The following is a 72,089-nucleotide window of genomic DNA, read 5'->3' on the forward strand; positions in this document are numbered from 1 at the left end:
CAATAATGTGGTCGTTGAATCCTCTACTCCATTTTAAAACACGTGCATAACGTTGAGGGGCCTGTGCATGCGTGACATATCAGATACGGATAAGGATAGTTTAATAACATTTACCGAATAATTAACAAAAACAAATTTACTTCAACTTAAAGCTGTACAAATTAAATAAATATACTTGCAATAATTCCTGTCGCCGCTGTGTGTCTGAGTGCATGTATCCTAATTGAGCATGAACGTCGAGTGTGTTCTAATTGAGCATGCGTGTCTGAGAGTGCATGTCTGCAGCCAGACTCTATTGGTTTTTTCTGCCATGTCTTCTATGATCCCTGTAATGTCTGTGTTGAAAATGGAAGAGTCTATACAGACACATCATTATTCAGGAAACACCAGTAAAACAGTATAATAACAAAATAATATTTTGATATGGATACGGAGGATAAGAAATATGGAAGATAACGTTGGTGTCATCCGTGCATACGTAAAGATGATGGCCACAGACATGAAGTCTGAACTGAATAACTTTCAAGACAGAATCAGAGACAATCTGAAAAGGGAATTAGTGGAAACACAATAGAAAATTTACAAGCTATTTAAGACTAGAACTACCAGCATTCTATAACTACTAGAATGGCCATAGATGTCATTCTGACCATTCATGTTGGACACCTACCGGCTGGCCTTCGTTACATAATCACTTCCAAAATTTACGACACGTTTTTGGTATAGTCCAACATGAATGGCCATAGATGTCATTCTGACCATTCATGTTGGACTATACCAAAAACGTGTCGTAAATTTTGGAAGTGATTATGTAACGAAGGCCAGCCGGTAGGTGCTGTGCAAGTAAACCTCACTCCCCTATCTCAAGAGACGCACTAGCGACTGACGGTAGAGGTTGCAGCTTTTAGCCTCCTTGTTATGGGGCGATCACACCCGACGCGACTTGCGCGAATGAATCGCGCCATTCGCGCGTAGTTGGACGCTTGAACATTTTGAGTTTACTCGCTTCATTCGCGCGTGAAATTTACTTCACAACAGACGCGAATTTCGCGTCATGGGAGGGGCGTCTGCCACTAGTCAGCGGGAAAGTAGTTGTAAAATAGGTGAATGAGCTCAATTTGCCAGCTTTAGCTTGCTTGTAGTCTCAATATTGATATATATAGGTCAAATTGAGTAAAGAGCGTTTTTTTAAACTTACCAGATTGTCCGACCTCTTCACTCACTTTCTTCCAAACAAGATCCTTTTTTCCCGTTTCTAAAAAAGTACAAACATGTATGGAACAGCTCCGAGTATCCACAGACAGCAACGGTGATTTTGTCCTCCATTGTTGTTTCAGATTTCTGCCTCCGTCACTACTAGAGCAAGCTCCTGATTGGTTAACGCGGCGCGAATTTTCGCCAAAGTTCAGATTTTTGAACTTGCGCGAATGGCGCGGCAAACACTTGAAACGCTCAACTCGTGCCGTGTAATTCGGGCGAATCGCGTCATTCACGCCGCCTCATTCGCGCGTTTCGCGCCGCAGGATGGCTATTCGCGTCTTTGCATTGACTTAACATGTAAATCACTCGCGCTTGCCGCTTCATTCGCGTCCGGTGTGAACGCACCATTAGTGTGTCCGCCTCCCCTGCCGGAGACCCGGGTTCGAAACCCGCTCGGAGCCAGTGCGAGTAGGGTGTGGGGGGCTACATTGGTGCCATGACCCGGATCAAAGATCAGCAGCTGCAGCTACAACCGGGACTCCAAGGCCACATCCAGTCATCCTAAATAAGGGGAAGGTGATGAAGTTGTAATCAACTCGACAGAGAACATTAGACACTGTGCAACACAACGCAAAAGTATAAAGGACAGATAAAGATACACTATAGACAGAAACTGTAACGAAAATATCAGTGAAATTTGACTTTCAAGAAAGTGATCAGACATCCCAGAGGTGTGTAAATGCTGGGAAAATGTGGATAGTTCTGGTGTTGTCTCAGGTGAAATGAGCACCCCCCCCCCCCCAAACACCAGCGGGGGATAGGACGGGGAGAGCAGTTAACTAGTATGATTGAACACAGGGCCAGGGTTTCTCCAATGTCCCCATTTGCAATACACAGACCAGGTGATAACACAAGTATACAAGACGAAGCTGCCTCCAGCCCTAGCCAAAGTCAGCCTGGGGATTTGAAACAAACTCTAGTAGATCTAGTCAAACAACTAGGTAGTGAAATAGGAGCACAACTAGCCTCAAGATTTGCGAATCCAGAGACTCAAGAGTCTAATGCTGCAATAACCCCCTGGTGCTGCACTCTTTAGTCTGCGTGAGAAGTACAGTCTGAAGAGAAGTATGTGTCTCTGTTGATGGAAAGTCAAACAACTTGCTAAAGCATATTAAATAGAAGTTACAAAGAAATCAGAACAAAATACCTTGGCAATACTGTTGTTCACCCTGTTGTGTGTAAAACTAAAGATTGTACGTGTTTAGCACATTGTAAAAACTGCATCGCTTTAAATGTGCAATTGTTTGTATTTCTATGAATGGTACAAAGTTTCAATTTATGTTCAAGGGGCTTGTTAATGTTAATTTGAGTTTTATTTCATTTTGTTGTGATTAACTTACAGAAAAACCACATGAATTTCATGTGTTCTATGTGTGATCACGTCTCCACATGGGAATTCACACAGAATGCACATGAAAGTGTTCCAAAAGCACGTTTCCATGTGTCCACAAATTTTCCACATTATCACGTGTCCACAAATTTTCCACATGTGGATCACATGTGATCCACATGGGAATTCACACAGAATGCACATGAAAAAGCACACGTTTCCACATGTATCGCATGTGTTTTTTCTGTATATGCCGCTGTACAGAGTAAAATTCTTATTTGCAATCCGCAGTGCACTTTGGGTAATGAAATTAATAACCACATGGGGCCAGAGTAGTTTAAAAAAAAACTTTAAACCGTGGAAAACAAACTTATTTATAAACCAGTATTTGTTTAATAATGAATAAAACTATCATGCTGTAAAATTATAAAGAAAATATTCTGTCAAATTATAAGGTAAATATCATGCTGTAAATTCATAACAAATGCATTCTCCTCAAGTGGGCTCCACTTGAACAAAGAATGTGGCATCATTTACTGACGCTAGTGCATCAATTACTTTGTCAACACAGGTAATTTGTACCTTCCACTTGCAGGTCCCACACACCACCTTGTGACATTTGTCACAAGTGTCCTTCATTTGTTTTTCTTGAAGGTTCTCCGCATTTAGCACTGTCTTCTTCTCTCCATCTGCTGCTGCACCTGCTTGGGTTCTGGCTCTCAAACTATCAGATGTGTGGCTTTTGCTCTTTTGTGTGAAGTTCATTTTGTGTGTTCCATTACAAAGACATTCTCTCATTTGTGCCTTCCTTGAACAGGTTAAGGATAGAAGCATACTGCAGCCAGGTAAAGGATATTGTAAAACAGCCACTGGCCATCTACCTGTGGGTGCATTAACTGAGTAATTCCTTGTGTGATATTAACATTATGTTGGATGCGTTTTAACCTGTCTCCCTGTCTGGATTTCCCTGTCTGAATTACTTTTTGTGGATTCTATTAAAGAACTTTTGTTTAAATCTCGTTTCCGTCCTGTCATACCCCTGGGGTATGACAGGATGGAGACGAGATTTAAACAAAAGTCAGGATTGGAATAGTTTCATGCTTCAGCCACGCTACAATGAGGGGAACCCCAAAGTGTCATTACAGATTTCTCCTTTCCTTTCTTAGGGAACAAGGGTTTCAGTTGTAAACAAAAATGTTTTGCATGTTTGCAGCACAATATTTAAATGAAATGGGTAAAAATGACAGCTATTCTCATCATTTACATTTTATTACACACCTTCCAGTTGCTCAGAATTGAGTATTTAGACAGACCATTGTTTAAATGTATGTAATAATAAACAAAAAATAAAATAGTTTTAGGCTCAGCCTTAAGGTTAAGTTTAAGGCGTAAGACGAACCTCCAAACTGCACTCCTCCATCCAAGGCTGTGAATAGAGCAAGCTCTGGTCACAGCACCCCTTACCCATGGTCACCAGGACACATCACAAGACCATCGGCAAGCCTAGGGTGCGCCACAGCCACCAGCTCCCGCTCTTCTGCCCTTTCAACGGAACGACAGCATGCCGATGACATCAGCGATCAACAGGCTGTCGTCTCGTCAAATCGCCGCATCAGCGTGAGCCCGCAGCCCGTGCCTCACCACACTCCTAACCCCCTCCGCTACCCATGACCTGCAGCGCCGCCATCCTATTCAAGCACAAGCATGCCTCTGCTAATGGTGCAAGCCCCAGCACCAGCTATTGCTCCTCTCCTTCCCTCTTTTTCCTCCACCCCAGAAATCACCCATAGCACCCATATTTTAATTCCTCTTATGTACAGCACTTTGAATTACCATTGTGTATGAAATGTGTTATATAAATAAACTTGCCTTACATTGCCTCTGTCAGTTCCTCTGAATGCCATAGCTCTAGACCCAATCCTTGTACCCAATGCCATCAGGACCCAGATTTTGTCAGGTGCAGATATAGACCTTTTTTCCTTGCTATCTCCTATTTCTCCTTCATCCTCAGATCACAAAATCAATTGTAAAGAATTTTCAGTATCCCGTTAAAAACTCAGCTCACAACCCATTAGGGCTGTCCCCGACTAAGAATTTTCATAGTCGAATCAGAATTTTCGAATCTTTCTATAGTCGACCGATAGTCGAATCATCTAGGCGTATGTGTGTGTGTGAATGGTTTGGGAGGGGCACGACACTATAGTCAGCAGGAGGGTAAAACGATTTTTATTTTATTTTACACACTGCACACAGCAACAACTTTTAATAAAGCGACCAAAACTGCCTGCCAACTGACTGACGAACTTATTTAGGTTTAAAAAAAAAAAAAACACAGAACGTGTCTTTTAGTTCTAAAAACGCAAGGCGCACAGCACTGCCTTTTTTGCTAAGCAACGACCAAAACAGCTGTCTTGTCAGTCAAATCAAAGGATTATAGCGCGAACGCTCTAAAATCTTAGTTTTTTGCTGTTAAGTAAACTGTCATATTAGCAGAAACCCTAAATAATACAGCTCCTGGTTACCCACGATATACACCAAAGGTTTCTCCTCCATTTCTTGCAGTCTCCGGACTTTTTAAGCGACGGTAAACTTTCGTCAACACAACAGAAGACCCGCCTGTCCATTCATTCGATTGGACAATGGAAAAGAACGCGAATGACGTTGGGCGTTTTTCCGCTCAGAGTTGATTTTTTTTTTCAACTTCAGGCGCTCAGAGCGCTCCTGCAAAAACGCGAGGCGCGGGGGGCGCATAAACAGAGCGCAGAACGCTCACTGCCAACAGAAAACCATTCAAAAGAGGCGCCTCCAACGGCAAAAACGCGTTCGGTGTGATCGCGGCCTAATCCCTGCCGTCAAGATGGTCCTCATCTCATCATGGACCAGGGCAAGTGAAAATTTAATCTGTCACAGGGGTGGTTGGATTTATTCACAAACACGTTAAAAATATTTATTGAACGCTTCTTTCTTTTCACTTTTGTTTTTACTCCATTATCATAATCTAAGGCTGTATATAACTTAATATAACCGTACAAAACCAGTAGTTCTGTGTGCAATTAGACATTGAGCACCCCCATATTGCCAAAATGGTATGATGCTCGTTTCACCCGCGAAGATTCGACTGTGAGATCGGTGGTCGAATCAGGCTCCGCATATCGATGCATCGAATCTTCGACTATTCGGGGACAGCCCTACAACCCATCCTGCATTCTGTCGTTTGCTTAATTCACCATCGCTTTTAACCGTTACAAAGGTAATTTGCGAATCATTCCCCCACAGGAGACGCGAGCTCAGTGACAACCTCTCGATAATTGCTGAGCTCACATTATCATACGGAGGCTTACATTTCTATACTTACCATAAGCTCTTCTCAGCCAAATGCACAATCAGAGTCACTCAGTGGAACCAAAGCCTCTATTGGGGGTGTTGGACACTGAACTTCACAGCAGGGTATTTTTAGTATCCCACTCCACCATCACCTGCCCCTTTATAAACCCATCCATGACCCCCTGCCCTGAACCTACCCAGCCTAAATCTACCAGCTACGTCCCATGCCTCATGGATACCCCTGTCACCCGGAGTCTGTATCTTCTGTGGTGGTGCCCATGCCCGCTTGACATGCCCAGTACAGAAAGCAGCAAATAAAAATGTTAAGCAATATCTATTGACTCCTGTAAGGCCTATGACACACTGGATGCGTGGCGTAAGCGTCTCAGCTGCGTGGCGTGTCCGTTTTTATTTCGGCTCCCATGTTAACAGGTTAGAGCTTGCACACTGCCTGCGTGAGACGCGCGGAAAACGCGTGCTTGCTAGAAATAGAACCGACGCCTATTTTTCACGCGACACGCAAGCGTGTTGGAAGCGTTTCCAGGCAAAATAGAATAGGAAAATATGTTTATATGTCATTTTGTACACAAATACATATTAATTAATGATATTTTGATGTTGGAAAGTTTATAGGTTGACATAAATTCAGATATATATGTAATTTAAAAATAAAAAAAATACAAATAATTATCGATTTTCAAATATTGCACCTGTCAAACAGTCTATTTTGCCGTCAATACTGTTGACGGTGTCCTTTATCAGTAGGCTTTATATTTATGTTATATTTATATTAACATGAAGTATAGCCTTCCACAACTCTCTCCCCATATGTGAACAAGGGTGATCCAAATCACGTGACTTGACACAGGCTACACTTCGAGTTTGCAACAATGGATGACAGCAGGTTAATTGAAGAGGTGGAGAAACACAGACAATTGTACGATCCACAGGATCCTTGCTATAAAGATCCACGAAAAAAGGAGAAGGCATGGGACTCAGTTGCTACAGCTATTGGTTATAATGGTAGGTTTAGTATTTATATGATATTTGTGTTTTTGTAATTGAATTTCTGCCATGAAGATAGCTCAGATTGCTGACATGGCATTAAATAAAAATGATAATGATATAATGGTAGGTTTACTATATATTGCCTACATAGGCAACTTACCGATAGCCTACATGTGGTCCAATCGAAGTTTGAGGGTGCAGGGTGTATAAAAAAAAATCTATAGCCTACTAAGGAGATTTTCCCTACTGTGGGTCCTTATGTCACTTCAGTCATTAACAGCAGTCTGTCCTCAGGTGTGGTTCCTATGAATTTTAAACATGCAGTGGTGCAGCCACTGATTAAAAAAACAGGGCTAGATTCTGCTGTTCTTGCTAACTACAGGCCCATCTCTAAACTCCCTTTTGTTTCAAAAATCCTTGAGAAAGTAGTCTACGGTCAACTAATGGCCTTTTTGGAACACCAAAATATGTTAGAGTTTTTCCAATCCGGTTTTAAATCCCTGCACAGCACTGAATCAGCACTTCTAAGAGTTTTTAATGATATCTTTTTAGCTACAGACTCTGGTGAATCGGTGATTCTTGTGCTTTTAGATTTAACTGCTGCCTTCGACACAGTGGACCACGAGATCCTAATTTCTCGCCTGGACCAGTGGGTGGGCATTAGAGGTGTGGCATTGGATTGGTTCAGGTCGTACTTGGCTGATAGAACGTTTTGTGTTAGACTTGGCGACTCTGTGTCATCCTCAGCTCCCCTCTCATGTGGGGTCCCACAGGGCTCAGTGCTTGGTCCCCTCCTTTTTTCTCTTTATTTACTCCCGCTGGGTTCCATAATTAGGAAGCATGGTATTCTTTTCCACTGTTATGCGGATGACAGCCAAATTTATATACCTCTGAAGAAAAATGACACTAGCTCTGTCACTGCACTGCTGAAATGTCTGGATGACATCAAGGCTTGGATGTCTCTTAACTTTTTAAATTTTAATCATGACAGAACAGAGGTGATGGTTTTTAGTGGAACCACTGGAACCCCCCTGCCAGATCTTGGCCCCCTAACCCAGTACATGAAACCCACCATTACAAACCTGGGAGTGAAGATGGACCCTGATCTTAAACTTGAGAGTCAGATCAGGTCTGTCGTGAAATCAAGTTTCTTTCACCTGAGGCGGCTGGCCAAAATAAAACTGATTCTTTCCAGGCAGCACTTTGAGACAGTAGTCCACGCTTTTATAACCACTCGGCTGGATTACTGCAACGCACTGTATGTGGGGGTCAGTGTGTCGGCCATCTCTCGGCTCCAGATGGTACAGAACGCTGCAGCTCGTCTTTTAACCGGCACAAGAAAACATGAGCACATTACCCCCATTTTAGCCTCACTCCACTGGCTGCCCATACATTTTAGAGTTCATTTTAAAATTCTTTTATTTGCTTTTAAATCCCTCAATGGTCTTGCCCCGCCATACCTCTCTGAACTTTTACACTTTTACACTCCTTCCCGGTCCCTCAGGTCAGCTGATCAGCTGCTCCTGAGAGAGCCTAAAACAAAGCGGAAGCTCAGAGGGGATCGTGCCTTCGCTGTGGCAGCTCCAAAACTTTGGAAAAATCTGCCTCTGCACATCAGACAGGCTTCCTCTCTGTCTGTTTTTAAAACACAACTAATGACCCACCTCTTCTCTTTGGCTTTTGAAACCTAGTAGGAAGTTGATTTTATTTGATTCTACTGTGTTTTATCTGTTATCTCGTTTGTTGTCTTATTGTGTCCATTGTCCTATTGTGCTTCTGTGGTGTTATTTATTGTTATTGTATCTTGTGCAGCACTTTGGAAACCTTGTGTTTGTTTAAATTGTGCTATATAAATAAAATTGGATTGGATTGGATTGGACTAATCTTTTTCAGGTCGGTTATCATCCCTCCCTCCATTATTATTTGTCAACCAGCACACACTTTACTGCTGTCTCCTGCTTGCACTTGCACTTGCCTTTTATAAATGAAAAATAAAAAAATATGACACGCTACAATAACGTAGTGTGTATTCTGAGTGACGGTCCAACATCAGGTAGGCTAAATAAGCTCTTTAAAACTACACAAATTTGTAAATGTTATTGAAATAAACAGACAGCCCACTTACCCATTTTTCAGATTTTGGAAGGTGTAGGTGTGTGAAAAAAGTTGAAAATGTTGTCGTGAAGACAAGAGCCTGGTCTGTCAGAGGCCTCCCTATGTCACCTATAGCAGCAGCAGCGCGCCAGCGCCGCGTCAGGCACGGTTCTGGTGTGTAAAGACACAGAAAACGCGACGCAGCCGCCACGCAGCTGACACGCATCAGAAACGCCACGCTCACGCCACGCTCACGCCACGCATCCAGTGTGTCACCGGCCTAATTGTTTCTCTTTAGCTACAGAACTGCTTCATCATTCTAAACTAACTTTACAGATTGCATTCTTTCAGGTCTCATTGCTTACACCCTGACATTGTAAGCCTCCCACCCCAAAGCCTTGTCTGCTCCGATCTTTAATCCACCCTCACCGAACCTGAATGTCACACCCCTGGACTATTTAGTTGGTTTTTCCCATCATTCTCCCACGCTGCTTTATGTACATTGGTTTCTCCCTCATTGCCTGCACCTGCATGTGTTTATCAGTCTGTCTATTTAATGTGTGTGTTTCCAATCGATCCTTGTCTTTCGGTCTTTGATGTTGCCATCCTGTGTTTCCCGTTTTCCCCTTTGGATTTATTAAAAACATTTCGTTTTTCTATGTCATTGTTCATGTGTTTCTTTTGAATCCTGACAGAAAGACCGACCAAATACAGTTTTTTCTCTGCGTTTGCCCTCATTTTGTTTATCATTCTTTTGTCTCAGTCCTTTTGTTTCCGTGGTGTCATCACTATGAACCCCCTACTCCGTCCTGAATTCATCCTCCTCTGGCAGAAGCAGGGGGATCTACCGCTTGAGGGATTTACTGCCATGTTCCAGCTTGTAGCAAACACCACCAGCTACCTGGACGATGCGCTCTGTGTGTTCTATGACGCTAGCCTCAATGCGTCATGCAGAGTGCCGTCGTCTTAGGACGGCCCTCAAGCGGCTTTTGCCACTTTTGTGGAGTGGACACTGGCGAGAAACAAACCCTCGTTCCCTGCCTGCTCCATGGAAAATCTTGCCAGTTTCACTCCAGACCCAGAACCCAGCCAGCCACCCTGACTTGCTGGCCTGATTACGAGCCCGAGCCCACCGCAGACAAACCCAAGCTACCAACACGACCAAGGAGCCATTGCCCATCGGAGCGACAGAGCGAGAGATCGCCACGGAGCTGGAGGAATTTGTGTCTGACCAGGTGTGAGAGCTGGCCACAATTCCCGCGACGGTGGTAGTGTCAGCGGAGCTTGAGAGTGCTGAGAACAGCATAACCCACTGCACCGCCGCTGAGGGTGAGCAAAATCTGGAACTGGGAAAAAATTATAATGGACATAAACTCTGAAATGTCAACATGCATGGATTTCCCACCCACCCTCCCTCAGTTACCCCTGTTTAATGGCCATAACATTTCAACCATGCTGCCACTGCTGCCTGTCAGTCCCTCTGCTCACCCTCAGCCCACCATCTGTGCAGTGGGTTCGCCGCTGGTCTGCCAGTCATCATTGGCGTCATGGCTGGAGGATCCCTCATCTCCGCCTTCAGCCTCTGAGTCCTGGACTCTGCCTCAGCCCTCCAACCCCGCAGCTCCACCCCGTCTCTCAGCTCCCTCGTCTCCACCATCGCCCGTCGGTCCACCAGCTCCACCGGGCTCCATCGTCCCTTCGGCTCCACCCTGGTCAGTCGTCACCCCACCTTCGCCTCTGGACTCTTCTCCAGCTGTGCCTCGTCACTCCGTCCCTGTGGACCTCCTCCCTCCCACGGGCACAGCCTCTGCCGCTCCGGCTCCGCTGCGGACCTCCGGATCCTCTGTGTCGCCCAGGATTCATTGGCTCTTCGTCTCCGCCTCGGGCTCTACCACCACCTGCTCCGCCCCTGTCGGTCGGCCCTGGGGAGTTGTCAGCCTTTCCTTCACCATGGCTCCTCCCTCCATCGGCTCCACCGTGGGGTTCCATCATGGCTGTGGTCTGGGTCCCACCTTTTTCCCATCATTCTCCCCCACTGCTTTATGTACATTGGTTTCTCCCTCATTGCCTGCACCTGCATGTGTTTATCTGTCTGTCTATTTAATGTGTGTGTTTCCCCTCGATCCTTGTCAGTCTTTGATGTTGCCATCCTGTGTTTCCCGTGTTCCCCTTTGGATTTATTAAATACATTTTTTTTAGCATATACCTTATCTGATTAATCTTTTAGATGATTTCTTAATCATCTTGCCCCCTACTCATTCCCAGCTGCACATCTCTCGACAATCCAAAATCTTTTTGCAGAGCTCGGAATACCCAAAAATTATTCCGATGCATTGTTACCAAAGAAAAAAATGATTGGATGATTCTGGTAGCCTATACTCTCTCAACTACCCCTAGCTGTTCCAAACGCAAGCTGTTATCCATTTTAGGCCATCTGAATTTCGCTATGCGCATCATCCTGCAAGGCCACCCCTCTATCTCCCAGCTCCTCTCACTTGCATCCTCCTCACCTTCACCCAATATAACCAATTCCCAGATGTCCCTACTAATCAAAGGCATCCAAAAAAACACATCCCACTCGCCCGGACACCCGCCAAACTATAACCCCCCAAAAAATCTAAACAATTGCATCTCCAACCTCCGCTCCACTACCAGTCCATCCACACCTCTTGTACCCTAGATGCCATGTTTATCCTGGCTTACTTCGGTTTTGTGATTTTTGGAAGGAGTTCACATGAATAATTACAGCCAATTCATCATCAGTAATCACACTCCCTATCCAGTCAGCATGACAAAGAATCCCTATGAATAATCAAAGCAGCCCTACCTTCTTCATTTCCCCCTTTTCAGCACCTTTCCACCGCCCCGTCTCATCACCTTCAGCCTGGGGGCTACAGAATTACTGCCAAGCTCGGAGCCCTCTCCAGGAGAGCACACCAGATACACCTAACCTTTCCCTCAGTTTATAATCTGTAAGAGTGAACTTGTGAAAGAAAGACTAAATTAAACACTATTGAAATTAAAATAGAACATTTGTTGATTTGTCTTTTGTTTAATCAATCTTATTAGTTTCTTTGAAATTTTTGCACTAAACTCACTCAAGATGAGTTTAAGTAAACTGCAAAAACTAAAGTAATAGATGCAGTGATAAGTAGAATCCTTCAAAATTCAAGATGAAATTGGATCTCATTAAAATCCTGTAGAAATGATCATACAGCACATTTATACCTTGTCCTATAAGACAATTCCTAATAGGGATGCAACGATATCATTTTTTCAATGATCCGATACCAAAAATTCTGAGCATCGGCCGATATCAGTTGGGGTATTTTAGCTTCAGAACTAAAGAATGTGTACAATTCACTTCGTCATTAAGATTTATTTGTTTTAGATAAAGAAAGAAATACCAAATCTGCTTGCACATTGTTGGATGAAAAAGGGGGGAAAAAGAGTGACATGCATGAGTGCAGTCAAATTCATGAATTCATATTAAGATTAATGTTTTAAAAATAACACTTAGAAAACAGAAATATTACAGATATAAATAACTGAACAGATCTGCCAGCAGGTGGCGGCAAGACACTGAATTAATTACTGTATCATTTCATTAATTTGATTCATTTGAACAGCTGGTTCATTCAGGAATAAAGCAAATGACTCTCTATTTGAATGGGAAATTGAATCATTTCACTAGATTTGTTTAAAAACGCACTTTCATTCATAAAAGAAACACCGCTGTGTTTGAATGGAGATGAACAGCGGCTCAGTTGTGACTTGGCGAAAAAGAGCAAAATCAGGCAATAGTGTTATAGTCAGACAATGCAAGTCATTTAATAATAACTTCTTATTTAACTGCTGTATTAAACAATATCTCATCTATAAACTTAGAAAGTATTAAAAGCTGTCACTCGGTTCGCAATATCACAAATCTCTATTACAATCAACAAAGCTCTCTATACTGCACCGTCAGTCTATATACACCCTCTCTACACTTTGTTTATGAAAGGATTGGTGAGATATGTCTGTGATACTTTATTCAACTTTGCAAAAAAATCATAGAAACCTTTGAAGCTCCCCTGAGCGCAAACACAGATATGCTAATCGGGTCAGTCGCACATGGTACTCCTAAATATTTTTTTCATAGTCGCATGCAGTAATTTTCAGTCGCAAATGCGAGTGAAATGGTTGGACAGTAGGGCCCTTTTTTACAGCTTAGGCAAGGTCAGTTGCTTTGACTCATCCTTTTTCCATTTGATTTGTACGAAGTCCTTGTGTTCTTTTGCGTGATGCTTTTGAAGATGCTTGATTAAATTTGTGCTGTTGTAATTTGAAACACTACTTCCACCTCTTGAAACTTTGGCTTTGTAAATATTAAAATTTGCAGTGCAACTAGCTGCTGTATCAAGAGTAAAATATTTCCAAATCAGGGACATGTTTACCGTGCTGAGGTAGACTTTGCATGTAGACGTTCCCTCTGCACTCGTCTGTCACACTTACGTCACATAGTGGTTGTGTAAGCAGCGCAACATATTTTAAATGCATTTTATTTTTAAGGGAATGTTTTAAAATAATTGTGTTCTTGTAAGAAAATTATAATAGTTTTACAGTAGACTATTATTTCTTGCTATTTATTTATTCAAACTATGGTAATGGTATCGAATTTGGATCGGTCACGCATCACCGATATCCGATCCGTTCAAAAAGCTTGGATCGGCGTCGATACTGATCCAGAGTATCATATCGATGCAACCCTAATTCCTAATACAATCCTTTAGGAATGGTTCCAAAAAATTGGTATTACAGCCTTCCACAAAGCTGCCAAAGTTGGTGGTAGAAGTGAGCAAGTAACTGATGTGTGTAAATTAATTCCATGCACACTGATGTTAAAATGTTAACAGTGTCCTTTATTGTGCTTCAATCAAAAAAACATTTGTGCACTTCCTGTGAGTTCTCACTTCAATTCATGACAAACAAATGTGAAGTTCTCACATTGTAGACAGAGCAAACACATTTTCCATAGTCCATATTATTCTTTGCACGTTTATGCATTAAGCTCAGTCTGACACAATATAGCTAGTTGACAAGGTAAAGTGTAACATGGACAAAACACATTGCTTAGAATTTCTATCACTTGAGGAGGCCTGTATAGGACTCTAATTGGAATCCTTTAGGATTGTTTTGGCAAGGGAACATTTTGCAGATTCTTAAAGGGGGATGTAAACTTTTGACCTCAACTGTAACTTTGGACCGGAACTGTCCGTTCTATAAATTTTGTTTGAAACTCTCTCCATGCTAAGGGGATCTGTTAGGCTTCTCTTTATTGTGAATCTTCATGTGCCTGTCAAGGCTTCCTTTTTGACTGAAACAGTTTCCACACTGTTGGCATGTGTAAGGTTTCTCTCCAGTGTGAACTCTCATGTGAATGTTAAGGTATCTTTTATGAGTGAAACTCTTTCCACACTGTTGGCAGGTAAAAAGACTCACTTTAATGTGAATTTTCTGGTGAACTTTTCCACTTTCATTGAAACTCTTTCCAGACTGATGGGATCTGTAAGGCGTTTCTCTATTGTACATTTTCATGTGACTGTCAAGTTGTCCTCGTTGACTGAAACTCTTTCCACACTGTTTGCATGTGTAAGGTTTCTCTCCAGTGTGAACTCTCATGTGAATGTTAAGGCATTCTTTACGAGTGAAACCCTTTCCACACTGGTTGCATGTGTAAGGCTTCTCTCCAGTGTGAAATCTCATGTGTCTGTTAAGGTTTTCTTTTTCAGTGAAACTCTTTCCACATTGTTTGCATGCGTAAGGCTTCTCTCCAGTGTGAAATCTCATGTGTCTGTTAAGGTTTCCTTTATCAGTGAAACTCTTTCCGCACTCGTTGCATGAATAAGGCTTCTCTCCAGTGTGAAATCTCATGTGTCTGTTAAGGTTTCCTTTTTCAGTGAAACTCTTTCCACACTCTTTGCATGTGTAAGGCTTCTCTCCAGTGTGAATTCTCATGTGACTTTTAAGGTGTGCTTGTTCTTTTAAACTCTTTCCACACTGACAGCAAGTGAAATTACTCATAGTTCCTGTCTCTTGAGCACTTTTTTGTTTAGAAGTCTTTTCAGACTCTAAGGAACAAAAAGATTTTTCTCCAGATACAAAATCATGAAGATTTTCAAACTGATCTTTCTCTTCAGTTTCATTCAGTTCTTCTCTCTCCTCTTTCAGCAATGTAAGGTCTAAGGTGGAAAAACAAAGTGATAAAAGTTAAACCCAGTTTAATGGCACAAAGCAATTAACATCAAAACATGTAGATATGTAATGCATGTATGCTAGATCCTATACCAGGGTCTCCAAACCTGATCCTGGTCGGCCTGTACCCAACAGAGATAAAGTTGGCGGTTATACAATTAATTAAATCTAGAAAATCTATATAGACTGATCTCAATTATTATATACCATTTTTATGTCTCCTAGAGGATAAAATTCAACAAATTTAGAGAGCGACTAGGGAAAAAAAAGGGTGAAAAATTCATCACAAACACACACCCGGAGCAGTGGGCAGCCATTGCTGCGGCGTCCGGCGAGCAGTTGGGGGTTCGGCGCCTTGCTCAAGGGACTCACCTCAGTCGTGGTATTGAGGGAGGAGAGAGTGCTGTACATTCACTCCCCCCACTTACAATCCCTGCCGGACCTGAGACTCGAACCCGCAACCTTTGGGTTATAAGTCCGACTCTCTAACCTTTAGGCCATGGCTGCCCCTTTAAAAGTAAACAGGCTATATTTTTGCACCAATTGAAAGTGAAAAAGTCAAAAGTAAAGTGACCAAGTATGGCGAATTGTGCTCTGTATTTAATCCATCAAAGTGCACACACACAACAGGAACATGCAGCCGGAGCACTGGCAAACTCTGGCAACTAATGCTGTTAAACTAACCTGGTCCGAGGAAGCCTAACCCTCAGGCTAAATTCAGTCCTGTAGCATGGACTAATAGGAATGCACTGATCTTACTTACCACTGACTCTCTCAATACAATTATTTGACTTTAGTATCAGTCCAAACATAAAAGTTTATTGATTTTATTTTCTCAAATAATAAATAAAATAAATATAAACTTAGGCTGCAAACAAATGTATTTAATGTTTTGTGCCCAAGACGTAATTACGTTGTTTTAAAATATGAAAACTATTTACCATGGTTGCTACTTGCACATTCAGTTGATCAGAAGTGTCTAGCCATGCAGCTCTTCTCTCTAGTCTTTAAAACACTAAATTAAAAATGAAATATTAGAAAACAGCCTACATTTTAACTGGGAAGAGGAACAGACATTTACTCATTTGAGCTAGTAATTAGGACTGTATTAGTCAGCTTACAATTAATTTCCATTTACTGCTATGATAAAAATACACTTACACTATAGTTTATAATAATACATGTGTCACATTTAATGTCCAACAACAAATATTTTAACAAAATGTATGTTTTCCTCAGAATTATTAAACTACTATTATATTGTGCAAGCGCTTGTTTACATTTGTAAACCCCATCCACTCCTGACAACAAAATGGATGTTTGTATGACTTTCTAACATTCTTAAGAAGAATATAGACTGAGGAAAACACAACATCTCAAATATATTAAATGGTACAAATACTGTATATTTGCCATGGTGGATCAATTTGATCTATAAATTGACATTAACTGTGCGTTCACACCGCCGCCGACAAGAGCGTCAAAAAATTCGCTCTGGCCGCCCTGTCAGCGACGCTGTAGATTCATTGACGCTCTGACGATCAAACGCTAGGTCTTGTATTTAAAGCAGCAGCAAAGCAAACAAGCATGTCGATCTTGTGTAAGTTAACCTCATTAAAAATTTTAAACGTGAAAATAAGAAACTGAATTGAATTGTAGTTACATGTTTGCTAACAAAATAAAGCAATTAAAAGCCATTTGTGTGGTGTGGCTTTTGTGTTCATGGTTGTGCTAGTCTAATTTCAACATAATAGGAGACATTTACTAGCCTTGGTCTTTAATTAACATTAACATGAATTTGTGTGAAATGACTGTTTGTGAGACATTGACATACACCTCTTGTCTCAATCAGATGTCAACATTTTCACTGCAGCTCTCTACAACACCTATTTTTTGTTTAATCCAATATGCGTCGATATGTCACAAATATTTTACAGCAGAAACACTTTTTTTGCGTGCTCTGGCGCTAAAGTTAGCATGCAATTCCCGCTTATTTACAGAAAATATATAACTTTAATGCACATCAGCAAATTACCAGGAACACAGACAATCTCAGACACCTTGGTCCATGCATCAATTTTTTTATTTATGTCCCTGTAAGCAAACAGGGACACGTCGTAGATTATGGGGAAACCCGCCACAGCAATAATTAACTTCTCCATTTTCCTTGGGAACCAATGTGGCCGGAACCAAAGTTTACAGGACTGCTGTGCTTGTTCTTTGGACAACTAAATCAATCATCCGTTTGTCCAAGTAGAAAGTTTGGCTACATCCACACAATGTCAGAGCTTTCCCTATCCAATCTTTTTTTTTGCCTCGTCTCAAGAAATATCTGCGTCCACACAAAACCATGAAACTGACACAAAACGGCTCAGGTTCTGTATGTAACCATGGTTCCCTTAGATAGAGAACGAGCATCCTCTAGGGGGCGCTATGGGGAACAATGATATCTCCCTCTCGGCCAAAGGCCCGAGCTGTTACCCACTTACTTGCATGGGGACAGAAGACTGGACCCAGGGCAGAGCTCAAGGCTTGGAATCAAGGACACGTCTTCAGGGGGAAATGGCTAAGTACCCAGGATAACCTAGACCTGCAGGTCATGTAGGCGAGGGTTTCCGCGGGGCATTAAAAGTCATTAAATTGATTTTGTGAAAATTAAGGCCTTAAATGGCATTAAAAAGCATTAATTTGTTTTATACAGGCATTAAAACTTTAGATAGTGTTGAAGAAACAAATATTACCAATTTATCTTGAATGTAGCCTGTATAATTAATAACTTTGATTCACTGTCATGAAGTATGATAAACACGGAACCAGTTTGGTAATTGCTTCTGGCCGTGTGACACAGACTTTTTAAGAGCGGCCAGTTCGAAGGTTCTTAATTTTTTTCTATTCAGACTTGATGATATTTGAAATTTTGAAATCTGAAAATAAACGCTGACATTTTAAGCTGTCTCCTGATCCTTTTTTAATTATGTTCAGCAGAGTAATGTATGTTCATTGTTGCCTCATTGTAAGACCGCATGAAAAAAAATGCATTATAATATACACGCATTCATACACAGCCGTGTTAGTTCAGGGCTCGAAATTGCTACTGTAATTAATCTGCGCGACCTCAAATTATATTTGGGAGCATTTGTGCGAGTGCGAGAAATTGTTGTGTTGCAACTTGGTTTCATTTCTTTACAAAACTTTCGCTAGCCTAACTACTGCACAGACTGTTGTGAGCTGATACAGTGACAGGTTCGCTGTTCTCTCTTTTGATGTTGGACAATTAAAAGGTCTTGACAATCTGCTTTTGAAGAAATCTACTATATTTCGTGCTACAGCGTACATTTTAGCTAGCAAAGCGGTGTGGACAATGCTAGTGCTGCTTATATTGACCCTTTATAAGAATGGCAAAACAAACCAGCAGTGGCACATCTCCTCACCAAGCCAAAGTAAAAAAGAAATGAAATTCTTTTAAGATGGAATGGCTGTCAGAATATGTACAAACAGAAGAAAAAACGGTGAAACTGGGTGAGATTTTTTATTTTTCGAGCGAGAAAGGTCTGCTCTGCAAAACATGTTGCGAAGCCAAAATATCAAGTGAGTTTTTTGGGGGAAAAGTGTGGACAGAATGGAAGCTGGACTACCTCAAGCGTCACATTCAGCACAAAAGTCATTTGAAAGCAGTTGAAATTGTAAGAAGATGTAGGATGGGAATGGGGATCGGTACACTGCAGGGGGAAAGCCCAAAGACCGAGAGAACAGGAACGAGCTGTCACTTGTAAAGAAATCTGACCCGAGCAAGTTTAAGTTCTCATCGACAATATTCTACTAGCCATCAACATGAATGCTTCTATGTTGTCGGTTCAACAAATTCATTATCACATGGCAAAGTATGTGAGTATACCAGAAAGCTTGCGAAGCAAAAATTATGCCTATGTGCAGAATGAGACGATGTGTAAAGTTAAAAATGCTCCATGACACACCCTGATCGTAGATTAGAGCACAGACATAACAGTGCACAAAATGCTAGTCCTGCATATTAAATACAGCAGTGGTTCTCAAAGTGGGGGGCGCGCCCGCAAGGGGGGGCACACGAGTATTGCAGGGGGGGCGTGGGCCATAAGCAGAAAAATAAATATAAAAACGTAAACAGTTGTGAAAGAGTGTGAAAGAGAAGAGAAAACCATAGATGAATTCGCAGGCAGGTGCTGGTCATTCAAAAGCTCAATCAGTCCCTCCAGGATTTCGCGGGATTTTTTTGTGATTGTTGCGGCCTAAAATGCCAGATTTTGCGGCAGCTTTTTCAAAAAGTTGCGGGAAAAGTTGCGATTTTTTAAGACAGATTTCACAAACATGTTACGAATTTTTAAAGTGTTCTTTGCATGCGTACTCCCCCAAAGCACAGGAATTCAAAAATTCGGCTTTCTGCACGCTCTGATCACATGCAGATCGGACAGCAGACAATCGCTGCTTCTACAGAAGGCTGCAGCACAGGTTCAATTAAGACAAAATCATGTTGTCCCGGGGAAATATTTAGACTTTTAGCATTTTGTTGCCGCGGTGACACGGCTAAGTCTATGTAGGGTAAACACTGGAATAAATGATTGATGAAACTACTGTGTGAAAGCATGAAAAATAGTTTTGTTAACTGCCCCTTTCAAGTTCGATAGCACTACCACCTTTGACCACGCAAGGCCTGCCTGACATCTGACAAAAGGAAACCACCACAGACCTAGTTTTACAAACGTTATGAAGTTTTGTTGTTTCAAAAAGTTAGGAGCACCTAAAAAAAAAAAAAAAAAAAAATTACGAGCACCCAATTTCTTTTTAGTTATCTGCCGATCTAGATTCTTCATGCCCGATTCTGATTGTTTTACAAGCAACTGGGCTGATTCTGAAAACCTTTTTTATATATTTATTTCATGCCTAAAGCAAGGGACAAGAATGAAGGAAAATGAGTACATGAACAAGATGTTTATTTTCCCTATTATAGGTACAGCCATTTAAATTAGAGGCAACCACTGGATTTTTAAACAATTACAGTAGCCTATAAATAACAAAAAACAAACAACACATCTCTTACTTAATCGTGTACAATATACTCAGCCATCATCAAAGTAGGCTACTCTTTCAATATTCAAAGTGCAAATAGAGGGATATACTAAATATACTAATAACAGCTTAGATATTTTATATAACCTAATTTGAGCGCTTGGGGAGTCGCTCTGCAAACGCAGGGTATCAAAGTTGCTTTTGAATGTGTGTGCGCGTTTGCCTTTTTGGTTTCGTTTTAACGACCGCACGAAACTCTCGGCGGTGCTGAACGTGCTTTCTAGAGTGCGGATCGGCCGCATTTTTCTGTCTGAACCCGGCCCGCGTCCAACAGAGCAGTAACCGAACCCAACAGGCATTAAGATATTTATGTCCGAGCCCGATCCCAGCCCGACAATTTTTTTCTCATACTAATGACACATGCACTTTTTTGTGAAGAAAGCCCGCTTTTATGAAGCAACTGCAGGAAGGCGTTCGGAAATGTCAACAGATTAGAGCATCAGCGCAACACCTAATATTCGTTCAAACAAATTACTCCCAAATAAGAAATTAGCAGCACAGTGAGTAATTACCTACACCTAAAAGGTAGGCTATTTAAATAAAAGACGAACGAAAAAACTAGCGCGGTATTTATATTTTATATTACATATACATTATATATAACGTTTGTGTATATATATGTCTATATATAAAATGCATATATTATTTTGAAACCCAAAATAAATGAGTCTCAAACATTAACAAACATGTGTGTTTATTTGAACACTTCCGTCAGTGAACAATGCAGCCTACAAAACGCTAAAATAAATCAAATAAATAATAGCCTATGCTATTAATTATAGGCTATTAAACAAACATTCGTTGCAAAAATGTGTACAACCTCGCCTGGACCTTGTCCGACAGCTCATCAGAATTACTGTCCCGAGGCCGGCTGGACCTTTTTTCTCTTTCCTATTACACAGCTGCTGTTTTTAATAGCAAAGTGATTACATTTATTTTCGTTTATTTAGTTTATAAAGTAAATTTAGAAATATATTTGGAACACTTTTTACTTGTTGAATTCAAGTTTTTGTTTTTTAAAGTAACGACCAAGCGGCAGATTAATTTAGCCGTCTCAAGTAATCACGATTTCAATTAATTTTAGTATATCACAAGTATATCACAATATTAGTTTAATCGTTTAACCTAACTGTGTGCTATATTAGGCGCATATCCAGTCGTTTGTGCAGAGAGTGAATGCTGAAGCTGGCTTGCAGGACATGGAAGTGCCGGTGTGATGTGAAACTTCATTTCTGCTCATAAAGGTTAGAGTAATATATCATCCGGATCTGTAAATTAATAGTTTAAATAATTCAAATCAAAAACAAAAATCTTTCATTATGCCTAATTCATGAAGATGCATTTAGGCATTAAAGGGGGTAAAAAATGGTGGTAATTTCGAGCCCTGAATTGCTTTGCGCGGTCTTTCGCAGTGATATTTGCAGGTAATTTGCGGTAAAGTCGCGGTGATTGGATGAAATTGCAAGGCCGCAAATAAATCGCGGGGATTGGCTGAATTTGCGTGAATTGGCGCGATCGCAACATCGCGAATTTCTGGAGGGACTGCTCAATGCAGGGCTTCAAAGATAAAATTATTTGCAACTTTGTCGCGTCCAGCAGAGATGTCACTGACACTGCGCTCCGCTGAACTGTGGCATTCTGGCGCCTCAGTCTCGGTATACTGTACAAATCGGCATACATTCACAAATGATAACTCAGCGGCAGAGTTGAGCTCATGCAGGGGTGTAATTTCCACTTGGGGTTTTTCAAAATCCTGTTTGTGCCCTCCCACTTTCAAATGGTTTTGTAAAAGTAATGTCTTGTATTGTAGAATGCCCGCTCAGCGCCGCTGATTCACGCGATCATTAAAATGAAACCGAAAGTAAAACGTGCAAGTGCATTCAAAAGCAATTTTAATACCCCACGTTTACAGAGCGACTCCCCAATGCACGCAAATTAGGCTACATAAAATATCTAGGCTGTTATTAGTATGTGGGCTATAATAAGTTGTATAGTTGTCTATAGCTCTGTATCATGGGGGGAAAATTCGGTCTATTTGCACTTTGAATATTGAAAGAGTAGCCTACTTTGATTATGGCTGCATTTATTGTTTACACGACTAAGAAAGAACTGTGTCGTTTATGTTTTGCTATTTATACTGTAGATTCTTTAAAAATGCAGTGGCTGCCTCTAATTTAAATGGCTGTACTTATAATAGAGAAAATAAACATCTTGTACTCATATTTTCATTCATTCCTGTCCCTCGCTTAAGGCGTAAAATAAATATTAAAAAGGCTTTCAGAATCAGCCCATTCGCTTGTAAAACATCTGCAATCAGAATCAGCCATGAAGAATCAAGATTACTAAACACATACGACACATTACTAAAAATAAATTGGGTGCTCCTATATTTTTTGTGCTCTAACTTTTTTACGTGGTAGCACTGTAAAAAAGTTAATTTCAAGCATGAAACGTTTCTAGTTTTATAATTGGGGTCGGTGCTGTGGTTTGAATAAATCACAAAGATTGCATTTACGCTGCTTTGTTTAGTAGCTACAGACGCTACTGAGCCATGATTTATTTACTGTATATTGTCAATGTAGGTCAAAACTAACCTTTAACATCCTAAATTTATGGGTTAGCCAACTTTATCTTAAATTAGCTTATCTTTTTTAGTCGTTAAGGTCCTATACAAACTATTCAAGATGATTTTATCTACATGCATTAGGCAGTAAACAAAATAAGTACCTTAGAAATTGTACAATAAAATATCATATATTGAATATATTGCACTGGAAACACAAAGAAAATTAAATAACCTGCTCCGGGTCCGACATAATGGTTCCGTAAAGCATGCCTTGTCCTCATCCTGCTACATGTTGTGCGCGCCAATATTCATTTCCACTCCTAAATACTGTTCTGCGCGCTCGCGGTGTACAAATGCGCGCTCGCGGGTGCACAGATGTGTTCTCGCGTTGTTATTTTCCTCTCGTGGGTCTGTTTTGCGCGCTTGCTTCATTCGCGTGCTCGTGGTTTTTGTGCGCGCAACTTTTGAGTTTATTTAAACACCATACACACGTCAGTCATTATTTCAAAAGCTCAGGTGAGAGAACATGCCCTCAGACAAAAAGTCAGTGAAGATGAAGAAAAGGATGTTGTGTTCTATCGGTGCCCCTTTGTACTGAGAGTGCCGGTAGTGACGAGTTGTACCGGAAGTGACATCATAAGCTGTCGCCGACCATTGTCTTTTTGTATGTATTCTTCAGACACGAGTCACACTGATGGTATTCCTCATAGGGCCCCCAAGAGGACGCAGTTTGAAGTTCCCTCGAGAGGCAACTATGTAGTACAGGAGTTCTCAACTCTGGCCCTCGAGGTCCATTTTCCTGCAGAGTTTAGCTCCAACCCTAATCAAACACACCTGAACAAGGTAATCAAGCTCTTCATCATTACTAGAAAGTTACAGGCAGGTGAGTTTGATTAAGGTAGGAGGTAAACTCTGCAGGAAAGTGGACCTCGAGGGCCAGAGTTGAGAACCTCTGATGTAGTATATACTGTATACCAGATAAGTATGTAGCGCTGTAATTCTGCCACGGAGATACACTTAAAAACAGAAAAGACGATTTTGGCAATGCGCATAAACCTTGAACGCGGTATACTTATTAAAAAAGAACACATTTATTAGTCTGTGTTTACGTCACTTAATAAAAGACAATCATTCAGTGTTTGTTCTTGTTACGTGATGTAGCAGTGTCTGACAAGAGGCGAGGCGTTGACTGATGACACTGTTTCAGAAAATATATAAAAAAAAAATAACTCACATGGCATGTTTCTGTATCAAAGAGAGTTTCTTAAATCAATGTCTACGTACAGCCTGTGTCAACATTTGTTCTTCATGCTATTAAGTGCTACAAATCTACTTTAAAGACACAATTGGGGCAGCCGTGGCCTAATGGTTAGAGAGACGGACTTGTAACCCAAAGGTCAACATTTCTACACCTGTGTGACATTATTCATAAATATTCATTTCAGCTTTGAGAATGAAAACCAACCTGTTTGTTCCTCTGTATCTTCATGTTTGACTCTGAATGTTTCTTCAATCTTCATGTCTTCACTCTCCTCTTCAATAAACACCATCTTTATTTGTTCATCAGTATCTTCATGTTTGACCCTGAATGTTTCTTCCATCTCCTCTTTAATAAACGGCATCTTTGTTTGTGTCTCAGTATCTTCATGTTTGACTCTGAATGTTTCTTCAATCATGTCTTCATTCTCCTCTTCAATAAACACCATCTTTATTTGTTCATCAGTATCTTCTTGTTTGACTCTGAATGTTTCTTCAACCTTCATGTCTTCACTCTCCTCTTTAATAAACGGCAACTTTGTTTGTGTCTCAGTATCTTCATGTTTGACTCTGAATGTTTCTTCAATCTTCATGTCTTCACTCTTCTCTTTCATAAACGCCATCTTTATAACAGTGTGTCACATAGATTTCAGTTGCTCCACCAGTTTTTCTGTGTTTGAACACTTTGTCCTGTTTAGATGAGAACAATTAACAGATAGAAAATCAATGCAAACTAAATCTCTGTGTGCATCTCAATCAGAGCTATTTCACTGACAAGGGTGTGGGTGCGAGTGAGAGTTAATGGCCTGATTATTGCTCAACACTGAAATTTTACCAATAAATAATAACTAAACACAGAAAAGAAAAGAAATTACATATAGTTTTAATTTGGATTAAGCATTTAATGATTATATTGCGTTTAATATATTAAATTTAGAAACAGAAAACTGCTTTTGTTTGTAAACATTCATTAAACATGTTTGTTGTTCTCGTTGCATTTACAGTGTTTTGAGCAGCAGATGTCGTCAGTGTGCGGTGATTTAAAAGTGAATCATCAAAAGGTCCGTTTCTCCATCAGCGAATAAATCCGTGTTTATCATCTGAGTCACTAAATACGGACCAAAATGAGACGCACCTCTTCTGTTACTCGTGTAACAGAATGATCAACTACCTTTACAATGTTTGTAAAAACTATAAAGTAGATCGACCGCGTTGTATCAATTTAAACATTTAAATGAATAAAACCACAAACCTTTCCCCAGCTGAAACAGATGCAGGAGCGCGGCGCCGATCTATGACGTCACAGCACCAGCTAAAATAAAAGTCCTGTTCACACACTGCTAAAAAAAATGCAAATAATAAAACTAATAATAATAAAAACATATTCTTAGAGAAATACATACTGAAATACATGGTGTTTAATGGTGTGCTGAAAAACACCAACTAAAGTATACACACACATACATACTGTATATACACATTCTACACACACACACACACACACACACACACACACACACACACACACACACACACACACACACACACACACATGTTGTGTTTACGTGTTTTATGGGGACATTCCATAGGCGTAATGGTTTTCATACTGTACAAACCGTATTTTCTATGGCACTACACCTAAACCTAGCCCTCACAGGAGACTTTTACTTCCTCAAAAAAACTCATTGTGCATGATTTATAAGCCTGTTTCCTCATGGGGACCTAAGATCCTTGTGGGGACATTTGGTCTCCATTTCGTTATAAATACCAGGTACACACACACACACACACACACACACACACACACACACACACACACACACACACACACACACACACACTGTATACACACTGCGAAAGAAAGCAAGAAGGGCCTTTTATGCCATCAAAAAATCTATCCAAATTAAACTACCAGTTAGAATCTGGCTCAAAATATTCCAATCAGTCATAGAACCCATTGCATTATATGGCAGTGAAGTATGGGGTCCTCTCCTAAATCACAAATTTGAAAAATGGGACAAAAATCTGATTGAAGCTCTGCATACTGAGTTCTGTAAGAGTATTCTCAGAGTACAGAGGAACACACTGAACAACGCATGCAGGGCAGAAATAGGCCAATACCCTCTACTAATGCCCATTGAGAAACGAGCCATCAAATTTTGGAAACACCTAAAAATGAGTGACCCCAACTCTTACCATTTTAAAGCCGTTAAAAACCATGAAGTGAACCCTGAAAAAAAGTCCCTTGATTCAGATGCTCCTGAAGCTGCAAAAACAAACTAACATGACTAACAACATCCAGAATCAGGAAATTGAAATATACTGTACATTCACAAAATTCAGCCCAACCAAATTATAAAAGCACACAAAGAAAATTATCTATCCTATTGGAATGAAACGACAGAAAAACAAAGTAAACTTTAATGTTATTTGGCCCTACATGGAGATAACGCAACTGCAGATTATCTGAGTACAGTGAAAAACTGTAAATTAAGACAAATGACGAGGTACAGACTGAGCAATCATACTCTGACTATAGAGATAGGCAGATATTGATAGCACTGGCTGCCCAAAGAGAGCTGCATCTGTCCATACTGTAATCATGGGGAATTGGAGACAGAGCAACACTTCCTCACCAGCTGTCCTAACTATCAAGACATTAGAATAAAATTTTATCCAAAATTTGAAACACTTTCCCCTAACTTTAAAATGTTAAACAAGAAAACACAGCTTTAATATTTATTAGGTGAAAAACAAGATTGTATCTTACTAGCAGCAAGATACATTAATGCCTGTCACAAAAAGAGGGCGGAGTCAACAAATCAGTGATGCGTCCACACACACACATGCGCACACACACACACACACACACACACACACACACACACACACACACACACACACACACACACACACACACACACACACACACACACCACATTGGATTTTAAATTGTTCATAGAATTCTAAAATGTTAATTATTTGTCCTGCTTTTTCAATGTATATACATGCATGTTTCTGTTGCATACAAATCTGTTTTACATTCAATGTTAATACTCTGCTTTGGCAATTACACTGTATGTCACAAACGTGTGCAGGTGGTGATGTGGTGGATATCAAAGAGATGGCGGGAAAAACAGGAATATAAATGAAAACACTTTAATAATCAAAACAAACAGAAATCCAGGAATATACATGAAACACAAAGTAAGTCATCGATGGACCAAGGGGAGTGAGCAGACACAGACTTAAATACACTGAAACAGGAGTGTGGTTACAAACGAGCAAACGAGGGGGAAATACAAATAAGGGCTAGACTGAACCAAATGAACAAGAAGCAAAAGGGCGAAACAAGGACTAAACCATATGTACAGGAAACAGAGGGGGAAAAACACTAGGAAAACATGACAGACTAGACTGAATCCTGACATTACCCCAAAGGCGCTTCTCGAGCCTAATAATATCCATAGGGGAGGGAGGGACGGTGGGCGCCCCCAGGGCGGATCAGGGAGCTCAGGAGGCCATGGTGGAGGGGTAGACCATCTCGTGAGCAGACACTGACGTGGCAGCCATCTTGTGAGCTGACGCTGATGTGGCAGCCTGAGGGACTGGGCTGAGGACCATCGTGGAGCTATGGAGGACTTGGTGACACGTGGGTGCACTCCTCATCTTCCCTTTTAAACAGTGAACAGTTCAGTTAATAAATACAAGATACAATACATGGTTTACTAAAACACTCAATCACTGTAGTTTCATACAGATTTCAGGATTGTCATTAGAAGATAAAATATGCAAAGGATGTAAGCAGTTACAGGAATTTGCACAGATTTTCAGCGACTCTAATCCAGTCAGCAGAACTATAGACTCATTATCACCGAGATCAGGGAAAGTCTCACCTTCAGCCTCTGCATTCATATTTAACTCAGATATTAATAATCAGAAACAAAGACACGAAGAAACATCAGAAACATCAACAGCCAATAAACACAAAAGGTGACACACTCCTAAAGCTAAATAAAATTTGAAAATAACTGCTCAAACTGCTTTAAATACTGTGTTTAGGCTTGTGATCTGAGAGCTTTGTCTTCATCTGTAAGAACGGCCTCCTGAAATCTGTATAAAACTACAGTGAATCAGTGCTTTAGTAAGTCTGGATGAACGCCACACACTACCATCTCAATCAAGAGTCTGATGATCTTCATTTTCCTGCAGGTGTATTAAAGGTATTTTGTTCTCAAAACATTTAACTTAACTAAAATCATAAAACTAATACAACATACTATATTTTTATTTTTTTCTGATGGATGTACTTCTAGTTATAGTTTCTAATAAACTGTTTATTGTGTCTCGTATGTATTACCCAAACTTTTCACTGTTAATAAGGGAAGATATGGAGTAACAACTGAATATGTTGGCATATTTTTGACAACTAACGAAACTGAAAAGGTAATAATCAACGAACCATATTCCTTTACACTGCAAAAAATGTATTTAAATTTAATAAAAATTGCTTACATAAAAGAACATTACCACTGAAATGAAAAAAGATCAAATCCAGACCATATTATCATTTCCATCTAATCCTTACAGAAGATTTGTTCATTTTCAGTGTGGATCTGTTATTAATGACTTTTGTGTGTTAAATAAATTTCCAGCAACTGAAAACTGAGATCTTAATATGTAACTTGTTTACATTCTAATCATATTTTAGCACAGATTATGTACCATTTTTTTAATAATAATAATCTGGGGAAATGTAAGCCATATTTCATTGTAAATAAACTTCTGTAGTGGTAAATACAGTAGAAACTGACACGAATATATATTTTTTGTGGCCTCATTTGCCCCAGTAGCCAAAGAAAATTTAAATCAATGTTTCAGTAACTTTCCAAAAGAGGAATACATAAATACACAAACAAACAAAATAACAAGAGATTAATTACAATAGTCAAAAGAGTGATAGATCAAATTTGCCATCACACCCCCTTTGTAACAGTTACACAACAGCATTGACTAGTTCTATGTGAATTTAATGGCAAGGTATGCTTCCTGTTTATAAATGCACATTAAAAAAACAGAGAATAATATTAATAGATTTACAATGTTAATGACTTTAGAAAAGCATCATCATATGGGTACGAAATTCTATTCTATATACAACATTTCTATTATGTGTGTTTGTGGTTCTAGAGAGCAGTGCACCAATGGGACTTTTATTTTGCTCCGATGATGTGATGTCATAAAGCTGCGCCACGCTCCTCATCTGTTGTGATTCGCCTGAAGAAAGGTTTGTGGGTTTAAAGTTTTTAAACCAATGGACATTGTTGCATCAATTAAAGCGTTTTTACAAGATATGTTAAATAAACGTATCATTATTAAATATAACGTTGTAATGTTGTAGTGTTACTTAAGTCCTTAGCCTTTAGTTACAGAGAATGTGCGTCTCATTTCTCTCCTATATCATGAATCAATCGTGTGATGATAAGAAGTGATGAGAGAAAGTGAGAATCCGAATAATTTGAATTAAATAATTTGTGAAATGATTCAGTGATTCGTTTCAGCGGCACGCGGACTACAAACGACAACAACAAACACAAACGAGTGAATGACAACCGAGAATGATTTCATGAAAGTGTAATATATTAGATATGATAAATAATCGAATATCAAATATAAATCAAAATCGCCTTCTTAAATATGAACCTTCTTTGTAATTTGTATATATTTTATAAATTTTATATATAAGTCTGTTAACTCTGACTGTCTTACTAGTGCACTGACTACTGAACTAGGAGCTGATTGAGACGCACCCAGAGATTTATTTTGCATTGATTTTTCTTTCTATTAATTATTCTCTTATTAAACAGGACAAAGTGTACAAACACACAGAAGAACTCCTGGAGAATCAACAGAGACACACTATTATAAAGATGGCGTTTATTAAAGAGGAGAGTGAAGACATGAAGATTGAAGAAGCTTTCAGAGTCAAACATGAAGACATTGAGGAACAAACAAAGATGGCGTTTATTAAGGATGAGAGTGAATACATGAAGATTGAAGAAACATTGAAACATGAAGATACTGAGGAACAAACAAAGATGGCATTTATTAAAGAGGAGATTGAAGACATGAGTGAAGAAGCATTTAGAGCCAAACATGAAGATACTGAGGAACAAACAGGTTGGTTTTTATTCTCAAAGCTGAACTCATTATTGAAATGAATTACAGAAATGTTTTGACATTTGACAGAAGTGTTGAGATCACATACTTACGCTGCCTTCAAGTGCAGCTGAGAAGATCCTGCTTTCACACTGCTATTTTATTATGTTATGTCTATGTTATTATGACATCAGGCAGATAAGTTGCAGCAATAATATGGAATTAGTCTAAACCAAACATTGTAACATTAAACCTAGTATCTGCTTCTAATATTAAAACCATTGATTTATAGCACGTTGGCTAAGTGTGCAAAAGTACTAAGAAAATAATTTATTTTGCACAAAGCAAACCTTTAAATGTGAGTAATCATGTTTGGCTACTGCATGCTGTCTACATGTTCATTTAAAGTATTTGGTAAGCAAATAAAACAAGGAAAAACAGTGAGGCCACACCTAAATTAATCCAAATACAACTGAAAACAGCCTTTTTGTTTTAAAATTTTCTCCATCCACACTAGCATTTTCAAGCATTTTCCAAAAGTTTCTCATCCACACTGAAATGTCAGAAAACATTAAATTCACCTTACACCTCAGACTACACAAATGGAACAGATGATACTTTTTCATGAAATTTCCTCTAGTCAGATCATTTCATTTACCATTTTTTTTGAATAACAAGACAATGTAGAACATACAGAAAAACAGTACAAAATAGGAGAAAACAGTACTGTAAATATAAAGCCAGTCTGACAATAAAACAAAAAATAAGCCAAAACAAAAGCATTAACATTGAAGTTAAATTCTGATGTAATTATGTGAGGTGTAAGATACACCTTTATATCTTGTGTATATAAATTTAAAAAAGGGAATAAAGGAGGAAAATGAGGAAAAAGGGAAAGAAGAAGAAGGTGATGGAGGGGTTACGAAAAACAAAAGGCTGAGCTTTGGCATTAATTTAACTCTAGCCCAAGTTAAGGTTAAGGTGATAAATTGGGCTCAGGTTGTTGTGTGTGTCCCATGCATTGCTTTATTTGTGGCGACTCAAATATCATATATCATGACCATAATATCAAAACTGACCACAACAAATAGATTTTTCAAAAGGCTTTGAATTTGTTAAACATACATGAGCACTGTATGTTTCAAAATCAAGGTTTTTATATCACTGTATCTCTGAATAAAACCTTCAGAAGGTTCAGAACCTGAAAATTTTCTGCATGAAATGAGATGAAGCTACCAGTCTCAGATGGAACATGTGAGTTCTCGCGATCTGAGAGCCAAGGACTCTGCTCTGAGAGATCTGTGTGCAATCATATCAGGTTCTTAGGCCTTTTATGCCTCCCTGTTAGGCTGCTTCTGTCATTGAGCTTGGCAGTGCTATCCTCACTCTCGAGGGTCTCCTATGAGATCTGAGAATCTGTCTTAACAAATCTGTCTTAACATAAGCCATTAAATGGTTGTAATGTATGATTGCTGAAATATTAACTAAATAAACAAACAAATTATGGCACTTGTTAACGTATCAATCCATCGATTAGCATTCAGCTGCTCATAAGCCTAAGACATTTCTATTTTAAAAATGAGCATGAACATTCATAGCATTTAAAAAAAAAAAAAAACATTTGATTAGTTAATCCATGAATATTAGGCTTAAAACATTGCGCGCTAAAACATATTGTGAACACCCTGAATAACGGTACTTATATGAATATTCATTTTAATATAATAATAACCTATATAGTGTTTTTATTTAAAAATAAAAAATAGCATGTCCACACGGGAGCGCAATCTGTTCACAATATGTTTCCATCCAAAAATGCGAATTTATGCGCAAAACTGGAACATGGCAATTGTGCGCATAAAGCATTGTTTCTATACAACGAGACAGAGAGAACAAAATCATCATTCCCTTATAAACTAAATAGCACTTAGAAAACTAGGAAAAGCAACTGAAAACATTAATTTTCTTATAGATAATAAATTGGTTGCACCTCAGGGCGAGCAGTAGGGATGTGACTGTGAGGAAATTTTCCCACCGGTCACTGTGTGACAACACAGGTAATACCAGTAACACTGAGGGGAAATGTTGGGGATAGTTCGTTAGAGTTATCCCTCGTTCCCACCATTTTCTTTGCTTTTAAATGGCTTTAAATAGCCCGTGAGCATTTTACGTTTCGATTTAGCGTCAGTTCGGCGTCAATTCAATGAATGGACATTAATACAACAGTACAACAAAATTATTTAGTCTATATTAAACATAGAATCATTCCTTTATTAACAAAAATAAAATAACTGTTAGATAACTTCCACAAAATTGAATTATAAAAAAAATAGGCGTACTGAAAATCAGCAAACACGGTGGAACCAAATAAATAAACGAATGTTCTTCCAATGAGCTTCCAAAATCACCTTTTAGATAAACGAAAGCAGTCAAGTTATTTTTAAAACAGACAGTTTTGCGTTTCGTTTAAAAACAACATTTTTGCCAACATCTTGCCTTTCGCACCTCACTCGACTTATGCCACATTCCAGACCCCCGTAACCCGTGTTTTTCCAACCTTCTACCAGTGAAAGTGCACTGGTACGGCAGTCAAATCCGTGACTACTAGATCGATGTACTCCCAGTTAAGAGTTCTGGCGTAACATAGCCCTTGAAACAACAAATGTCAGCCCTAATGTGTGCGGTGTTTATGCAAGTGGCACACGGTAGAAAAATAGAGCTTAGGACAATATAACGTTGCAATCAAATTAATAATAATATAAAAATAATAATAATTCATAAATGTGCCCAGGCAGTATGGCGTGACTTGCCTGGAACGCTACAAAGTCGTGAGTCGTGGTTTGAAGTGGTGATTTACCAGTTAAAAAACCTGCTTGGAACGCAGCATTACACTCCTCATGTGATAAATGAAATAGATCAATGAATCGGACTCGTGCCGTGGATGCGACTGTCAGATCCACTACATTGAGCAGCCGCGTTCAGTTCTCAAATGTACTGTTTGTTCTCTAACTGAACTAAATGATTTTTATTACTAAAAATAAAATAATCAAAACGACAGCGGGGGCGGTGCCTTGGTGGGTAAGTGACAGCAGGAAGCATTTCAGAATGACTAAAACATTTCTGATGCTGTGCAACAAAATGGGTCCACTGGTTAGTAAAGTTATCCCGTTCCATCGTGCAAAGTCACATGACTTTTTTTAAAGCGCATTTATTCTGTTAAAGTTTTCTTATTGTAGTTTATGCGCACTTTTTTTCTTATCGGAAAAAAAGTTTATCCTACTTAATTGTGCACATACATTTTATGTTCCATTCAGGGTCTTTTATGCGATATTCCGGCCGCAGAGAATACCCTTTGCATTGCAGTGGTTCAACCATGATAAACAAGCTTCGCACGGCAGAGTTTACACTGCACTTCATTCTCAATAAGAGAGAATTACTGCGCTACATACTTATCGCAGATATTTCTTGAGACGAGGGGGGAAGAAAGATTGAATAGGGAAAGTTCTGACATTGTTTGAATCTAGCCAAACTTTTTACTTGGAAAAATGGATGATTGATTTAGTTGTCCAAAGGACAAGCACATATCAAGGCCAGTGGTTGCGTTAGACTTTAACATTGTCTGTCATTTTGACGGACAGGGTCGTAAAAATTCCGTCATAATGTATTTATACCCGTCATTTTAATTGTCATGTTTTAATTATAATAACACATTTAATTGCTTTTATTTTTGTTCACATTTTCATTTTTAATTACGAAAACTACAGAACGATAGGCTTATACATTTATTTTGAAGAGAACAGATGAACAGATGAGACTGCCTAACTTTTCATGTTCAACACCACACCCCGCAGTGACAGCTATTTTAAAGGGGTCATTGGATGCCCATGTTCCACAAGTTAATATGATGCTTTAGGGTCCTAATGAAAAGTTTGTAATATACTTTGATTAAAAATTCTCTATGGTAGTGTAAAAAAACACTCATTTTACCTGGTAAAAATGCCTCTGTTCTCAGCAAGCGATATCAGTACCTGGCCCTTTAAATGATATGAACCTCTGCTCACCCCGCCCCTCAGTTCTGTGGGGCGTGTCATAACAAAGCACACAGGGTGTTGCGTAGACAACAGTTGGGGGTATAGTTATATAGTTTGGGGAAAAATGGCACTGGGGGGGCTTTGAAGACACTGTACAACCCCATCCATTTAAAATTTAATTTAAAAAACTGGAGTTGGAACCGAAACAAGATGACACCCGTAAAGAAGTTCAGCAATTACGGATTATACTGGACGTGTCTGAATGGTTAGTAAACTTAATGTCACTTTGATTTATCTTTGTATAAGGGTATGTCAGGGTAGTGTACTGAGACAGATACTGCGTTAACATTCTTAATGCAGTTATAACTGACCCAAAGTGATTTAAAATAATTGTACATGACTTCTTAATCATTAACAGACACCGTTTTAAACCATCTAGCATTACAAAGCTAAGCTTAATGTAGTTTTACTACAACGTACACAGTTTGTAAATAGACAATCACCTTAATGCGTTGTTCATTATAAACGTGCAATTATGAATTATATTGAGACGGATGTATATAGAGAAGACGACATAACCATGTTCTCCGAGCGTGTAAGTTACACTTTAGCCGCATTCATCGTGAAACGTGCTAACTTAAGCACATTATTTAAAAGGCGATTAGAGATTCATATAAAAATAAATTACTCTCACTTCTTCTGGTGGAGATAAAGCAAGAACACGAATAGTTACAGACCCATTTTTCAACAGCAGCTTCGCAAAAACTGCTTTATACTGACCCTTGTTTATAAAGCAGTATGGTGAGAAATGATTAGAGTAAACATGAACCCATTTAGATAGATCAGCGGTCGCATTCCCTCAGTGCTGTCAGTTTACTTCTGACTCTGGGCGGTCGATGCTAAAACACTACTGTCTATCAACTGTCACAGGAGCGGCCTCTGTCGGTGTTACGCCACAACAACAGGCATCTGAGAACGGCTCGATATGAGAAGAGGCAAATTATTTTACTAAATTAAAAGAAAACTACTGGGCGGATCTTTCTAGTCTTCTTTCTTGTCTTTCTAGGGTGGTTGTGTACACACTCTCCCAACCCACATTTCAGTTCAAACAGCTTGTAAAAGTGCATGTGGCACTGTATGACCCCTTTAACCCTTGTGCGTTCAAAAAAAAAAAATTAAACATAGAAAGAGGGAGGACAGGAGTGCTCTTTGCCTTGTCTGCAGCAGCTGTGGGGGAAGCTCTGGCTTGTTCTTCCGAATTGTACCAACTAGGGCCATCTTCCTCTTTAGAAGTTCTTCAGCCAGTGCATAAGAAGTGAAGAAATTATCGCAGGTCACGGTGTTCCCCTGGAGCCCCTCCGTCATGTCCAGAACAACCCTTTTTCCCTGGTTTACCTCCGCAGGACTTCCAGGAGACTTCCCTGTGTAGATTTGCATCTTCCATGCATAGGATGTTTTGACGTCACAGATGACCCAAACCTTTATGCCATACTTGGCAGGCTTGCTAGGGATGTACTGGCGAAATCCACATTGGCCTCTGAAAGGGACCAGTTGCTCATCCACACAGACATCCTGGCCTGGGTTGAACAGCATAGGAAGGCGATGTGTCCACTTCTCCCAGATAGTCCGAAATGCAGCCAGCTTGTCATGCCTGTGACGTGCAGGTCGTGTCAGCCTGTCGTCGAACCTCAGGGTGGAGCTTAGGAGCCTAAATTTACGGTGGGACATGGTGGCTCTGAAAATGGCCCTACCACTTTCCACATCCCACAGGCTGCTTGATGATTCATTTCTGGACCTGTATACTCCAGCCAGAATTAGCAGCCCGATATATGCCTGGATGTCAGTGGTATCTAAGTCAGTCCAGTTTTGTACAAAACGCCTTCCTTGTAAATTGGTATTTTCCAGAAGCAGCTGAATGATGTCTTTGGTGATGAAGAGGTCCAAACAGGACTGGACAGTTGTGATGCGGACAGTGGCATAGCGTGTAGGACCCGGGGTCATACCCTTGGCAGGACAGTAGCGCAGCGTCTCGGCATGAGTAGAAGACCAAATAATCTGGCCATTTTTTGAATTCCACTAAGAATGTGTTGTCTCCTCCATGTGCTCACTCTCAGTGGTTTCATCAGAAGAACAAGAGCTATCAGAGGGGTCAGACTCCAGCGCAAACTCAACTCTTCATCCTCTGAGCTCAACTCTTCAGCCTCAGCTTCTAATGCACCTGTGTGCTCACTGTCAGTGGGCAACACCAGCTCCAGAGCTTCCACTGCTGTGTAATGTCTCTTAGTCTTGCAAGCAATGAAATGACCAAGCCCTCAAGCACCACATATTTATAGGTTTGGCTGTGTGAACACCTGTGTCAACTCAAACTTTGTATAAAATTTACCAGACTAAACAATCAGCATTTTCTTTGTGGTGAAAACAAAAACAATGTGTTTAGGGGCTTTTGAACTTCTACATAAAATTCAAGCTCACATTTTATCTTTGTACAAAAACAATAACAAATGAAAAAGTGCAATCAAGGATTAAAATGTGTGTTTGGGTGAAAAAGAAAAATCCTCAAAGCTCATTAACCTTCTTTGACCTTATTCATAGCTTTCACAAGGCCCTATGACCCTGCCACTCAAATACATGGAGTGGGATTCTTGATTGCCAGTACAATATCATTTCTTTCAAACATATTACACCCATAAAATTTTCAGTAAACACATGCAAACCACATTCTGACATCCTTACCATCATACCCACACAATTTTAGCTGCATAATTTTTCCAATTGACTCTATAATAGGCTATAATATGCATAAGCAGAAAACACAAAAAAGTGAGTATTTCTTTTATATGCCAAATTTGAAAAAATGGCACAATCTAGTAAAAATGTAAAATTTGAAGCCTTTCCGATAGAATGAATGCCTATTAACAAATATTGCGTCATTTTATAGTCAAATGGCCCTGGGTTAAAAAATTGCAGTTTTAATGGGTTTCAATGTGGACATTTTTGTCCTTAAGGTCCTGAGTGTGAGTATTTTTTGTACAGAGGGTAAAATAGATTTTTTTTGAAGGAAATGAGGGTGAAATATTAAAATTTCAATAAAAATACACACCTGAGCCAAGATTTATGCAGTTGGCATTAAAGGAGAACTCCGGTGTGATATTGACCTAAAGTGTATTGAATCATGATACCGAGTGTGAACGTACCTTGCATATTTCATCTCGGTTTGTGTCCAGCTGTCCGAAATCTGGGGTCAGTTAGCCGATGCTCACAACAGGTTGTCAATGAAAGTCAATCGGGCATCGAAGGAGCCATGTACATAAATCACTGTTTTACACCATTTACGAGGCACAAAGTAGCTCCACACTTCATCGGTAGACTTCCTAGGGCCCTGACATTTAAAACGAGACATTGAGAACTCAGAAAAAGCACCGGTAGTTTATTTACAAGAAGATTTATACAGACATCTTCCACCAGGAACAGAGCAGTCGCCGCCATCTTAAATGTAGTCACGATAAGTCGAGTGTCGAGCACGAAGGAAACTACAACCTGATACGTTGATAACCTGATAAATTCATTGGTGCTCCACACTCGATTTATCGTGACTACATTTAAGATGGCGGCGACTGCTCTGTTCCTGGTGGAAGATGTCTGTATAAATCTTCTTGTAAATAAACTACCGGTGCTTTTTCTGAGTTCTCAATGTCTCGTTTTAAATGTCAGGGCCCTAGGAAGTCTACCGATGAAGTGTGGAGCTACTTTGTGCCTCGTAAATGGTGTAAAACAGTGATTTATTTACATGGCTCCTTCGATGCCCGATTGACTTTCATTGACAACCTGTTGTGAGCATCGGCTAACTGACCCCAGATTTCGGACAGCTGGACACAAACCGAGATGAAATATGCAAGGTACGTTCACACTCGGTATCATGATTCAATACACTTTAGGTCAATATCACACCGGAGTTCTCCTTTAACACAGACACACTTAAAACTGAAATGGACAAAAATGTCCATAAGGTCGCACAAGGGTTAATATGCTCATTTTTATGACCAATATCGATTTGTAAATCCCAGTCGATCTTTTGGTCTATGCTGTTTTCATTTGATTAATGAATAGTACGCCTCCCATCCAATAAATCGCAACAGATAAGCTTTATTACTTTTGAAACATAGTCCCGTTTAGGGATTTAAGTCCTAAACGGTGCCTAAAATAATCTAACAAATCAATCAGGGTTAAAGTTACCATGAATTACCATTTAGGTTAGGTTATTAGTGACTAATAAACTATCTCACTAATTTGATCCAGGTTCAGTAAGTCAAGATAATTTTATGTGCACGCTTATTCTTAAGCAGTCCTTAACGTCATACAAACATCCATTTTGCTGTAAGAAGTAGACGAGGTTTACACAAGTAAACAAGCGCTTGCACAATATAATAGTAGTTTAATAATTCTGAGGAAAACATACATTTTGTTAAAATACTTGTTGTTGGACATTAAATGTGACACGTATTATTATAAACTATAATGTAAATGTATTTTTATCATAGCAGTAAATGTAAATCAATTGTAAGCTGACTAATACAGCCCTAATTACTAGCTCAAATGAGTAAATGTCTGTTCCTCTTCCCAGTTAAAATGTAGGCTGTTTTTGTCAGAAACTGTCGTAGAGATGATCCAGGAAGGAACTTGCAGGGAACCAGAGTATAAATGAAACGGATATTTATTGTGAAAACATAGAACATAAACCGGAATGAGCAGGAACAGAGTAACATTAACGACATTAATCACCAAAAGGGGAGTGAGGCACAATGAACTATTTATACAAGGAACAGGGGTGTGGTTATTAACGAGATAATAAGGGGGAAATACAAATATGGGCATGACTAAACCAACTATAGACAAAACACTAGGAGGAGACAAGGAACAAAACGATATTACTAGAAACACAGGGGAAAAACACAAGCAAAAAAACAGGACAAAAATGCTGACATTACTACCCCGATCAACTGAATGTGCAAGTAGTCATTTTATTTTTAATTAAATCTTGGGCACAATACATTAAATAAGTTCTTATTTATTTTATTTATTATTTGAGAAAAAAAAAATTCTTTTTACTTTTATGTTTGGGCTGATACTAAAGTCAAATAATTGTATATGAGAGTGTCAGTGGTAAGTAAAATCAGTGCATTCCTATTAGTGCATGTTACAGGACCTCGGACCAGGTTAGTTTAACAGCATTAGTTGCCCAGTGCTCCGGCTGCATGTTCCTGTTGTGTGTGTGCACTTTGATGGATTAAATACAGAGCACAATTCACCATACTTGGCAGTTGGCACTGGGTTGGCAGTTCACTTTTCACTTCCAATTGGTGCAAAATTATTGCCTGTTTTCTTTTAAAGCAAGTTTAGTTTTAGTATTTTTATTATGTTCCAGAGCTGTAATTATATTACTAATGTTTTTGACAACATTTAAAATGGAGTGATTTACATTAAAAAAAAAAAAAAAAGATTTTTGAGAAATTAATGACCGTTTTCCACCATTTCTCATCCTCTGACAGTCAGTTTTGGTGTTTTCCATTTAAAAGGTCAAGGTTAACAGCCAACTTTTATGATTGGCTAACATAATTGCTCCCTTAATAAAACCTAAAGGAATAATAATAAAGGAATTATTGTGTGATAAATTTTTCATTTGATTGTTGATTGGGGAGTCCCCTTTCTTTTTTCATAGTCTCCCTCTAAATTTGTTGAATTGTATCCCCTAGGAGACATAAAAAATTGTATATAATAATTGAGATCAGTCTATATAGATTTTCTAGATTGAATTAATTGTATAACAGCCAACTTAATCTCTGTAGGGTACCGGCTGAGTAGGATCAGGTTTGGAGACCTTGGTATAGGATCTAGCATACATGCATTACATATCTACATGTTGTGATGTTAATTGCTTTGTGCCATTAAACTGGGGTTAACTTTTATCTCTTTGTTTTTCCACCTTAGACCTAACAGCACTGAAAGAGGAGAGAGAAGAACTGAATGAAACGGAAGAGAAAGATCAGTTTGAAAATCTTAATTTCGTATCTGGAGAAAAGTCTTTTTGTTTCTTAGAGTCTGAAAAGACTTCTAAACAAAAAAAAGCTCAAAAGACAGGAACTATGAGTATTTTCACTTGCTGTCAGTGTGAAAAGAGTTTTAAAGAACAAAGACACCTTAAAAGGCACATGAAAATTCACACTGGAGAGAAGCCTTACTCATGCAAACAGTGTGGAAAAAGTTTCACTCGTAAAGGACGCCTTAACAGACACATGAGAAATCACACTGGAAAGAAGCCTCACACATGCGAACAGTGTGGAAAGAGTTTCACTGAAAAAGGAAACCTTAACAGACACATGAGAATTCACAGTGAAGAGAATCCTTACACATGCAAACAGTGTGGAAAGAGTTTCACTGAAAACGGAAACCTTAACAGACACATGAGAATTCACACTGGAGAGAAGCCTTACTCATGCAAACAGTGTGGAAAAGGTTTCATTCGTAAAGGACGCCTTAACAGACACATGATATTTCACGCTGGAGAGAATCCTCTCACATGCAAACAGTGTGGAAAGAGTTTCACTCACAAAGGAAACCTTAACAGACACATGAGATTTCACACTGGAGAGAAGCCTTACACATGCAAACAGTGTGGAAAGGGTTTCACTCGTAAAGAACACCTTAACATTCACATGAGAGTTCACACTGGAGAGAAACCTTACACTTGCAAACGGTGTGGAAAGAGTTTCAGTCATAAAGGAAGCCTTGACAACCACATGAAGATTCACAATAAAGAGAAGCCTAACAGATCCCCTTAGCATGGACAGAGTTTCAAACAAAATGTCTGGAACGGACAATTCCGGTCCTTGATTCTGTTTGACCACAATCAAAGCTGTTAAAATAAATTACTCTACAAACATACACCTCTTTGTTTCTTGCCAACCGCATTGCTGCAACCACAATTACAGTTGAGGTCAAAAGTTTATGTCCCTCATCAGAATCTACAAAATGTTCCCTTGTTATCAAAACAATTCTAAAGGATTCCAATAAGAATCGAATACAGGGCTCCTAGAATGATAGAAATTCTGATTAATTTTAAATTCACACATTTTAACGCAATTTGTTTTGTACACATTACCGTGTCAACTAGCTATATTGTTTTAGACTGAGCTTAATGCATAAACTTGCAAGGAGTAATATGGACTATGGACAAAGTGTTTGCTCTGTCTACAATGTAAGAACTGTACTTACTCATCGGCCTGTAAGGGAGAGCTCACAGGAAGTGCACTGTTTTTTTGACTAAAGCACAATAACTGTTAGCATTTTAGCATCAGTGTGTATGGATTTAATTTGCACTCATCAGTTATTTGCTCACTTCTACCACCAACATTGGTGGCTTTGTGGAAGGCTCCAATAATCATTTTTTGGAACCATTCCTAAATGATTGTATTAGGAATTGTCTAATAGGACACGGCATAAATATGTTGTATGATCATTTCTACAGGATTTTAATGGGATCCAATTTCATCTTGAATTTTGAAAGATTCTACTATTAATAACCAATAGTTTTTAGAGTGAGTTTAGTGCAGAAATGTCAAAGAAACTAATAAGATTGATGAAACAAAAGACAAATCAACAAATGTTCTGTTTTATTTCAATAGTGTTTAATTTAGTTTTTCTTACACAAGTTCACTCTTACGAATCATAAACTGAGGGAAAGGTTAGGTGTTTCTGGCGTGCTGTCCGGGAGAGGGCTCAGAGCGCGGCAGTAATTCCCGAGCCCGGGGCACTTTTGCCCCTGGGCTAAAGGTGAGGAGACTGAGTGGTGGAAGGGTGATGAAAAACGGGAGAAGAAGAAGGTAGGGCTGTTTTGGGTATTTATGGGGATTCTTTCTCGTGCTGATTGAATAGGGAGTGTGATTACTGATGATGAATTGCTGTGTTAATTATCCGTGTGAGCTCCTCCCAGAAACCTAAGAAATCCAAGATAAACATGGCATCTAGGGAACGGGTAGACCTTATGGAGGGTGGAAATGCAACTGTTCAGAATTTTTTAGGGTTATAGGTTGGCGGGTGTCTGGGCGAGTGGGATGGGTTTTTTGGATGCCTCTGATTAGTAGCGACATCTGGGAATTGGTCATATTGGGTGAAGGTGAGCCATACATCAGTTTATGGAAGAAATTGGATCCCGCTTAGGTACCCTTTGTTTGAGCCAATTTGGAGATTTTTGATGATGTTGAGGTAAGAGATGAATTAGGTAATAGATAGCAGGTAAAATTGGGTAATGACGTTTTAAAACATTTCCATGCTGTTAGATAAGACCAAAGGGTCTTAAGGGGATATGCCTTGAAGGATGGAATAAAGAGAAGCTTCTAGGAGTCTCAAAGAGTGGTTTATGGGAATATCAGCTCTGAATAGGGAGGAACTGGGGTTAAAAGCAGGTCCGCCTGAGGTGCCAATGCTCTAGATTTCTGAAAAGCAAAGCAAGAGAGTCAGCGATTAGATTTTTTGAACAGGGAATGTGTTTAGCAGTTATGATGAATTGGTCACAAGCTGAAATACAAATCTGATGTCTTAAAAAGAGCATTAATGCATGAGAATCTGAATGACCTTTGTTAATGCAGTGCACAGTAGCTTCATTGTCGCAGTACACGATAATGCTGGTGGTCGACCACTCTTTGCCCCACAGAGCAGCTGCGATGACTAAAGGAAAAAGCTTGAATAGTGCTGAGGACGATAGCTGCTGTGGCAAATCTGCCAGCTGGGGGGCCCAAGTGCCTTGGAGAAAACCTTCAAACCCGATGGAGGGGGCGGTGTCGGTAAATAGCTGGTTGTCAATTGGGGAGGAAATTTGGCGTTTAGAAAAAGGGCAAGCCATTCCATTTTTAAGGAAGGATATCCGTAGGTTAAGTTTGTTGCGGCATGATTCAGTTAGGGATATTTGGTCTTCCAAAGTGTGTGCGGATGATGCGAGGGAGAGTAGCTGGGGGATGAATGGGCGGCCTTGCAGTATGATGCGCATCGCAAAATTCAAATGGCCTAAAATGGATAACAGCTTTCGTTTGGAACAGCTAGTGGTAGTTCAGAGAGTGGAGGCTACCATCAATTTTTTATTTTGGTAATGATGCCTGGAATTTTTGTGAATCCAAATTGATACCGAAGAATTTGATGGAGGTGCTAGAGCCTACAGTTTTGTCTTGGACGAGGGGAATCCTGAGCTCTGCGAAAAGCTTTTGGGTTGTCGAGAGATGTGCAGCTGGGAAGGAGTTGGGGGGCGAGATGATAGCCATGGCCTAATACGTCACGACTTTCACTTTCATTAAGAAATCATCTAAAAGATAAATCAGATAAGATATGTGGTAATTGTTGGCTAACAGCCCAATATGAGGTGGACGGCAAAGTAAAAAAATTTCCTGCCAGCTGGGTGGATGGCCATGACTTTAAAGGCAGAGGTAATGTGAACTTTGGCCAGCCAAGCACTGCGACCTGCTTCTTTGATCAGGGTGATGGCTTGGTCAATGTCATGATAGTGGTGAGAAAATTATTTGAGCGGGATGAGACTCATAATGCTCGGAAACGGGGACTTATGTGAGGATGAGAGATCGATTATGATGTGTTTTTTACCTGAAAATTTTCTGGTTGCTATGCCGATGGGGCTAATGCGAAAAGCGCTGAATGTAGGGATGTGAAAGGGGCCGATCATGAAGTTTGCATCTATTTCTTTTTTGATTAAGAGGTCAACTGTTTCAGGTTTGGTGTGAGTGGATTAAAGATTGGTGCAGACAAGGCTTAGGGAGGGGAGACTTACAATGCCAGGGTGGAAGCCATGTGAGAGACCTGAAAGAATGTAAGCTGTTAAGTTAGCATAAGGATGATGAAGCAGTTCTGTTCTACATTTGCAGGAGTCGATAGATATTGCTTAACATTTTTTTTTTTTTTTTTTTTTTTTGCTGCTTTCTGTACTGGGCAGATCAAGCGGGCGTGGGCGCCGCCACAGAAGTTACAGACGTCCATAAATGGGCAGTGCTGTCTTGTGCACCTGCCACTATTAAAGCTAGTGCAAACTTGGCTATCGGTGGAAGAACGGCATCGGTGGAATGAGGAAGTGGAGTGACAGGGGTATCCATGAGGTGTGGGATGTAGCTGGTAGATTTGGGCTGGGAAGTTTCAGGGCAGGGGGGAATAGATGGGTTTATAAAGGGGCAGGTGAGGTGGAATGAGAGACTACGCAAGATATGTTGCGGCAGTCTAAAAATACCCTGCTGTGAAGTTCAGTGTCCAACTCCCCCCAATAGGGGCTATGGTTCCACTAAGTGACTGATTGCGTATTTAGCTGAGAAAAGCTAATGGTAAGTATAGAAATGTGAGCTCAGCGATTATCAAGAGGTTGTCACTGAGCTCGCGTCTCCTGTGGGGGAATGATTCACAAATTACCTTGGTGTAATGGTTAAAAGCGATGGTGAATTAAGCGAACGACAGAATGCAGGATGGTTTTTATGGGATACTAAAAATTCTCCACAATTGATTTTGTGATCTGAGGATGAAAGAGAATGGGTGATAGCAGGGAAAAAGGACAATATCTGCACCTCACAAAATTAATTAATTAAAATTAAGATAATCATCAATAAAAACAGAATTTAAGAACATCTAAAATTATTTAAAAATTGATGTGGAAGAGGCTAGTGTGAAGGGAGGGCTAGCCTGGGAATGAAGAAAAGAAGCTGCCGGGAATGATAGCGGAGGCATGCTTGCACTATGGGCAATTTCTGGGGCAGAAGAATAAGAGGGAAGGAGAGGGGGAATAGCTGGCGCTGGGTCTTGCATCGTTAGTGGAGGCATGTTTGTGCTGGAATGGGATGGTGGTGCTGCAGGCCATGGGTAGGGGAGGGGGTTAGGAGTGTGGTGAGACATGGGCTGCGGGCTCACGCTGATTTGGCGACTTGACGAGGCAACAAACAATTGATCGCTGATGTAATCAGGTTCTGTTGAAAGAGGAGAGCGGGGTCTGGTGGCTGTGGCGCACCCTAGGCTTGCCGATGGTCTTGTGATGCGTCCTGATGACCGTGGGTAAGGGGTGCTGCGACCAGAACTTGCTCTATTCACAGCCTTGGATGGAGGAGTGCCATTTTGGGGGTTCGCCGGATGCCTTAAGCTTAACCTGAAGGCTGAATCTAAAACTATTTTGTTTTTGTTTATTATTTCATACATTTAAACAATGGTCTGTCTGAATGCTCAATTCTGAGAGACTGGAAGGTGTGTAATAAAATGTAAATGATGAGAATAGCTGTCATTTTTACCCATTTCATTCAAATATTGCCCTGCAAACGTGCAAAACATTTTGGTTTACAACTGTAACCCTTGTTCCCTAAGAAAGGAAAGGAGACATTGCATCTGTAATGACACTTTGGAGTTCCCCTCATTGTAGCGTGGCTGAAGCATGAAACTATTCCAATCCTGACTATTGTTGCGTCTGTCATGGTCGGGGGTATGACATGAATGATGACGAGAATTAAACTAAAGTTCTTTAATAAAATCCACGAAAGGTAGTTCAAACTGGGAAATCCAGACAGGGAGACAGGTGAACACACATCCAACATAACGTTAATATCGCACAAGGAAATACTCAGTGAATGCACCCACACGTAGATGGTCAGTGGCTGTTTTACAATATCCTTAACCTGCCTGCAGTATGCTTCCATCCTATTCAAGGAATGCACAAATGAGAGAATGTCACAGAGGAACTTCATAATGCAACTCGCAAAATGAACTTCGCATACGAGAGCAAAAGCACACATCTGCTGGTGTGAGAGCTGGAACCCAGGCAGGAGCAGCAGCAGATGAAGTGTGGGAAACCTGCAAGGAAACAAATGAAGGACACTTGTGACAAATGTCACAAGGTGGTGTGTGGGAGCTGCAAGTGGAAGGTACAGATTACCTGTGTTGACAAAGTAATTGATGCACTAGCGTCAGTAAATGAGTGTGTGCGACGAACAACCGTATAAGTCCAAAAAAACAAAAAATGAGATAACCACGTGGCATTAATTGTATGTGTGAACTTTGTATACAGAAACAGTTTGGGGATATTTTCGCGCGACCAAGAGCCCGCATTTTAAACGTTAAAATAGCATCACGCGGAAAAACCGTCTATGTCCACAAAGAAGAATGGAGATGCCGCTTGCTGTCATGTCCGCTTCGGACATTAAAAGGCAAACCTCGGCAAAAAAAAAGAGAGCCGACATGACCAAATGGAAGGACAGAGTAAGGAAGGCTTTGAGGGATACTGGAAAACCATATTTGACTCGAAGAGGAGAACAAAAACCAGGGAAAAATCCACCGAAAGATGTGAGTGGAAGAACCGTATATGTGATGTGATCTCTCTCTCTCTCTCTGAACGTGCTGAGGAGCGCTAAACACCGCATAAACAGTTAACCTATCAAAATAAACCACATACCATATATAATAAACCTGTATTCATTCATATTTCCCGCCAGTCCTGTGTAAAGTACGGCAAGCAGAGTTTATTTGTTTATATATTTATTTATATTGTGAGATGGCGGAGCGCGAGAACAGTTTGAAGTTGTATACACAGGTGCGCTGCGCCAGCTTTTCTAAAAAAACGACAAGGTGCACTATTGGAGCTATCTAAACATACATTGTATAACATTTAGCTATGATGTATGTCTGCATTGTATTTATTTATTTATTTATTAATTTATATATTGTTTTTTGTTAATAATTCATTGTTATTGTCTGTACTGTAAGAGGGTCTATGTATTGTACATTGTTCATACTGTATTTTCTGTTTTTAAATAATAAAAACAATAAGCTTGAAATAAATGCTTAATATTAACCTGAAGTTTCTGTTACTGTATTAAAACTAAGATAAAGGAATCAGATCTTTAGTGGTTTAAAGTGATATAATGAACCGGAGTTATACTGTTATTCCACACTAACTGGACATATACCGTTCTTCCACATTTCAGAAATATAAATCACAATAACTTTTGATTTTTAATACTGACACTGAAAAATGTTATCTCCTTAGAATTGAGAAGCTTTTGTTGTCTATTTTCAAGTAAAATAAAAATATATAATATAATGTTCACAATCCAAATGAAAAAAATCTTATTACTCAAAATTTAAAAATATGGACTTGTATGGTTCTTCGTCTCAAGGCCTCAAATGATGCCACATTCTTTGTTCATGTGGAGCCCACCTAGACGAGAATACATTTGTTATGATTTTACAGCATGATATTTTCCTTAAAATTTGACAGAATATTTTCTTTATCATTTTACAGCATGATAGTTTTTTTCATTATGAAACTGCTTTATAAATAAGTTTGTTTTCCACAGCTTAATGTTTTTCTTTTTAACTACTCTGGCCATTTAGTTTTAGGCCTGTGTGTATTGTCCACATTTTACTATGCATTGAATGCATATTAGTGATAAGTTTATTAGTTATTAAAGAAATGAACAAAACATTGATCTACTTCAAGTTTGTACATGTAACTAGTTACAATAGCAGGTTCTGTTGTCGATGAAATACATTTTGACATTCATTAGAATTTTATTTTTGTGCCCTGATTTTTATTATCTTCATAAGAGGTCCATTTATTAATGGATTTTGATTCCAGTGATGGCTGCATGTTTCTATTTTGTGTTATACAAAATTCCAAAAAATTCCAAGGCAAAATATATGAAAAAAGATAGATGTAATAATTTCTAAAATTTACAAAACATTTTTGAAAATGAGGTAGGTTGTTTTGTTTCCTTATTAGTAAATGGGTTTGTATTTCTAGTATAGAAGTACTATACATAAAGATGACTACGCATGTGCTACTGTTTTAGATAATAAATGCCTACCTTACCAGTTTGGTGAATCAGTACACCACAGACTACAAAATAAGTTTTGCAATAGACTCATACCAAAAATGGCCACCATTTGGCAACGAAGTCAAAAAGGACTGAAAAAGGTAAGCACCCTATCCTGCTTTACTGACCGTGTGGAAAGTTCTATATCTTAACAGCCAGCTGCTTTCTTGTAGCTGGATCCACTGGAAAATTATGTGCTAGTTGGAGAATTGTATGTAAACCACCACTGGACATTAATTTTAAGTTTCTGAGATCATCCTAAAATCATCTATTTCTTATTAAGAGCAATACCTTTTACATGTGTGGTACTGCATTGTCAAGGAGGTTAATCCTTCTACATCAGAGATGCCCAAACTAAGGCCTGTGGGCCAAATTAAAGGGCACCACGGGCCAATTTTGACCCGCATGCCCTAGTTTGGGTATCTCTGATGTGATGCCATGTACGAGAAGACAAAATGTCATTGACTCTCCAGGCATGTCATGATAATTACTATATCGACTTTTCACACGAAATATGGACATGACATGAGGTTTTGGTGATGCAATATTGACATGGTGACATGTTGATCGTTGACTGAACTTTCTAATATGGTGCTCAAAGTTATACTAATTTCAACATCTTGTTTTATTTATGAATGAATCACTGTTTTCAAGTATATCAGTAGAATGAACAGACTGTTTTACTCATAAAAACAGTTCTTTTCCGTCACCTGCTGATGTAACAATGTAACTGTATGGATGTCAACTTTATAGAATTAACAAGAATTTGCATATTAATATCTAAGGTTATCCATTATTAATTGTATTATGAATGGCTTATCACTATCACTATTAATTAATCTTTGAGAATATGTATTCAGTGCCTTAACAGTTTTACCCTGACTGACCTTTTGAGATATAAGACTGCATGCTGTTGCTATATTATTTTCATAAAGTCATTGTTGTCTATTTCCTTGCAGAGTGATCAGCTTTGAAGATGGTGACTCCTATAATTCTTAAGATCATCTTGACTGACAGCAGCTCTCAGAGTCCACTTTCAGTGATGGACTCCCTGGAACTGTTGATGATCTTGTGGTCAAAGTAAAGAAACAGTGTGGACTTGAGGGCAATTTAGGCTTCAATTTATGGATTCCATGTTTGGAAATGAGTTCCTTAACCTTACCTTAGAGGATAAAGGTACACTTACACTCATTCATATGGCTAGTCCCACTTTGCAGTAAGTGAATTCCAAAATCCAAACTGCAACAACAAAATCTGATCTGTAACAGGAAAGGTTTTCGGACTTTATTTCCTAACAATTATAAATAAGTTTGTAGTACCTGTTTGCTGTGAGACATGCTCCAAGTGGAGTGATACAAGCAGTTTGTTTGTTTATTTATTTGATAGGCAAAATGCATGTTAATGAACATTTGTATAAAATATAATGTATGCAAGCTGGATTATAGCAACATTACTAATTTCTATTTACAGACCCTAGGTAGGTGCACACAATAAAACATACTCATGACATGAGCTACTTTCTAGTGATTTTTTGAAAGTATGATAAGTGGAAATTGTCTTAATGAGTGTGGCATACTATTCCAGTAGTGACACCCTATTACATATAATACTTTGACCAAAAGATGATCATCTGTATGGCTCCTCACAATCTCCTTAAATGATAGACCTGGTACCAAAACTATAATCATAAGCTTTATGAGGTGTGGCAAGATATAAACATTTTAGGAACATTTAGATTTTTTTTTCATATTCTAAATAAATTGTGTTTTTAGGTTTACATTCTTGCAGAAGTTAAGGTAATTGAAACCTCTCAATTATTTACAAAGATAAAATAACTACATCATCTGCATACATGTGGAAATTTACAGGTTCACATACTCCAGGTAAATCATTGATATAATAATTAAATAAGTCCCTAGATAGAGCCTTGTGGGACCCCAGTGGGACAATCAAGGTAAGATTATTTTGTACCTTCAATACACATTGTTTCCCATTTAAAAGGATATGACTTTATCCAAATTAAGTCTTCCAAAATGTTGCATTTGTTTATTTGGTTAAAAGAACCTGGTGGTCAACTGTCAAACGCCGCCTTTAGATTTAAGAAGACAGCACCAGCATGCACACTCTTATCTAGTAGTGATTTGACTCTCAACAAACAATTACCTTATTCAGAGTACTCTAATTGAAAAACAGGTTGAGTAAATTAAATAGGTCAGTAAGTAATGTTTTTTACACTGCACTACACACAGATATTTTGGTGCCAGGGGCGGTTGTAGAGGCGGGGCTATAGGGGCCCTGGCCCCTTCTGAAATCTGATTGGCCCCTGCATGGCCCCCCTTCCATCAATCGTCGACGAGAAGAGCAACCGGAGAATTCTTCACAAGGATTACAGATGCAATTCCACCCCCAAACAATTGGCGGCAGTAATGTGTCGATGCAACTTGGGAGAAGAAGCAGAGGTCTTGGCTTTATATTATCTTTGCGGCTTTAGCTTGTGCGAACATTCTCTGACGTTATGACAGTAGGCGGTAGGGTTGCCACCCGTCCCTTAAAATACGGAATCGTCCCGTATTTGAGAATGAAATTGCGCGTCCCGTTTTGAATCAATACGGGACGGGTTTTGTCCCGTATTTTTTTATAATTTTTTTTTAAAGCAGCGTCTCATGCGGTTAATCACTGCGGTAAAGCCAGCCGCGGTTCAGAAAAACACGGTCAAGCCAGCCGCGATTGATTTTAAGTGTGCGCGCATATTACAGTGATTACAGTAGTTTCAGAAACAACACAGAGAACGCGCTTGCAGAGCGCTTTTCATTTAGACGCCCAGGACTGAGAGATAATACTACAAAATGCTCGTGAATTTTTACTTACTTATTTATTTGCATTTCTGCTTTAATATCCGTTTTATTTATTGATGTACTTGACGGTTCTTTTCTGAGAAATGGGACATTATTAGACTTTAGAGTCTAATAAGTAGAAAAAAAACAATGATCAGTTCTTATTCAGGACGGCCCATATTATATGCAAAACTCATATGAAACCTTTTTACTGCAGCATTTTTGAGATATGGGACATTATTACATTTTAACGGGGTATATAGACCCCATTTCTAAAAAGTAGAAAAAAACAATGATCAGTTTTTATTCAGGACGTCCCATATTATATGCACAACTCATATGAAACGGCAGCATTTTTGAGATGACCCCCCCCCCCCCCCCTCGAATGCGTCCCTTATTTTTGGGTATTAAAAGTGGTAACCCTAGTAGGCGGGAGAATTGAGAAAGAATCCATTTAACATTACTTACAACTTGAAGACAATTCTTGGTGAGTCACAAATCCTTGTGATGCTTGTCAAAATATGAAAGGATATTTAGCTGCTGCTCTCACTTATTTTAGGTTTGTTAACTAAATTGTGGAAAGGAGCCCTGGAAGCACTGTCGAAGTAAACCAATAAACTTGTAAGCAATGTTAACATGTTTTTGCTAAGATAGCGTTAGCAAAGATTCTGTTGTTAACTTTGTCAAACCAGTCCCTCCAGGATTCACGATTTTGTGTGATTTTTGTAATCAAAACGTCTGATTTTGTGGTGGTAATTTCCAGAAATTTGTGAAAAAATTTGCGATTTTTATATTTTATAAGTAGGACATCACATTTACCATAATAGTATTATGTCAGATGCACAATAGTCGTACGACACAAATCACAAACACAATGCATAAAGCTTTTTTATTTTGGTCCAATCAAATTTTTTATCAAATTAACTTTTAAAACAACCTATGGAGAATTTTTCTACTTGACCTATGTAAAAATGAACAGCAGGTGTAGTGATTATACTGTAAAACTGTGTGAGTTGAGGGGTCCAACAAAAAACATTTTGTTGATTTTGCATTGTATTCAGCGATCGCGAAAAACTGGAGGAACCGTCAAACGTCTGTGGCTAGCTTTTAGAGTTTTTGCATGCACTAACCGTATGTAATTAGACCTTTGTGTGATAATGTTAACTATCGTGTTTGGCAGATATAGTGAGCATGAAAAAAAAAGGGACATACAAAGATTCAGAGATTTTTTTACAAAATTAACCAATGATACCACTGAAGGTGAGGGTTTTAGAAAGGAGAGGTCAGAGGACAGAATCAACCAGCAGGCAGCAGAGTACAGTCGACAACCGCAGGCTGAGGACCAGGGTAGCCCAAACCCTCCTTCACCAGGGGCCGCATGTATCAACGCTGCGTACGCACAAAAACTTTGCGTACGCCAGATTTCACGCTCACGTTTGGATTTACTAACGATGAAATTAAAGTGAGAATGTGCGTTGATCCACGCCAACTCCATGTCTGGCGTACGTGTATTTTTTGTGCGTGTGTTTGTTTTATTTCCCTTGGCGACTCCTAGAGGCAATTATTTTAAATTGCACACTACAAGTATCGCACCAACACATGTGGAAAACATTGCTATTAATTTATAATTGATAAAATGGGTTAATTGAGACAATATTTTTCTACCAATTATGTGATTTAGAACATATAAAAGCATTTGCAAATGTATACATCCCTTAGTCTATGGCAATGGCAGTGTTGGCCTTATTGGAGGACATTGTCAATGGCCAAATCCGAAGGGAACGCGTTTTTAGGGATCACAGTGATTTTCTGGCCCACGATGATGACTGGCTTATAAGCTGTTTCAGATTTCCAAGAGCTATCCTCTTGGAGCTCTTTGCTGAGTTGGGTCCAAATTTGGAGACAGCGAGGAGCCACGCATTACCCGTTCCCTTACAGGTGCTGATAACGCTTGGTTATTTGCAGCGATCACCGGTTTTCCTAATGTAAGCGCAAGCGATCGACTGCACGGACATTGCTATAAAGGCGCCATCTGAAGAACAATTTGGATACATGAATCGGAAACAGCTAAGTTTTACTTTATTTTATTTTATTGAGCGTAATTATTTAACTGCATATCAGGAGACCGCGGTTATCCATTAAAGACGTGGCTGTTAACCCCCCTCAACAACCCACAAACTGACCAAGAGCGCAGATACAATGATGCCCATTCTCGCACTTGTAGAGCGGGCGATTGGGCAGCTGAAATGCCGGTGGCACCAGAGCCGTGCACAGACCTTTTGAGGGGCATGTGCTGAAACTGAAAAAAGGGCACCCCCCCACCAACCCCTCCACCACCAAAAAAATAACACACAATAATATTCTTATTTTATATTTAATTAGTATTAATAACTTTTATACAGATAATATACATATAGAGGGTATGTAAATATCTTATGTGTGTGTATATATATACAGTATATATATATATATATATATATATATATATCTTATGTAAACTAATTCAAACAACACTGCGATCCACTGGGATGTCCCTCTCAATGGCTATATAGGCTATATAATATGATGAAATGTTAATAAATTACATCATGTAATTTACAAGCATCAGCAAATTCAGCAGATAACCATAAAATCAAAATAGAAATTTCTTATAAAATATTTTACCTGACAAGGATCACTCGGTTGCTTTGTGTCAAACTAAATCACATTATGTCAACATCACACCGTGTGGTGAGGCATTATATGAACTTTTATAGACATAGGCCTACTATTGATTATTTCATAAAGACAACGTTGCACTTATTCAAACAAGATATTTTACCGTTTCAAGACAACGATGTTCATCTGCTTGCGCTCTATGACTCTGACTGATGCGCTGAAACGTAGGCTAAGTCGCCGCTGTTCTCCACCTGCACCTTTACATCGGACTATTTCTTTTTTAATTCGTTCACAGTGCGATGTTCAAACCCCACTGCGTTAACCGCTTCAGCTAAACTCTCCCACTCTATTTTTTTTTTTTACAAACTTGCAATTAACAGTTTTTCTCCGGTCTACCGGTGAGGAGCACCTTCAAATCACATTCTGTTAAGTTTCTCTTGCTTGCTTTTTCGTTTGGTTTTGCCAAAGTGGAGTCATTACAATATTAATATGGGGGAGGAGGCAGGGAGGGGTTTTGCGCTCGTGCATGTGCGCTCAATTTCACGTTAATTCAGATGTACAAAGAGATATGCGTGGAATTCCGCGTATGCAGTGTTTCATACATCTGATTTTTTTACTGCGTACGCACATTTACAGCTTTGTCCGTACGCTATGTTTTAGTATGAATTCAACGCAAGTCTTTGTACATGAGGCCCCTGGTCAGAGAAAACATGATGTAGGCAAAGCCAGATGATAGACTCAAAATGCAATGTATTAAGTGATGTTTTCTGAACAAATTTAGGGAGGAGCTCGCTCAGATAATTAACACGGCTGATTCACCGTCAGCAATCATTCTCCATATCCAATCAACCCAGGAAATCCCTATAAATATCACAACATTCCTACCTTCACTATCTCTTGTTTCATTAACACTTTGGCACATCCAACCACCGAGAACATGTCCGAGATCACCTTTTATCCAGAAGATAACGATTTTGAAGCGGCACGAGATCCCGTAGCAACCCTAGCCGCAACTCAAGCTACCACCGTCCCGCAGGATCCTACAACCGAGCCCGCGGCTGCACCACGGGGCCGCAGGCCTTCTCGCCACGCCATCACCGGCACCTTCCCCGGCGTCTTCCGACGCCTCAGCCTTCTCATCCGCTCCAGCAACAGCGAAATGGACCGTGGCAGGTCTGCGGGAAGCACTCGCCAGCCCCAGCGCAAACATCCCGCACCGATCTACCAAAGCGAACGCCAGCCCGCCGCTCACGGCTTCGATCACAACCCAGCAGCTTCTTCAAGCCGCCGCGGTAGCGTGAGTTACCGCTGCGGTAGCGCGAGTTTACCGCCGCAGTCTGCAAAAGTCCCATTCACAGCCCATGCCTCAGCACACTCCCCTTTCCTTCCCATGGCCGGCAGCGCCGCCATCCAAAACCAACGTGAACAACGTCCCTCCACTTATTGCGCAAGCCCCAGCGCCCGCCATTCCTCCCCTCCCCCCCTCTTTCGTCCATTACAGGGATAAGCCTTTTTCACAAAAATCGGAAATTACGTCAGCGCAGGGTAAAGTCAGTTCCGCTACAGGTCTGCGCCTATTATATTAATATGCTCTTGTCTCAAATAATGCTTCTTACCTTTTCTGTTTTGTCTGCTTTCCAAGTTGTTGTTATAATTTCAACAAAGAAACAACAGTTTACTTGTTGTTTGTAATTTATATGGGCACTCAGACCGCTACTTATCAATATAATAAGCTCAACATAGCGCCAGCTCCAGTTTCTGTTTTCTATCTCCGGTATATTTAAGCGTATTTTCTCAATTTACTCAGTAATTTCCCTCGAATCACTACATGATGGTAAATTATGACAGCATTTGACAGCATTTATATCCAAATGCACATTTCCCCAAGAATAAATTAAATGATTCTGAGTCCGGATGATGCATAAACTCAATACAACAACGTAATCCAGATCCAAAAGGAATAAAGCCATTAATCGGAGTCATCTCTTGTTTAGTGAAGAGTCATAATGCACAGCCAGCACCAAATAGACAAAATGGCAAAACTCAAAACTGTGCTGTATTATAAGTGCTAACAGACATAATTAAATAAAGTATTTGTGATGACCAGAAGCTGACACAAAGTTTTTGAAGAAATGTTTGCTATTTTTTAGAGCAAACACCGGTATATATCGTAGTATCATAGTATCTATTTTGTAAAAATAGACTTTGATTCCCGAACTTACGCTTGTTAAGTACGGCCGCTGCTGTCACCGAAAAAACTCTTACCCTGCGAGCGCCAATCCAAAAGTCAGAAACACGGAAGTGTGAAAAAGGCTAATTACGTCTAGCGTGATTTCGAATCATTTTTACCGACTCGGATCTTTGTGGCTCGTTCAGCAAATGAACGAAGCCTTTTTCGAGTCATTTCATTCATTCGTTGATTTTACAAAAACTAAAGTCACTGTGCTTGGCTGGCCAAAGTCAACATTGCCTCTACCCCAAAGTCATGCCCATCCACCAAGATTTTCGTCACCTATTCAGTGTCTGCTGGCAGAATAACATTACTTCACTGCCTCACTTCGGCTGCAGAAGCAGCCCTTAATTTTTCAACATGTTATCAGAGGCAATTTGCTGGATCCTTTCCAACAATCATGACATACAGTTTCCGGTTCATATCCTAAACGACTTTCTGATCATCTTGCCCCCCGACTCCTCCCCAGCCGCACATTTTTGACTACCCAAAAGCCTTTCAGCAGACCCAAAGAGAGAATCGATAGAACGATTCTGGGGACTTCCTCACTCTTAACTAATCCAACCGTTTCAAGCGCAAGCTTTTAGGCCATTTAAATTTCACAATGCACATCATCCCTCAAGGCCGCCCCCCTTCATCTTCCATCTACCCTTTCTCACATCCTCCGCCCACGCCCTAGAGAACCAAATATCCCTAACCGACCCATGCCGCAACTAACTCAGTCTGTGGATATCCTTCCTTAAACAATGGAACGGATAATCCTTATATAAAAACCTGATTTCTTCCCCAACTGATATCCAACCGCTTACAGATGTCACCCCCTCCATCGGTTTCGGAGGTGTTTTCCAAGACCGCTGGTTCGCATCCACATAACCCCCCCCCCCAGCTGCCAGATTTCCACATCAACTATCATCCTAAGCGCTATTTTGAGCTATACCCTTCAGTCATTGCAGCTTTCCTATAGGGTAAAGAATGACCCGACACTAGCATCCTTGTCTATTGCGACAACGAAGCTACCGTGCACCGCGTCAACAAAGGCCGCTCCCATTCCCCCAGTCTAATGTCTTTTGGATTTCGGCTTGCGACCAATTCATTATGACCGCAAAACACATTCCTGGGTCTAGAAATCAATAGTTAACTCTCTTCTCCTTTTTTCCTTCCAGAAATTCAAATCCTTGGCGCCGGAGGCGTACCCACTCCTGACCCCAGTACCTCCCTATTCAGAGCTGATATTCCCATAAACCACCCCCTGAGACCCCTCCTCGAAGCTTCCCTCAATTCCATTCTCCAAGCCGTTTCCCCCAGAACCCTCCAGTCCTACCTAACAGCGTGGAGATGTTTCAAAACATTTCATGCGGCTTACAAGCTATCGTTCCCCGACTTCTCCTTGCTAGCTATCACCTCCTTCATCTCCTATCTTAACGCCATCAAAAACCTCCAAGTCAGCTCCATTAAAGGATACCTTAGCGGCATTCAATTCTTCCATAAACTTCTATACGGCTCACCTTCCACCCAAAATTCCAATCCCCAGACAGCCCTACTTATTAAAGGTATAAAAAAAAACCACCCCACCCGCCCAGACACCCGCCAACCTATAACACTGAAAATACTATCAAAGTGCATTTCCACCCTCCGAAAGGGTTATCAATCCATCCACATCGCCCGCACGCTAGACGCCATGTTATCCTGGCTTTTTTCGGCTTCCTCAGATGCTCTGAGCTCGCCATCACATCTAGATTCAACCCAGCCATCCACCCAACCATTTCTGACCTAGCAGTACTAGGCAGTGAAGCTATTTCCTATTTCATTAAACAAAGCAAAACAGACCAATCCAAGAGAGGCCACTTCATTTACATCTTCAAACCTCCAGTCGCCCATCCAACCTTTCCAAACCCTCCTAGCTTTTCTCCAGATCATGAAATCTAAATCAAAAAACCCATCTGACCCCCTCTTTACAGACGACTCCAATCGTCCTGTCACCCGTTTCTGGTTTCAGAAACACCTTAAGTCTGTATTACTCTTATCCGGCATCCCAGCCGACAAATTCTCCAGCCATTCCTTTCGAATTGGCGCAGCAAAAACAGCTGCCCAAAAAGGCCTCTCCCAGCAGCAAATCCAAACACTCGGTCGCTGGTCATCAGAAGCTTTCAAGAGCTACATCCGATCAGACCGCTCCCACATCAAAGAAACCCACCAAACATTATTAAGCTAAAACAATCATCCCAGTCCATTCCCTACCCACCCCCACTATTTCGTACCCCGCACCGCAAAAGCCCGCTTCCGCAGAAGCCTCTAGTCCCCTTCCCCACACCGCAGTGCCAGCTCCCTAGCCCCCCTTTCCCGCCCACCCCCCCATCCCAGCTCCTTAGCCCCCCTTTTCCGCCCACCCCTCCCATCCCATCCCAGCTCCCTAGCCCCCCTTTCCCGCCCCCCCTCCTCCCCAATCCCAGCCCCTTCCGCCCACCACGCCCACCCCTTCCCCTTAGCCCCCCATTCCGGCCCACCCCGCCCGCTTCCGCAGAAGCATCTTCCCAGCACCGCAGTGCCAGCTCCCGCAGGAGCCCCACCCCCCTTCTCTGCCGCAGCAGAGCCCGCTTCCGCAGAAGCATCTTTCCAGCACCGCAGTGCCAGCTCCCGCAGGAGCCCCACCCCCTTCTCTGCCGCAGCAGAGCCCGCTTCCGCAGAAGCATCTTCCCCGCACCGCAGTGCCAGCTCCCGCAGGAGCCCCCCCCCCCTTTTTTCTCTGCCGCAGCAGAGCCTGCTTCCGCAGAAGCATCTTCCCAGCACCGCAGTGCCAGCTCCCGCAGGAGCCTCACCCCCCTTCTCTGCCGCAGCAGAGCCCGCTTCCGCAGAAGCATCTTCCCCGCACCGCAGTGCCAGCTCCCGCAGGAGCCCTAGCCCCCCCTTCCCCCGCCCACCCATCCCATTTTCCCCACACTGCCGCAGCAGCGTTCACTCCCGCCGGGGAACACACTTACAACCCTTCTCTGCCGCAGCAGAGACCACTACCCTCCTCCATAGGAGTTTTTCCATTCTCCCCCAACAGCGCTGGCAGCCGCTCCTCCCGTACATCAATTTACGCATCAACACTCACTACGAGCGTCCAGCATCCCTTAAGTCCTAAGCTTTTGGGGGAGCTATTCGGCTGCTGTCCTGCGATTAATTACTTGCTCTTTGGGGAGCGCTTATAGGGTTCGGGCCAGTGCTGAGCTCGGACCCCTCCCCCTGGGCGGGGGAGAGCCCCGGGCTCGGGAATGGCTACTGAGCTCGAGGCCCTCTCCCGGACAGCACGCCAAATACGCTCAACCTTTCACTCAGTTCATTATCTGTAAGAGGGAACTCGTTAAGTGATGTTTTCTAAACAAATTTAGGGAGGAGCTCGCTCAGATAATTAACACGGCTGGTTCACCATCAGCAATCATTCTCCATATCCAATCAACCCAGGAAATCCCTATAAATATCACAACATTCCTACCTTCACTATCTCTTGTTTCATTAAAGCCCCTCCTCCACCCCGTCTCCTCACCTTCTGCCCAAAAGGGGGAAACGCTTATAGGGTTCGGGCCAGTGCTGAGCTCGGACCCCTCCCCCTGGGCGGGGGAGAGCCCCGGGCTCGGGAATGGCTACCGAGCTCGAGGCCCTCTCCCGGACAGCACGCCAAATACGCTCAACCTTTCACTCAGTTCATTATCTGTAAGAGGGAACTCGTTAAATGGTATTCATTGAAATTGCAACGAGGAGAAATGTAGCACTACTGCTTGCCTAGGGTCTGAAAAAATTGACGACAAAATGGATGTTTCTGCTAGCAGCTAGTACCAGAAAAGTTAGCAATAACTGCTCATATTAACTTAATTTTCAGAAGAATGCATGCCTCGCTGATGTCTGGGTAATGTCAAGTAACCTATACAGTTCAACTTTAGCTGTCATTGTTACCCTTTCTAGGTTAACATAAATAATGTTGTATGGATTGCATTTTATTATTTTATTTCTTTAACAGAACTAAATTTATAGTTGTCAGATGGCATATTGAATAGAAGCATGGATTAATTTTGTGACACATATTTCTGTTTTAGCTCTGTGTGAAGGCACAGGCTCAGATGTTGAAAGCCAGAATGAGAGCAAACCTGATGACTTCAACCCACACCTCCAGAACCACCCAGACCAGAGTCCCCAGATAGTCCTGCTTCCAACGGTAGGCTACTATCTTCTTACTGTGTGCATATTTTAAATAAGATGAGAGAAACATTACAGGCAATGTATGTGGTACTGACTCTGTGGTTATGTTTAATTGTTTTTCATTTGCTTCTTGTTGACATTTCCTGGTGCCTAGCAGAGGGCTCGGTGCAAAGAAGTTGTGCTGCTCCACCTGGACCTGATGGTATGCCTATATTTTCATCCTGTTGAAGTTCTCAATGGACATTTAACAAACTATGCATTGATTAACAATAATTTACTGTTTATAAGCGACGACATGATTATGAAACTTAAAAGGTGGAATTCAGAAAGAAGCTATACATTTTTTTTTTCTTCTCTCCAGACATTTCCCAGTCCAGAGCAGATGATCCAGTGCAACCTGTCCTCAAGGTCTTCCCCAAGACACAGCACGGGAACAGGAAGAGAGCATTCATTGAGACCTGGTACAAAGACTTTAAGTGGCTGGAGTATTCTGTCTCTAGAGACTCTGTTTTTTGCTACCCTTGTCGCCACTTTTCGCTCCCAAATGCCCCAATGTCTATATTCAGGTCAGAATCAGGGTTCTCTAATTGGAAAAAAGCACTGTGCAGAAATGGTGGCTTTAGAGATCATTGCAAATCAGACCATCACAGAAGTGCTGTGTTTGCTTGGACACAGCACAAATTAGTCATTGAAAAAAAACCTCCATGATCGAATCAATAAACAAAGAAAGGTTAAAAAGAGTTAGAGAGAACCAGATATATATCAAAACCATTGCTCAGGTGCTGCTCTTAACAGCTGTTCAAAACATTTCTCAGCGTGGACACAGGGAATCTGAAGGCTCGGATAACCCCGGCAATTTCTTAGCCATCCTGGATGCAATTGCACAGCACGATTCATTAATTGAGAAACGCATGAATGCACATGGGAATGCAAAATACACCAGTAAGAACATTCAAAATGAAGTTTTAGAGACGCTTGCAGAGATGGTACAACTTGACATAATCAAGGAAGTTAAACAAAGCGACGTCTTCAGCATAATCGCAGACGAAACAAAAGACCTGCAAAAGAAAGAGCAGATGTCTTTTGTTGTGAGGTATTATTATAATGGTACCATCTATGAGAGTTTTCTTGACTTTGTGAATGCCGAACAGCTTGATGCAGCAGGTCTAAGTAGACTGATTATAAAATGCTTGGTCTGGAGTATCGTAGCAACCTTGTTGGACAGGGCTACGATGGAGCTGCTGTCATGAGTGGCAAGCACTCTGGCGTTTGCACAAGAATTCAGGAGGTAGCAAAATATGCCTTTTATGTGCATTGTAAGGCTCACTGCTTAAATCTTGTGATTGTGGATAGTGTTAAATCGGTGACTGAGGCAGGTTGCTTTTTTTCACTCATGCAGAAATTACATAATTTCCTATCAGGATCTTACGTGCACACAAAAAGGCATGACATACAGAAAGAGATGTATGGTGGTCAGCCCTGTGAAATGCCTTCATTAAGTGACACCAGGTGGCCTTGCAGATTTTCAGCTTGTCGCAATATGCTAGACTTCCAGCAGTGTACCATGTTCTTCAGCAAATTGGGCAGGAAAAGGACGGTGATCGGGCAACAGATGCTTGCGGTTTATTAGCTCAACTTGATGTTAGTTTCATTGGTGTTCTAGTGACATTCAACAAAGTCCTGGGACAGTCCAAATTTTTGTCGGACATGTTACAGTCCCCCTCACTGGATCTAGCAGCAGCAGTCACTCTTGTAGAATCATTGCTGGACACGTTAGAGCAATACAGGAGTGAGGCCTATTTTGAGGCTCTGTGGAAAGAGGTTGAGGAAATGGCTGTAAAATGTGACCTCAGCTTGGAAAAGACTGAGAAGAGGCAGCCAAAGATGAACACACGATTGTGTGATTACATAATAACTGCACCATCTGGTGAGCGTAGAGTCAATAAAGATGATGGGGAAAGCTTTAAGAGACATGTGTACTACCCGGTGCTTGATTCAATGGCTGGTGAGTTGCAAAGACGGTTCTCTAAACCCAACTGCAAAATTATAAAGGGAATTCAAGAGCTTCACCCACAAAGTGTTACTTTTTTTTACAGGAAGAGGCTCTTTTTTCCTTTGAAAAGATTTTTGCCTCAAATGTTGAGGACTTGTCAAATGAGCTGTATCAGATCAAGAGAGTTCTGGATGGGAAAGAGAAAAGTGGAATGCAGAGATTGATCACGCTCCTTGAGTTTGTTGCTTTTCTGGAGCCTTTCGAAGAGGTGTTCCATGAGCTTTTCAGGCTTTGCAAGATTGCTGTAGTAATACCGGTAAGCAGTGCTTCGTGTGAGAGAAGCTTTTCAGCTCTAGCACTTATTAAAAACCACTTGAGGACAACCATGGGTGATGCCCGTTTGAGTCACTTGGGTGTCCTAAGCGTTGAATCCCGACGGGCCAGGTCATTAGATTTGGATGAATTTGTCAGGCGTTTCAGCTCCAAGCAGAGCAATCGGAGAATTCTTCTTTTTTGAGGTGTATGTGTATATGGGTGTGTGTATGTGTGAATGAGCAAGTGAAAGAAATTGAGTGTGAGAAAGATAAAGAGATAGAGACGTTTTAAGCTGGGAGGTGCAAGTTGTGGCTCCTATAGTATGTTAATGCTGATTTGCATGTACGAAATTGTTTATCTCATCAAAAAAAGGCTTAAATTGCAATATGTTTTTCTGACAATATGTGAAAAAGATGAGAAATAAGAAACAAATGTTTAGGTAAATACATCCATACATGTTAAAATACCTCTTTTGTTTGTTCTGAATTTGCTGTGCTCTGCTGCACTTTACCTTATTAGAGTGTACTGTATGAGATGTTTAAGCTGGGAGGTATAAATATATCCACACTGTAAATTGTATTGTATTTGATTAATTAATCGCTGTGATGTACTTTAGTGTGTGTGTGTGTGTGTGTGTGTGTGTGTGTGTGTGTGTGTGTGTGTGTGTGTGTGTGTGTGTGTGTGTGTGATTTATGCACAGTATAAATAAATGAAAAAAAAATAATTTGAAAAAGGAATGACTGCCGAAATGTATTTGCACTGTACTGAATAAATTATTTTGCGTGCTTGAATGTACCCTGTACTTGGCCCCTGAATGTAACATGTGGCCCCTTAATGGCCCCTGTTACAGAAAAAATCCTAGAACCGCCACTGTTTGGTGCAGTGCCAGTGGTTGTCTTGTAGGCAAACATTTGTACCTTGAATTTGATGCAAGCGGCTATTGGCAGCCAGAGCAAACTGACGAAGAGGAATTTGACATGGGTTTTCTTCAGCTCTTTGAAGACCACTCTTGCTGCTGCATTCTGAATCAATTACAGAGGCTTGATAGCACAAACAGGCCTGCCAAGAGTGCTTTACAATAGTCCAGTCTGGATAAAACAGGAGCTTTTACAAGTTGTTGTGCAGCCTCCCTCAATAAAAAATACTATAGTAAATTTACCATAGGAAATGTAATAAAATCTCTATAGTAAATACTATGGTGTTTGGTTTAGTGTTTTTGAACCATATTATAGTAAAAATACTATAGTGTTTTTGAACCAAACTATAGTAAATTGTGAAAAACAAATACTATATTAATTTATAGTAACTGTATAATAGGAAATGTAGTAAATTTATCTAGTAAATACTATAATGTTTTGAACCATTTATATAAGGCAATGTTATATGCAATCCAGACAGCTGTTTTTTAATAGCACAATAATATCTGTTTTATTTAAAATGAATAACTCATGTATGTGAACATGGAATTAACCACAGTTTTAAGGTGCTTGAAAATGCACCTTAAAAGTGCTTGAATTTTACTTTGGAAAAGGTGTAAGAATCCTGCGTATTGAAAATGATTGTTTTAAAGGGGTCATATGGGGCCACATGCACTTTTACAAGCTGTTTGAACTGAAATGTGTGTTGGGAGAGTGTGTACACAACCACCCTAGAATGACAAAGATCCACCCAGTAGTTTTCTTTTAATTAAGTAAAATAATTTGCCTCTTCTCATATCCAGCCGTTCTCAGATGCATGTCGTTATGGAGACAATAGTTGTCGTTGTGGTGTCCTACAATAGTTGATAGACAGTAGTGTTTTCGCATAGACCCACCTCGAGTGAGAAGTAAACTGACAGCACTGAGAAAATGTGGCCGCCAATCTACCTAAATGGGTTCATGTTTACACAAATCATTTCTCGCCATACTGCTTTAAAAACGAGGGTCAGTATAAAGCAGTTTTTGCCAAGCTGCTGCTGAAAAATGGGTCTGTAACTATTCGTGTTCTTGCTTTATCTCCACCAGAAGAAGTGAGTGTAATTTATTTTTATATGAATCTTTGTTAATCACCTTTTGAAATAATGTGCTTAAGTTAGCGTTTTTCAACATTGAATGCATCTAAAGTGTAACGTGTCGTCTTCTCTATATACATCTGTCTCAATATAATTCATAATCGTACGTTTATAATGAACAATGCATTAAGGTGATTGTCTATTTACAAACTGTGTACGTTGTAGTAAAACTACATTAAGCTTAGCTAGATGGTTCAAAACTGTGTCTGTTAATGATTAAGAAGTCATGTACAATTATTTTAAATTGTTTTGGATCAGTTATAACTGCATTAAGAATGGCAACGTTAAAGGAACACTCCACTTTTTTTGGAAATAGGCTCATTCTCCAACTCCCCCCGAGTTAATAAGTTGAGATTTACCGTTTTGAAATCCATTCAGCCATTCTCCTGTTCTGGCGATATCACTTTTAGCATAGCTTAGCATAGATCATAGAAACTCGCAGCTTTGCATTTCCACTGGTCTTAGTACACGATACAACTACAGAAGGGTCAAGTTTTAAATACAACAAATATGGAAACTCGTTGGTCATTTTTGAACGCGATGCTATTGGTCTAATAGGTTTCAATGATCTATGCTAAGCTATGCTAAAACTGATATTGCCAGAACAGGAGATTTGTCGCATTCGTCTCTAAACCTCAGTAAACACACCGCGTTTGTCGCGTTCGTCTCTATACCTCATTAAAAACACCGCGTTTGTCGCATTCGTCTCTCTACCTCAGTAAACACACCACGTTTGTCGCGTTCGTCTCTACCTCAGTAAACACACCACATTTGTCGCGTTCGTCTCTACCTCAATAAACACACCACGTTTGCCGCGTTCGTCTCTACCTCAGTAAACACACCACGTTTGCCGCGTTCGCCTCTATACCTCAGTAAACACACTGCGTTTGTCTCTATACCTCAGTAGACACATTGCGTTCGTCTCTATACCTCAGTAAACACATCACATTCGTATATGTCTCAGTACACTACCCTGACATACCCTTATACAAAGATAAATCAAAGTGACATTAAGTTAACTAACCATTCAGACACGTCCAGTATAATCCGTAATTGCTGAACTTCTTTACGGGTTTCATCTTGTTTCGGTTTCGTTTTTTTTTTTTATTAAATTTTAAATGGATGGGGTTGTACAGTGTCTTCAAAGCCCCCCCAGTGCCATTTTTCCCCAAACTATACAACTATACCCCCAACTGTTTTCTAGGCAACACCCCATGTGCTATGTAATGACACGCCCCACAGAACTGAAGGGCGGGGTGAGAAGAGGTTCATACCATTTAAAGGGCCAGGTACTGATATCGCTTGCTGAGAACAGAGGCTTTTTTACCATTTTTAAATTTGTGTTTTTGCACTATCATAGAGAATTTTTAACCCTTTAACACGTACAATCACACTGGTGTGATTTGTCTTGGCTGGTCTCTGAAGTGTACGATCACACTGGTGTGATTCGAATGTTCGCCGCATCACATCATCAGCTGCTGAATTTAAATCTGTTTTGGCGCTTTGGCTGGCGCTGAGCCAGATTGGACGCGCTGAGTACATGTCATATTATCACAAATATTCTGTGTTTTCAACCACTTAATGCTTATTTTAGGTTTCAATTCAGATATTTAAATACAAATACGTACTAGCAAAACCATACATTTATAGTTTGTAAAATACACACTGATGTCTATGAAGAGGCAATAATGATCCTTACATATATATTCTGCCAACATATTTTATTGATATCATATACAGATTGTGTAGGTAACTATAAAGTTCACTCTCCTCTTCTCCCAGCTCACCAGAGACTTACTTTAATGTCTTTCAGGAGGAGAGGATGCATTTGCGTGTTGTGAATCCCACAGCTCGGATTCAGCGCGAACAAACATGGCGGCGCCCATCACCCGGTATAGATAAACTAACGCGGTCATTATAAAAGTGTTTCAACTTTTAAATACATTTACTTGCACTTATTTCAAAATCGAAATATCAGATATTTCATAATATAGTGAGCATGCTTGTGAATATTAATAATAAAAAAGGAAAAATGAAATAAAAGCGTTCCATGTGTCTTACAGTGGTATTGTGGCTGCGGTATGTCACATGACGAGTCGCCATGGAAACAGTAAAACGAAACATTCTAAAATAACTCACTCTGTGGGGTCAGATAGAATATTTTAAACTCACATGTGAAAAGGTTAATCAAAGTATATTACAAACTTTTCATTAGGACCCTAAAGCATCATATTAACTTGTGGAAAATGGCCATCCTATGACCCCTTTAAAAAACAGTGTAAAACCCCTTGTCAAATAATCCTACAGGATTCCAATTAGAATTTTTTTTACCATAATTGTAAAGCATTCCTGAATTATTCCACTAGGAATTGTCTTACAGGATAGTCTTATAGGACAAGACATGAATATCTAACATTTCTAATGGGATCATTTTATCTTGAATCTTTTAAGAATTTTGAAGAATCCCACTTTTTTCTATTGTTGTTACAGTTGGGTGTATGACACTAACAGAGAAGAGGAATAAATTGAAGTTCTTTGATAAAATCCACAAAAAGCATATCAAATAGGGAAATCCAGACAGGAAGACAGTGTCAGGATTTTAGTCTATTCTGTCTTGTTTTCCCAGTGTCCCCCCCCCCCCATGTTTCCCATGCATTTGATTTAATCCGTTTTGTCCCCTCTAGTTTTGTTTCCCATTGGTTTTGTCATGCCCATATTTATATTTCCCCCTTGTTATCTCGTTTGTAACCGCGTCCTGTTTTCTGTGTATATCAGTCTGTGTCTGCTCACTCTCCTTTGTCCGTCGATATATGTTACTTCCGTCTGTTTTGCTCTATGTTCTTTGTTTGTTTTCAAATAAATATCAGTGTTTACTTTATTCCGGTTCCTGCCTGTTCATCTACAATCATCAACCTGCATATCTATGATAGATCGACGGACCAACTGGGCTGAGGACTCACTTTTCAATCTGCAACAGGGGGAGCGCTCTTTGGAGGCTTATGTGGAGGAGTTTCTGTGCTTGTACCATCAGGTGAGATGGAGCAATCAGATGTTGAATGCATGCTTCCAGATGGGACTAAAAGATGATTGTCTTTTCCAAGCTATAACTCCTGATGATTGCCGTAGACCTGTCATAGACTTCCTAAATTATGTCTCCTATCTTTATGGTTCCAAGTTCTGTGTCGATGTGGAGGATTGTAGTCCTCCTCCCATCTGGCAGCATGCGATCGCTCCAGCTCACCAAAAGCCAGCACCCTCTGCATATGTCTCCAATCACCTTGTTCCCTCTATGCTTCCCACGTTTCCCCAAGTCTGTCAAAGCTCCATGAAAGTAGAGGTCTGCATTCCCGCGGCTCTCCTGCGGGACCCGACCAGATTTCTTGCGACACGGGAATAAATTTCCAAATTAAAGCGGTTGTGGGCGGTAACAATATCCCGTTCCCGACGTATTTTCTGAACAGCAAATCTGAGCTTTACTCATTTTTATCGAGCACCTGTCGGCTACAGCCTGCGCTGATAACTGTGATGCACTCGCTACACTCATGGACCAGTGCTTTCTGCGTCATGCATTTGCAAGGTCTCATAGGCTAGGAAAGTGGGGGTACTGAGCATTACTCCAGAGCGCAAAGCCACGTTTGGAGTGCCAAAATCTTCATTAAGTTATGCTGACTGATTTTTCGCAATCCGTGTGTTTAACTCCTGTCCCAAACCCGTCTTTTTTCGCTTTGCCAAAACAACTTATATTACTACGGCAATTTAAACAGTTCAGTTTTGTATGTAATGGAAAAGTTTATAATTTAGTTTCTTATTTATTAAGTTAATTTAGAAAAAAAACAAAAAAAAAAACGTTTGGAGCATTTTTTGTTTGTAAAAGGTATGCTTTTTGTTTCTTAAAGCCCGTAGCAGACAGCGAGTTGACCTAGCTGTGTTTGAATTTGACTTTCTTAAATCACGAATTGGCTAAAATAAAATATATCGATTTAAATAATATATAAATAATAATATATTAATGTGCGCTATTTGGCGCATGTCCAATAGTTTGTGCGGAGAGTGGAAGCTAAAAAAGTTTTATAAACTCAATATTGTTTCCTGATGGTTAAATGTGAGATTCTGGAAACGAGAACTAATTTTAGAGGGAACTTTCGGATCGGGAAGGAAATTATTCTAAGCGGGCAGCGGTGAACAAAGCGTCAACATATAGCGGGAGTGGAATAAAATCTTGCGGGAGCGGGACTAGAAAAGTAGTCCCGCGAAAACCTCTACATGAAAGTCCTCAGCCCAGTACTGCAGGCAGCCATGCCCAAGTCTACACCCAAGATGGCTGCCCCCATGCCAGCATCAGCTCACAAGATGGCCACCACACCAGCGTCTGCTCACAAGATGGCCGCCACACCAGCGTCTGCTCACAAGATGGCCGCCACCTCAGAGTTTGCACACAAGATGGCTGCCATGCCAGAGTCTGTACGCAAGATGGTCTCCGTTCCTGAGTTCCCAGCCAATATGGCCTTCGTTCCTGAGTTCCAGGCCAAGATGGCCGTCAAGCCTGAATCCCTGGCCAAGATGTCCACCGTTCCTGAATCCCCGGCCAAGATGGCCGCCAAGTCGGAGTCTGAACCCAAGATGGCTGCCACCAAGTCAGAGTCTGCACTCAAGATGGCTGCTGCAAAGTCAGAGTCTGCACCCAAGATGGCTACCGCCAAGTCAGAGTCTGCTACCATCACGGCCACCCTACCAGCTGCTATTCCTGCTCAATCAAGTCTAGTCACAGCTGCAGTTCCTGCAGTCAAGTCAGGCAGCACCTCCTGAGTCAAGTCAAGCAGCACCTTCTGAGGCTAGTCAAGCAGCACCTACCGAATCAAGTCAGTTGAATCAAACTCGGTTGTGGTATCCTATAAAGTTTAGCTCCAACTTGCCCCAATTTATCTGCCAGAAGTTTCTGAAGTTTTCCAAAGACACTGATAAGCTTTAAATGGTTAGTTCACACAAAAATTTTAATTCTGTCACTAAACACCCTCATGTCGTTCCAAACCTCTACGGCTTTGTAGATCTTTGAAACACAAATTAAGAAATGTAAGATATTTGATGAAATCTGAGAGCTGACTCTCCACAGACAGCAATGTCTGTCCACATTCAAGGTCCAGAAAGATAGTAAGAACATCCTTGAATTAGTCAATGTGACACAAGTGGTTCAGTCTCAATTTTAAAATGCACACATGCATCGTGACACTCTCCAAAATTGCACTAGAGTGACGCAGAGAAGAAGAATTGTTGAATAAAGTTAACTTAGTTTTTTTCTCCGCACAAAAAGTATTCTCGTAGCTTCATATAATTACAATTGAACCACTAATGTCACATGAACTATTTTAATATGAGTTGAAAAAACACTTTCTGAAAAAAACAAAGTTCTATGTAACTTTGCATTGGTCATCTCATTTAAAAAAAAATCTAATTGGATCATTTTAGAGCTTTAAAGTGCTGGGAAAATTATGTTAAATTGTGGAAAGTCATTAAAAATGTGCTTGAATTTCTCTCTCAAAGAATGTACATTCCTGAAATTAATAATGTATTATTATTTTTACCACAACACCATGGTTATAGTTAGTATTAATACATCTGGTTTTCTGACGCAAGTCAGCACTGTTTATAACAGAGAATTCTAAGCAGAATTTGAATGATTCTCATCATGGCAGCAACCATTTCATTTCAAACTGTGCAGTAACAGTGTCGCAAAATCAACTTGGCTCCTGAGTAAAGCTGTTTTGAGCTGGAACAAGTTTGTCTGCTCTGCGGTCCGAGCTGATAAACAGTCTGCACTGTGCAGTTAAAACATAGCACTGTTTAGTTTTGCTGTCGTTAGATGTTTCTCGTATGAAAAAGAAACATAACGGTCTTAGCCCAAATGTGGCCTCCTGTCGGCAACGGCCTGTTCCCTTTCAGCCAGAGCTGGGCCATGTTTGGCAATGATGGCACAGCGTGGATCACGGAAAACAGTATGAGGGCTGATTGTTGGTGAGAGTAGTGTGGCCCAGATCAGTCCAGTCATCATGTGGTCCAAATCAGGCTTGTGACATGACAATAAATTATTGCATGGTAATGGTTAAATGATCAGACATTTCACTAAAATTAAGTTTTTTAATTTCTTTGAAATGGCAAATCAAAACTGAATGAAACATTATAATTTCATAAGCACACCAGTAAATCAGTCAACTGTAAAATGAACTTAATTATAATTGAATGATATTTTATATTATTCTCAGTATAATAATGTGAGAAATGGATCCAAATTCAAACCATTAATTGGCGATATGCATCTCCTAGAGCCGTTGTTGTTGTTTCTCTTACCTTTTTGAACTTTAAACATGGAAGGACCCTTGGTGTCTATGGAGGGTCAGAAAGTGTTCAGAAACTCTCGGACAACTGCCGCGTCCGATGTAGACACGGTGTTACATGTTTTAAACAACATGAAGGTATGTAATTAAAGACAAAATGTCAATTTTTAGGTGAACTATCCCTTTAATTGGGGTTGGGGATTGGACACCCCTGTCCTATATTCATATGGTGAGGGGGGCACGGTCCAGAAAATTCAACACTGATTCATTACAAGTGGAGGAATTAGCTGAGAGCAGGACCTGAATTTCAGAGCAGGATTGCGGATACTGTGGATAATTCAGGTAATTCCCGCAGGTTCCGCATTTATAATGCAATGACAGATGATGGAATGTATCATTTGGATGTACTTTTGAGTCTTGCCCATTTAAAGTGAAAGGAAACTCAATACAGTACTTGCGCACTCTTTATAGACCATTTTCTTTGCATCAACATGAGATCACACTACCATGACTGTCAAGAACGTCTCGCACATCCACTTGGTCATTACTTTTAAAATAAAAAAAATTTAAAACACATTTCAAAAACAACTTTATAAAAAGGCGAAAAAAAATATAACCAATTTGCTATTAAGAAAATAACTATTTTAATAGCTGTACAGCAGCTGTGTAATGAGGAAGAGAGAGAGAGAGAGAAAAAAAAGACTAGTTGGCTTAGTGCAATATCATGGTGGAATAATCGATTAATAAAGTCATTGCATCGCTGCAGCAAAACCTGTCAGAAACCTAAGAGCTAGCGTGTTACCACTGTGCATGGGATGATCTAGCCTGATAAGTAATCTTTTTTTAACGCTGTTTGAGCATCAGAAACAATAGTTATGGTCAGTTCATTTTAGATTTTGTCACTGATTCAAAATGTTATTTATTTGTGAGTTTAGTGAGCATTTTTTGCAGATTTCAGGATTTGAAACAGCGCATGACTACAGAATTGAATTATGTTTAGCATAATGTCTCAGCTGCACTTGAAGGCAGCATTAGTATTTGGTTGTGTTCGTCTGTTGACAAACCACTTTAAGTACTAAACTCATGAATATCATTCATTTCTGTAGAACTGGACATTTTAATAATGATCAAATGAGTGAGTTCAGCTCTGAGAATGAAAACCAGCCTGTTTGTTCCTCAGTATCTTCATCTTTGACTCTGAATGCTTCTTCAATCTTCATATCTTCACTCTCCTCTTTAAAGG

At 40.2% G+C, this 72,089-nt stretch overlaps 2 protein-coding genes across 2 annotated transcripts; one reads left to right on the plus strand and one right to left on the minus strand.

The window, feature by feature from the left end:
• Positions 1-13,899: 13,899 nt before the first annotated feature.
• LOC141333849 (uncharacterized) lies at positions 13,900-24,865 on the minus strand. The gene is made up of 2 exons (XM_073838998.1): positions 24,388-24,865; positions 13,900-15,240 (listed from the first exon to the last, which is right to left on the minus strand). The coding sequence occupies exons 1-2, from the start codon at positions 24,800-24,802 to the stop codon at positions 14,309-14,311; spliced, it is 1,347 nt and encodes a 448-aa protein (XP_073695099.1). The 5' UTR covers positions 24,803-24,865; the 3' UTR covers positions 13,900-14,308.
• A 5,221-nt stretch (positions 24,866-30,086) lies between these two features.
• LOC141333863 (uncharacterized) lies at positions 30,087-41,308 on the plus strand. The gene is made up of 2 exons (XM_073839020.1): positions 30,087-30,359; positions 40,355-41,308. Exons 1-2 carry the CDS (start codon positions 30,110-30,112, stop codon positions 41,203-41,205), a joined length of 1,101 nt encoding a protein of 366 aa, XP_073695121.1. The 5' UTR covers positions 30,087-30,109; the 3' UTR covers positions 41,206-41,308.
• Positions 41,309-72,089: the final 30,781 nt, after the last annotated feature.

Source organism: Garra rufa, chromosome 4 (assembly GCF_049309525.1).
Source record: "Garra rufa chromosome 4, GarRuf1.0, whole genome shotgun sequence".
In the NCBI taxonomy this organism is placed as follows: Eukaryota; Metazoa; Chordata; class Actinopteri; order Cypriniformes; family Cyprinidae; genus Garra; species Garra rufa.

Bases quoted from the DNA above. Each gene is read 5' to 3' on its own strand.
- LOC141333849 (XM_073838998.1), bottom strand. From the start codon at position 24,802: ATGGCGTTTATGAAAGAGAAGAGTGAAGACATGAAGATTGAAGAAACA. The intron at 15,241-24,387 runs GTTGGTTTTCAT...TTTCCACCTTAG, and splicing joins AGATACAGAGGAACAAACAG to ACCTTACATTGCTGAAAGAG.
- LOC141333863 (XM_073839020.1), top strand. From the start codon at position 30,110: ATGGCGTTTATTAAAGAGGAGAGTGAAGACATGAAGATTGAAGAAGCT. The intron at 30,360-40,354 runs GTTGGTTTTTAT...TTTCCACCTTAG, and splicing joins AGATACTGAGGAACAAACAG to ACCTAACAGCACTGAAAGAG.